Here is a 72,089-nt window from a genome sequence, read left to right as displayed (position 1 = left end):
TCAATAGGGGTATGCCTAAAGTCGTAATAGGTCAACTCTGATAAAAAAAAATTAGATTTTATTTACTCAAATTAATTAATCAATTAATTAATTAGGCAAAGTTTTTTTTTTAAGTCATTAATTTATTAAATCACAACACAAGTCAAACAAACGGTTAAGAAAACATATATATGCACAACAAATAATGCACAATTAGTCAAGTAGGCACAATATGATGCAATGAGTTTGCAACCTAACCATGGCTCTAGTTCTCTAAAGTTCGGGATATGGTTTATTCAATAGAGGGTTCATGGTTAATTGTCCGGATGCACCACGCGGAAGCCTAACCGTGAAGGGTGGGCGCGAGTGGATGGGACACCGCGAGTTTTAGAAAAACTCGCTTCCATGGTTTGGTGAATTCAACATTCTCGGATTTACCCTTTGTTGCTCAGAGCGTTCAATCAGGTAGATGGAGCATGAATTCACAGAGGGTTATGTCCATATGTAGAACACATATGGGTTTCAGAAAAGTGAGAAAAACTCAATCAGGAAGTAGGATCGAGCAAACAATGCGAAAAACTGGTCAAAATTAGAACGCATATTTCTGGCTCGGTATTGGAAGAATTTGGCGCCAGGATTTAGCTGTAGCGCCTGGCGACATGGCTGTCGTCTGGCGCTACGGTTAAATGTCTAGCGCCAGCTTCTGTTCTAAATAAATATTAGGAAGAACATAAAAGGCATCATAATAATCATACTTTATATTAAAATTACCCTAGACATGATACTAGCAATCATAATAACAACCTAAACATGAACTCTACATCATAATATCAATAAAAACCATCAAAATACTTACTTTGATGCCTCGTACCTCTTTCTAATAACAAAATACACGTGTCAGTAACTTCAAGAAAATTAATAAACAAAACAACAATTAAATTAAATAATTGAAAGAGAGATTTGGGGCCAAACCCTCAGAAATTAAAATATTTCACGTCTAAGGCGAAGGCAACTTCGAATATGGCTAGGTGTTTCTAAATCTAATGAATGCGAAATTTTGTATTTGAGAGAAGCTAGTTTAGAAAAAAGAGAGAGAAAGAGAGATGGTAGATTGTAGATTAAAATTGGTAAAAATTAGAAAGAATAAGAATTGATGATTGTTGATGAATGAAAACGGAGTTTTTACGACGTTATTTATAAAGAAAATCAGCCAAAAGATAAAATATCAAAACAGAAATCTGGCGCAGATAAGAATTAATTAGCGCCAACGCTGGATATTGGCGCCAGACGCCAACATCAGCGTCAGGCGCCAATGCTAGCGCCATGCGCCAAGCGTAGCGCCAGGCGCTACAGCTGGCGTTTGGCGCTGATTCAGACATTCACGCGTTTTCTTAAAATCAGATAAAAATTGTCGTACAAGAGGATAAAATCGTATTTGTAATCCCCCATATTTTTAAATATATTATAAATGAAATTATATATTATTTATAATATTTATTTGTATTTTTCCGGAATTTAATTTCAAAAGTTTCAATTTATTTTTGGGGTTGATAAACGATTTTATTACAAAGAACTTTTTATGAACCTTCCTTCTATAATTTATGTCCAACAAACAAACCAAACCCAGTTTACTTTCTTAATTGACCCATTAATTTAATGAGGCCCAATATCCCTACTTACCCTACTACCCTCTCTCTTATAAATACCCCATACATCCCCAAAAATTTCCCCACACAAAGGTTAGTCTTATTTTCTTTCTCCTTTGTTTTATTAATTTGTGTAATTATAATTATTGATTATGGGTTTTGATTTTATTGTTTGAAATTAATTTAATTAGTATCAAATTGTAGTTTGATGATTAAACTTTATAATTTCAGATTTTATAAATGTTATAATTTTCAGATTTTGTAAATTTAATAACCTAGGGTTTTTAATCATTGAAAATCATGATTTTAGGGTTTTTATGAACAATTGATTTAGGGCTTTTATAGTAATGATGTTTTGAAATTTTGGTGATTATACTACTAATTAGTTTAACTTAATTCCAGATTATTTTGAAGACGTAAATTCGTGTTTTAATGTTTAGATTTTGGTTCGTTAATATTAATCTCGTTTTAATCCCAAAGGTTCGGAACTCATCTTATTTTGACAAAAAAGTAGTTTTTTCCATGTGGAAACAATGTTTTAAGAAAGCTTCACTACCTTTGGTAGTGATCACCACCCTCTCGTGGCCAAATTCAGCTTCTAAATATGATTTTCGGGCAGTTTTTGATTTTTGACGAAGTTTTTTTTATGCTTAATGTTTATGATTAGTTTTGGGTTTTGATTTTATAGTATAAAGTTTATATTTTTAGTATCAAAATCATGTTTTTATGTTTTAAACTAATAATTTCAGATTATAATTGTTGTTATAATTTTCAGATTTTATAATTTTAAAAACCTAGGGTTTTAATTTATTTAAATTGGGATTTTAGGGTTCTTATGACTAATTAAATTGGGGCTTTTGTTCCTATTGTATTTCTAATGCATAATTAACCATAAAAACATGTTTTTAATGAAGTTTTAAGGAGTTTTAATCTAAATTATATTGCTGGAAATTTGGTTAAGTATTAATTTATTATTGTTTCTTGTTTTCTAGGAAGTGGTTATTTATTAGGAGACTTTTAAGTGATTAAAAGTGGCACAAAGGATTGTTTATACGAGGTACGTACATGTCTACTTCGTTGTAAGTAGTATCATGTTTAGGTACCAAAGAAAAGAACTTAGTTTCATGATTAGAGAACACTTGGATGAAAATTGTTTGGTTATACATTTAATTAATTCATGTGCTTATGTTTATGAGACAAGTATTGGTGAATTGATTATGTTTGTATGGAATTATGGATGCAAACATGTTGAATTATATTGGATTAATTGTTTGTATGGAATGTTGATACAGGCATATTTTTATTGGATCGGTTTGTTAACCACATTTAGATTATTAAAGGATTGGAATTGAATGGTTTAAGTGGAATGAATTTATTAATTATTCCACAAGGTTGTAATTTATTTTATTTATAAATCAAGAATGACTTTTTAGTATGTTGAGTAAAAGTGGATTAAGCCGAAATGGCTAGGTGGGTTGACTATATTCAACAATTTGGATAATTTGGAAGTTTAATGAAATTAAAGGTCAACTTGTGATGTGATCACCATTGTCCTAAATAAGATTAAAAGCAAATTGATGTATGATTGTTATGTATGGTCTTCTTGATTGAGTCGGCTATTAATTAAAATTGTAATCACGTAAAGTGAAACATGGATGAGTAATAAAACTCTGGAAAGCGTGCACTTCTAGAGTATTGACAATTATGGGTTGGGGTACACGGTGGTAGCCCGTGGCTTTCCGAGGCTTATTTGATCAACATGTCCTCTTCTCTTTTGGTATTTACATTTTTATTTTATAATGAAAGTTAGATGGGATCCTAGACTAACTTTGTGAGAATGGAGTCGCGCCCATTCTTGCATCGCGCTAAACTTTTATTTTAAATGGTCATTTGGGACCAAAATGATTTGGTGGATTGGACAACCTCGTCTATTGCTTACTCCAACTAAATTAATTAAATTAAATATAAAGATTCAAGTGTTTGGAATTGATTAGCAAGTAAGTTGAGTCGATTGAATTGTTTAAGTATGGAGTCTTGATTAATGAATTTATGTTGTATGTTTATTTACTTTAATTAGTTGAGCATGCTAGGCTTGGTACGTTGTAGCTTGTATGTACTCAGCTTTGCTAATTGCGTGCTTTTGTGTGTTTTCTTTTGGTCATGGCCTTCGCCTTTCAATGACCCTGTGATGATCCAATTATTACACTTGTATTATTAGGGAGCAGTATTGCACAGGTTAGCTTGATGATGTGAAGTTCGGGGATTTGACATACGCATTGTCAAGGGATTGGTGTGATTGAGAGTATTCGTTCTTTGTGTTGAACTTATTTATGTTTTACTATTTTAATTATGTTTTGGGATTTTGGAATATTGGTTTGGTTTTAATAAGGACCTTTATGGTTCCAATTTGTAAGCTTTGACTTATTGGTTTTCTAAATTATATTATTTTAATATTTAAGTTGGATTTCCGCTGCAATACTTTGATAAAGCCTTAACGTTTTAACACGTGGCGGTAACATGCCAATGGTTCTCCTCTATTTTTATTTAAAGTAAGTGGTTTGGAAAAGGGAGAATTATTGGGGTGTTACCTCAAAAAATGTTCTTTGAAAACTCTGAAAAGTCAACAAAAGTCAATTTATCAATGCTAATTGAATTAGGAATGAAAAGAACCTTCTAGAAGAATATAGATGACTAAAACCATTCCTAATTGCATTAGGAATGATAAATCTATATTAGGCCCTCCTCTAGATCATTGGGCCGCATATAAGGCTCAAACCGGGCCCAGTTCAGTAATTGGCCATAACTTCCTCAATATTCATCGGAATTGGGCTTATAATATATCGTTGGAAAGCTCTTGTCAAGTCCCGTCCAACTACACTACTATTGGACCCATATCATGGACCAACCAAACTGGATTGGCTGTTTTCTTAAAATAAGTTTTCAAAAACAGAGAGAAGAGAAAAGAAATTAAAACTATCCGCAACACTAAACTTTTCACACTTTCGCTTCATTCGATTGTGATTCGACGTGAAAGGTACTCATCACTGGGTTTGGTTTTGGGGAGACACAAATGGGTGTCTACACCCTTAAACTGAATACTAAGATGAAATCTAGAACTGAATCCAGCTTTGAATTTCAGAACTGAATTAGAGCTGAATTTAAGAACTGAATTCAAAACTGAATTCAGAGCTGAATTTCAGAACTGAATTCAGAGCTGAATTTCAGATCTGAAGTTCAGAACTGAATTTCAGATCTGAAAATCAGATTTGATACATTTATACTTAAGTTGTTGCTTAGCAGACTAATCTGATTTCAATATGTGTTTGGTCTTTCATGCAATCAAGTTCACTCTTGAGTTCTTGTATTCTTAAAGCTTATTTACAATTGGTGAATGAAATGGCTATTTTAAGTTGTTAATAATCTTATAGTATTATTGTGCTTCAAATGCATCTGAATGCACACAAATTATATCTGATGTGTTAGTATCAGTCATTCTTGTATTAATTCAATTCATGTTGTTAATCAAATTGTAGAATTTTGGTTCTATCTAATGGGTTTTTGTATCTAGTTGATTTGCAATTGTTACAACCTGTGAAAAAGTTAGGGATTCTGAAGGGTGTTAATGTTGTTGCTAGAAGGGTTTGTAGTACTAAATCTGGAAATTCTAATTGGATTAATGAATAGGGAGTTAGTAGTAGTGGTAGTAGTGTAGGTGGGAGGCTTATGAAAAAGTTAGGTGGCGGGGTTAGATCGAATGGGGCAAGGGTTAAGGAATTCAGTTCTAAGGGAGTGGATAATGATGGTGCCTACCTTTTTGTGGTGGCAATGGGGAAGAAAGTGGTGTTCATTGAGCTGAATTCAGGCAGTAGTAAGCATGATCGAGAGGTCAATGGGAAACGTGGGTTGTTTGTGGTTTTACAGGAAATGTCGTGTATTGATGGTGTGAAGAGTATGGCTTGGCTTGATGATTCATTCATTTTAGGGACCGATAATGCTTATAGTTTGATGTCCTGTATTACAAGGCATGTTGATTTGATATTTTCACAGGCTATAACAATTACAGATCCATGCAAATCAATTGTTGAGTTGGTGGTACACTGGTATTTGGCAATTCTGGTATTTGATTGCAGATCAACTAGATACAAAAACCCATCTGGTATTCTGGTATTTACAATTCATGTTGTTCTGCCTAACACGGTCGCTATTCCTTGTCTCAAATTGTTGTCAAAAGATAAGAAGGTGCTTCTACTAGTTGATAATGCGGGCATTGTAGTGGATAATCATCATGGACAGCCCGTTGGTGGTACCCTGGTATTTGGTTGTGCTCCTCATTCGATTGCTGATTTATCTTCATATGTGGTGGTTGATAGTAATGGAAAGATGGAATTATAAGCTTGTGTGTGTATGTGTGTGTGAATAAGCTTATATTGTGTAATGTACTAATTTATATTTTGTATTTTTTTTTTTTTTTGAAGATTGGAAAAGGCAATGTAGGTGCAACAAGAGAATAGGACGGAACACTTGAGCATCAAAACAAGCGACTACATCGTCTATAACGCCATCATCTATCTATTTTGGTTTTTAGTCTTAATTATATTAGTGATGTATTTATTTAGGGACAAGCTACTATAATATGCGACCTTTTTTTTTAATAATTAATTGTGATGATGTTTTCGTTTATAAATTTGGTAATTTAATTAACTATGTACTCTTATTATTGTTGATTAATTATTGTTTTTTTTTTTTTGTAATCTGATCTAGTTATATAGAATATTTGTTTGCTCTAATTTTAATGTTATTGATTTAATTTAAAACAAATTTAAAGAACTATAATGTATGTATGATGGTAATAATTTAATAAAACGAAAAAAAATTTAAAAAAAAAAGCTTAAAAAAATTTCTAGACGCTTTTTAATGTCCACATATTTTGCATATTTTCACATTTCAAAAGTTTCCCGTCATACCATAGGCTAACACGAATAAACGCGAGACAACAAAAAGCGTCGTTAAACTTGAGTATGTGGACATGTAAAAGTGTCGCTAAAAAACTACACAAAGTTGGGAAAATGCGCGAAATTAGTATTTTATGACACTTCGTATATTAGTTTAGACACAAAAAAGCGTCGAAATTCTCGACGCTTTTCTGTGTCCCTCAAAATTCTCGACTCACGGATTCTCGACGCTTTTTAGCAGCGTCGAGAAATTTTTTTTCGACGCTTTTTAGCGTTGAAAAAAGACCTAAAAAGCGTCCAAAAACACTCACTTTTTGTAGTAGTGTCTATTTATATATCACATATATAATTAGCGTACATGTGAAGCCCAAACTCCTAGCCCACTTCTAACTACACTAGCCCTACTCCTTACATGGCTTGTCATATCCTCATGAGGTCCATTAATAGGCCTCTTAATTGTTTAACCAATTACCTTTGTTGTGTTCATAGGATCCAATCTTTTCGGCTATAAAGTACAAAACTCGTAACATGTTCATTTATTTATTTTAGTTTGTCACATTTGTTAAATCCCCGTTCTTAAAAGTAAAAATATACTTCATATAACATGATTGACCCATTAATAATATGTTAAAAGTAGGAATCAATGAATATCAACATGACCTCTTTTATTTATTTTCCTTGTACAATCTTACCTTTGTAGATTAGCCGTTGTAGAAGAGCTAGCCAAACAAGGGGCTAAAATTCATACATGTGCTAGAAATGAGGCTAGACTTGAAGAGTGCATACGCAATTTTGAGGCTAAAGGTTTCCAGGTTAGTGGCTCAATATGTGATGTAGCACAACGAGCCCAACGAAATAAGTTAATGGAGACCGTTTCTACAAAGTTCAATGGCGTGCTCAACATCTTGGTTGGTATCCATATACTCCAAATTATCCATTTTTTTCAATCAATCAATTATTACATTATTAATCTTAGAGGACAACAATTTTCCCTTTCCATAATTTCTCTATCCTTACCGCTTTGTACTAGTTCGTTGACACATTTTAACTTTGTTTTATACATACAAGCTATGAGAGACACACACATTGCGTGTGCATTATAAGAAATTTATGTGGCTCGATTTTCTTTTTTTCATGAAATATTATTATTTATCTTGTTCTAATTAAAAAAATCTTTCAAAAAAAAATTATAATAAAAAAATATTAGTATTTAAAAATTGATGAAATCATGGAGGCAATAGAATGATATGCCTTCTCTAAAAAAAAATGAATAATAACATTTTTTTTTTTAGCTTTTAAATTTTTGAATAAGGGATGTTTTTTTATTTTTTATTTTTGTTAAATGAAGGTAGTTTTTTTTATATATCTATACTACTATATAAAGAGAAAGGGCCTTTTGGGTGATAAATTTGTCTTTCCCCAAAATGCCCTTCTCAATTTAAAAAAATTACTTATTCATTAATTAATATTTTTTTTAAAAAAAAAAAAAGAAAAAAATTCATTCATAACTACTGCAAAAAAAATATATATCTATTCTTTCAAATAAAAAAACTAATTACCCACTAACCGGAATTATCACTAAAAACAAACAAAAATTATCTAATTTTCACAAATAAAAAAGAATGTAACTAACCACAAACCACATTTATATTTTTTTTAATTGAAAAAAACCACGTTAAACTTTGTTAAAAAATAACTATATCATGATTTTATTAAAAAAAAAGGAAAAAAATTAATACCAATATAGTTCCCTCAAAAAAATCTACGTTACAAAGGAAAAAAAAAAAACCTTAAAATTTATTAGAAAAAATAAAAGGAAAAATTATACATCAATCTAATCTATATACGTACTATTACCGTAGATGTTTACTCTATAGTTTTCAATCTTTAATATATAAACTCAACGATCAACAATATTTTTTAAGGTTAACTGAGGTACACGAAGTGGAGTAGATGTCCTATTGACAAAAAAAAATGCATTCTTAAATTTAAAGTTTATGTAAGTATTAATCTTCGAAAAAATCCACAATAACAATATTATGAGTAAATTAATAAATTTCCTATAATGTACACGCATAGCGTGTGTCTCGTAGCTTGTATATATAAAGAAAATAAAAAACGACAGCGACATTTTGGAAAATAAAAATTTATCACCCAAAACCCCCTTTCACTTTATATATTACCATAAATATAGATACTTTGTATATTACTTACCTTCCTTCATGATTTATACTTAAGTTAAACTAGTTTTGTGTCCTGTGCGATGCGCGGGTTGTTTTTTTAAATTTTGAAATAAATTTTTAATCTATATGTCAAATTTCAAAATATATCTTTAATACGAAATTAGTTAGGAATTGATGTGCTTTTGTAACGATTTAAACTATATATTAGGCATGTAAATGACTAATAATAATATTTGTATTTTATGAGAGTGAGGGATAGCTCAAGTGGTTAGAGCTTCCCTCCCAATTCTAGGAGGTCTTGGGATCAATTCTCACCCTTGCCCTAATGGGCTCTCTAAACATCAAAAAAAATATTGGTATTTTTTTTAGAGTTATAATCTAATAGTTAGAACGTCAAGTGTCGCTGTCTCGTGATCTGGCTAAAAGTTTAGCTTTATATATTAGGTATATATGATATGATAATTAATTTTGACGTCAACTAATAGGAAACACATGTGGTACTTATTAATGTATGCCAAAGCTCTATTTTAAATCGTCCTTACACTATTATAGAAAAGACTATAATAATAATAATTTTAATAAAGATCATTTTTTTTTTTAGTATAGCAAGAGACAAGAGTTACAATAACTAAATGATGCAGACAATAAAATTGCAACATACAATAAATAAATAAAATAAAAACGTAGACTCCTCTCTCTCTCTCTTATCTTTCCTAAACTCTAACATTTTTCAAAGCGGCCGGCTTTCATTGGATTTCTTCGGTGAAAAGTCTCAATCTTTGTTTCTTTTAAGTTTTTTTTTAGGTTATAATAATCTCCCTCGAAAGAAAGGGTTCTTCGAACTCCTTCAAAAGGCAAGGTGTTGTTTGTATTTAATTTGGTCTCCACCTGTGCGGGGCAACGATTGATTATTGCTTGGATTTGAGTTACAAAATCAGCAAAAGATTTTATTTTTTTTCACAAAATTATGAAGCGACGACGGATTCACTCAAAAAGATTTGAGACAACAAATCAAGAATGTGTCGAATTGTTACATTTATGTATTTGTATTCTTAGCCCTTCACTAGTTAATTCCTATTTGATTTTGTTAGATTTGTTTTCATTAGCAATAATTGTTAATTATAGATGTCGTGTGACTTTGATTAATCTCAGTAGGTTAACTAATGAGATTGGAGTCCTTATTATTCCAAGGTTAACTAATGAGATTGGAGTCCTTATTGTCCCAAGGTTAACTATTGATTATGATATATGTTTGGTTAATCTAAAAATCTCTATATAAATAGGTGAACAATGTTGGGACTTGCACATCAAAACGAACGGAGGAGTTGACAGCCGAAGATTATGCAACAACGATGAGCACCAACCTTGAATCTGGCTACCATTTAAGCCAACTAGCCTACCCTCTTCTTAAAAAATCGGGTTCCGGGAACATCATCTTCATGTCATCTGTTGCTGGTGTTGTGTCCATCGGTGGTGCCTCTCTTTACGGAGCAACAAAAGGTATGAATCAATTTTTATATCCAACTTCTTAAGACAATCAAGATAAAGTGATAAACTATTATTTCTTGATTGTAAGGTAGTTGCAAGTTTATTAATTTGCAATAAGTCATCCTACTTGCATTCTACAAATTAAACGCTTCCATGCTTTAGGAAGTCTTTAGGGCTTGTGGAAAGATACACTCCATTGGTTAGGTCATGTTTAGGTGATGATTTTCTTAAATACTTCTTCTGTTTCTTTTTTTTTTTTTTTAAGTTGACATCATTTGACTTTTGTACTATTTACGTACTACACTATGACTAGCTTTTGTGATTTATAGCTACAATAAAACATAATCATGCAAGATCTTGTTTGAATCGTTTCAATGTATCAATAATCATCAGCAATAATCAATCACTAACTATATACTAAAAGACATACCAGTATTGACACGTGTCATCACTTGAAACAAATTTTATACAAAAATAATTCCCTAATGTTATATAAAATAATTACTAAAAATAAAAAGATTTGACATATCTTTAACACAAATTTTTATATAGCTATAAAAAAAATTTCTAGCATTTTATTAATATCCACTTTTTAAATATCGAAAATTAGAGATATTGATGGTTAAAATAGAGCGTGGCAAACGTGATAATATAAAGGTGTCAACAAAAAACATAAAGGTACTCCTCCATCCCTTAATTAGATTCCTAATTCTAACATTTATTCCTCACATAATAAAGAGAAGTACGAATCTAAAAAGGATGGAGGGAGTAGTATATTATAAATATATTGTATAGTCAAAGAGTATAATTAGTTTCCTAATTATTTGTAGCCTATAGTTATTGTATATATAGTCAATGATTATGATCCTTGATTATAATGATTGATTCCTTAGCCATATATACAAAGGACCGCGCAAATATAGTCTATAAATTAGGAAACTAATTTTACCCTTTGACTATACAATGTATTTAAGTGACTCATTTACTTCCATTTCAGTTCAATTCTGATGGGACAATTAGTGATGAATTATTGATCAATTCGGGTTGTTTCGGGTATAGTAAAAACAATATGGTCTAGACTAAGACCTTTAGTAGTGGGCTGAGGATGAGATTGGTCCAATTGCAATTAGGTCGAGAATACCTACATAAGAGTACATGTTACTGCCTCGAGGGTGTATCCGAGACCTAAGTAGATTTTTATTTTAATAAAGGTGAAGAGAAAGATCCTAGCTAGCATATCTCAATCCTCACGGTTTTTTTAGTTAGTCATTTGCGAGTCAGCGCAGGCACTTTGAGAGTGAGGGAAGAAGGATAAGGTATGCCCACCCTCAAAGTGTCTCTAGTAGTTAAATTAAATCTATAACCTCAAGGTTGGAACGTGCAATCCTTATCACTAAACCAAGCTTAGCTTGGTGAAGTCTAAGTAAATATGTGGCAGTGTAGTGAATACTAGACATAGTATTGAATGCTAGTGCAAGAAGGTTGGAACGTGCAGTCCTTACCACTAAACCAAGCTTAGCTTTGTGAAGCCTAAGTAAATATGTGGCAGTGTAGCGAATACTAGACATAGTATTGAATGCGAGTGCAAGAACAATAAATACTAACCAAGTCAAGCTTAATCTAGTGGAAAGGAGAGTTCCTTCCAACCATGAGGTTAGAGGTTCAATCCCCACTAGTGATAATTTGGCAGAGTGAGATTCACTTACCTTCTCACTGTTCCCAATTATCTAGCCTGTTAACCCGAACCAAGTTGACCTGAAAAAAATTTATGCCCAATAGCCGATAGGGCCCTTCATCTTACCAACAAAAAAAAATTACAATAAATGCTACTCTTATACTCCGTAGTAAATTTTGTAAATACCTTGTTTAGGTGTTAATATATATATATATATATATATATATATATATATATATATATATATATATATATATATATATATATATATATATATATATATATATATATATATATATATATATATATATATATATATATATATATATATATATATATATATATGAGGTGATAAATAATACTTCGTATGGACCTAAAGAGCACATGGGCTGGCGCTTGGTGAGCTTTGGACTTTTTGTATAGAAAAGTTTCATAGAGTGAGGCTTGTTTAAGATTTTGAAGGTAATTGTATGTTAAAATAATACTTTGTATGGACCTAAAGAGCACATGGGCTGGCGATTGGTGAGCTTTGGACTTTTTGTATAGAAAAGTTTCATAGAGTGAGGCTTGTTTAAGATTTTGAAGATAATTGTATGTTAAATATGTCTTCAATTCATTTTCCTTATTTGAACTAAAGTTACATCACTGTATATGCTGTATTTTCTTTCTACTAGGAGCAATGAATCAACTAGCAAAGAACTTGGCGTGCGAGTGGGGAAAGGATAACATTAGGGTTAATTTTGTTGCACCTTGGTTTATTCGAACCCCTCTTACTAACCAGGTAATCTAAATCTTACACACAAACATGTATGTATCGATGTATATATATATATGGAGTATATTAGGTTTTTAGTTGTAACTCTTATGCTCATGAAATAATAAGAGATTCAGCATACAATTTTCAATTTCTAAAAAGGTACAGTAAAGGCATGTTCACTTCAGCTTAATTTCAATTCAGTTCAATTCAGCTTCAATCAGTCCAGTTCAGTTTTATTTAGCTCTTAATTTCCTTCTCTCATAAAATATTCATTTTAGCTCAACTAAGTTTAGTATATGTGAATATGCCTTAAGGCCCTATTTTTTCACCATAAAAAATAATATTAAGTAAAATAATTTACTTCAGCAAAAATAAGTTTAGTTTGGTAAAATTCTAAAGAAATATAATACTGGGTATAAAATCTATATTAAAAATAATTTCAGTTTAGTAAAAATAATTTAAGTTCAACAAATAATTTCAATTCAGTAAAAATAATTTCAATTTAGCAAAAATAAGGCGAAGTGAACGGAGCTTCAGCTTAATTATTGTATATGTGAACGTAATTATTGCGTCTTGTTTTATTCCTAGCTAGTTAACGTTACATATTTTTTATGTTTGTAATTGTTAACAGGCCGTGGATAATATGGAAGGTTTTTTAAAAACTGTGGAAAGTATTACTCCATTAGGAAGGATAGGAGAACCAGAAGAGGTGTCTTCCGTGGTGGCTTTTCTTTGCATGCCCGTCGCATCCTACATCACTGGACAAACTATTTGCATTGACGGGGGTTTTACTGTTAAGGGCCTCTAAACCTCAATCAATTTCTTTTAATTAAATTGTATGTTTATGTCAACGCAAATACTTTCATCATTAATTTATCAAGAGATACATATGATTATGATGATGTAATTTGAATGATAGTGATGGTATACTAATAATCTAATAACATAAATTGAATGAAGTATATGATAATGTCATTCTTAAAACTTATTTTACAGGTTATAAATAAATAAATTATACTACTTTTGTTTCTTATTACTCGCAACAAATAGGGTAAGAGAACAAGCATATATACAATATATATATATATATATATATATATATATATATGTTAAAAATTTTACTGATAGAAAGTTTTATTTCGGAGAAATGAAGGAGTAAGAGGAGATAGAGGAACTGATAAGTATTGCTCGTTAAATTTCTCTTGCATGCCACTCTATATATAGCATGAGTATTCAACTAAGAGTACAATGATTTCATACATATAGACAATATGGGTTCACAAGGGTTGGACTCATATATGCATTGTAACATCAAATCAATTATTGGCATTCACATTGCCTTCTAACACTCCCCCTTGAATGCCCATACTTATACACAAAAGGTATTTGTTGCCTCATTAAAAACCTTTCTAGGTAAAACCCTTATGGGGTAAATACCATAGCTAGGGAAAAAGAGTACAACGATATAGTATTATATGCTTTGGTATACTGCCTCGTTAAAAACCTTGTCAGGAAAAACCTGGTGGGATAAAAACCTGATCGAAGGGAAAAAGAGTGCAGTACATATAATACTCCCCCTGATCTCAGCATAGTTCACGAAGATGTCGCATTCCGATTTTGTGAACTAACTGTTCAAATTTCTTCGAAGGAAGTGATTTGGTGAAAAGGTCGGCAAGATTTTCACAAGACTGAATTTGCTGGATATTTATTTCCTTGTCCTTTTGCAGATCATGTGTGAAGAACAGTTTTGGGGCAATATGTTTCGTTTTATCTCCCTTAATATATCCTTCAGTTACTTGAGCGATACATGCTGTATTGTCTTCAAAGATGATGGTTGGGTCTTCTGTTATTGCGTTCATTCCACACTCCTTTTGGATATTACTGATCATCGACCTTAGCCATACACATTCCCGTCCTGCTTCATAGAGGGCTATCAACTCTGCATGATTTGATGATGTCGCGGTCAATGTCTGCTTTGTTGATTTCCATGATATTGCAGTGCCGCCATAAGTGAACACATATCCATTTTGTGACTTGGCATTTTGAGGATCTGATAAGTATCCAGCGTCTGCATACCCAATGAGAGCAGCATCTTGTTTTAGTTGGTAATATAAACCAAGGTCTTGTGTCCCTCGTAGGTACCGGAGTAAGTGTCGAACTCCCTTCCAATGCCTATATGTTGGTGCATTGTTGTGCCTGGCTAACAAATTCACAGAGAAAGCTATGTCGGGTCTAGTATTGTTAGCTAAGTACATTAAGGCTCCAATTGCACTTAAGTATGGTACTTCTGGACCCAGAATCTCTTCATTTTCTTCTCGGGGTCTGAATGGATCATTTTTCATATTCAAATAACGAACAACCATTGGGAAGTTGGTTGGGGTTGCTTTGTCCATGAAGAAACGTTTCAAAACTCTTTCTGTATAGTTTGATTGATGGACAAAAATGCCATGACTCAAGTGCTCAATTTGTAGTCTAAGGCAAAATTTAGTTTTCCCAAGGTCTTTCATCTCAAATTCTTTCATCAAGTATTTTGCAGTTTTCTCGAGTTCATTTGGGGTTCCGATGATATTTAAATCATCAACATAAATTGCAATGATAGTGAATCCTGATTGTGATCGCTTTATGAAAACACAGGGACTAACTTGGTTGTTTTTAAATCCTTCTCTCATAAGGTATTCACTCAGACGGTTGTACCACATCCTTCCAGATTGTTTCAATCCATAAAGTGACCTTTTTAGTTTTATGGAAAGCAGTTGTCTAAGCTTGTGGTTTTCTGGTAGTTTTAGTCCTTCGGGGACTTTCATGTAAATGTCCGTATCGAGTGACCCATACAAATACGCAGTCACTACATCCATTAATCGCATTTGCAGTCCTTTTGTGACTGTCAAACTTACCAGAAATCTTAATGTAGTTACATCAACCACTGGAGAATATGTTTCTTCATAATCAATCCCTGGAATTTGAGAAAATCCTTGGGCTACAAGTCTTGCTTTGTATCTAACTATTTCATTTTTCTCATTACGTTTTCTCACAAATACCCATTTGTATCCAACGGGTTTTACACCTGCTGGTGTAAGGGTTATTTTCCCAAAAACTTCTCGTTTTTCAAGTGATTTTAACTCAGCCAGCATTGCCTCCTTCCACTTTGGCCAATCACTCCTACGTCGACATTCTTCTACAGTTCTTGGTTCAACATCATTTACATCAGACACGATGTCGATTGCGATGGAATTTGCAAATGTTTCATTAACGATAACATCTTTCCTATTCCACTGAGTCTTTGTAGAGACGTAATTCATTGAAATTTCATTGTTATCGATGTTTTGAACATCTTGTTCATTCCCCGTAGGGTTGTCTTCTTGTTCGTCCCCTTTTGGATTATCATCATTTTCTTTACTTTCATCCACATTTGGTTTTTCTTGACCTTCTGACGGGGGAACATCATTAGTCTCATTTTCTATTCCATCCAATCTTTTCAATTTTCTTGGCTTAGAATCTTTTGAACCAAGTGGTCTTCCACGCTTTCTGCGTGCCTGAGATTCATTTTCTATGGCCTTATTACCAGTTGGGATTTCAATACGTGTAGGGGCATTTTCTGCTGGTATATGTGATTTTGTCACCTTCTTTGTGTCTACAAATGCATCAGGCAATTGATTTGCAACACTTTGTAAATGAACAATTTTCTTAACTTCTTGTTCACACATATTTGTTCGTGGGTCTAACATCAACAGTTGTGTTGCATTCCAAATGAGTTCAATTTCTTTCTTACGTGGGTCCACTTTCTCTCCCCCTAAGGCTGGGAATACTGTTTCATTAAAGTGACAGTCCGCAAATCTAGCCGTAAATAAGTCACCAGTCAATGGTTCAAGATATTTAAATATAGAGGGGGATTCAAACCCGACATAAATTCCCAGCCTTCTTTGTGGACCCATTTTTGTTCGTTGGGGTGGAGCAATAGGAACATATACAGCACAACCAAAGATTTTTAGATGTGAGATACTTGGTTCTCTACCACAAACAAGTTGTAGTGGTGAGAATTTATGATAAGTTGTAGGTCTCAATCTAATTAGTGCTGCTGCATGTATTATAGCATGTCCCCAAGCAGATGATGGCAATTTTGATCTCATTAATAATGGTCTTGCAATCAATTGTAATCTCTTAATTAGTGATTCAGCTAGACCATTTTGTGTATGGACATGAGCTACTGGATGTTCAACATCAATTCCAATTGGCATACAATAATCATTAAATGTTTGGGATGTAAATTCCCCAGCATTGTCAAGTCTTATTTTCTTTATTGTATGATCTGGGAATTGTGCTCTTAATTTGATGATTTGGGCAAGTAATTTTGCAAAGGCAACATTTCTACTTGAAAGTAGACTAACATGTGACCATCGTGTAGAGGCATCAATTAAAACCATGAAATATCGAAATGGTCCACATGCTCAATTAATTGGCCCACATATGTCTCCCTGAATTCTTTCCAAGAATTTTGGAGATTCAGTAGCAATTTTGTTCATAGATGGCCTTATTATTAATTTGCCAAGTGAGCATGCAGAGCATGTTAATTCATCTGATCGGGGAATTTTGACATTTCTTATTGAATTTCCAACTGAATGTGCTATTATTCTTTGCATCATCCCAGTTGCTGGATGTCCCAAACGATCATGCCATAAAATAATCAAATGTTTGTCATCTAACTTCTGGTTAGATACCATATTGAGTTCCACGGGTCGTATGTTTATACGATATAACCCCGAAGAGTATGCTGGCAATTTCTCATATATATGTTTCTTGCCATGTTTTTCTGCCGTGAGGCATATATACTCTTTTTGATCTGTTGTCATTGTTTCTAGATGATAGCCATTTTGGCGTACATCTTTAAAGCTTATGAGATTTCTTCGAGATTTACTCGAATATAAAGCATTATTGATTATTAATTTTGTTCCATTTGGAAGCATTATACAAGCCTTTCCAGATCCTTCAATTAATTTAGCTGACCTGGAAATGGTGTTTACATTTGCTTGAAACAACTTTAGTTGTGAAAAATATTTTCTATCTTTTAAGATAGTGTGCGTTGTTCCACTGTCCAAAAGGCATTGATATTCGGAACTAACTTCAGGTAGATCCATATCTTCATAAAATAAATTTGAGATTAGTTTAGAATAATATCATACAAACTTTTATTGATGATAGAGATTTAGAGTACATGACTAGAAATTTAAAATACAGGGAACTAAGAAAATACATTAAAACATAGCATATGTTACATTAGTATATGAGAAACCTAAGTATTGTTGTTTTCTCCAAGAATGAAATCATTTCCAATTTCAGCATTATCCATGAAATAATCAGACACATCAAGGCTGGGACAAGGAGCATTTTCCGCATTAACATAATTTGCTTCTGCATTTTTCTCTTTGCCTTTTACAGAAGCTTGGTAAAGGTCTACCAAATGTTTGGCCGTTCGACAAGTACGTCCCCAATGTCCTGTCATGCCACATCTGTAACATGTGTCTTTTCCTTTCGAAGGAGTTTGTTTGTGGCTTCCAAATGACTGTCCCTTCTGTTTTTCAAAATTTTTGAAATTACTGTTTCTGAAAATTATTTCTACCACGACCACGGCCGCGTCCGCGATAATTTCCACGGCCTCTTCCACGGCCATTGTAATTTCCACGTCCACCTCTTCTTGTAGCATTTGACTCGGGTGGATAGGAATTTGTTGCATTTGCCTCATGATGAGTGGCCAAAGACCCAGTTGGTCTGAGATTATGATTTTTCAACAAAAGATCGCTATTTTGTTCCGCAACAAGCAATACACTAATTAATTCATTAAACTTTTTAAAACCTCTTTCACGATATTGTTCTTGCAACAGTATGTTGCTTGCATGAAAGGTAGTGAGTGTTTTTTGAATCATTTGTTCATCGGTGACTGGATGATCACAGTATCTCAATATAGATACTATCTCATGTATGGTTGAATTGTAATCTATTACAGATTTGAAATCCTGGAACCGTAAATTTGTCCAGTCAAATAATGCCTTAGGAAGGAGCACCCTTTTGTGGTGTCCAAATCTTTCATTAAGGCAGTCCCATAATTCTTTGGGATCTTCAACCATCATGTACTTAGTTTTAAGGCCTTCATGTAAATGATGCCTTAGTAACACTAAGGCTTTTGCCTTTTCTTGTTCGGTAATGGGTTTTTCAACCGTCATTGCAGAAGTGGTAGTATCAGTTGTTTGACCAGGGGGACTTTTATTTTCTTTAACAGTGTGCTCCAAGCCTTGAGCTTTCAAATTCATCATTGCATCCACTTTCCATTCCAGAAATTTCTTTCCAGATAAATCTAAGATGCTGAACTGTCTTTTCATAAGGTCTCCCATTTTAGCTACAACAAATTTCGTGATAATTAGATTATAATAACAAATTATATGTACAACTCACATGTTTAGTTCTTCCATATTTATAATTAAGTTAATAAGACACGTGATAATTAAATTTAATAATAATAAACCATAAATAATATAGTCTTTTCTCCCCCTTGGTTTATTATTGTGAGTAATTATATGATTAGACAAAAATTAATCATGTTAGTTGCAAAAAAAACAGCAAAACGACATCAATGACAGTAGTAACAATAATTATAATGATAACGGTAATATTATACAATGATGATTAATAACAACAAACATACATAATAAAACAAAAACAAGCTTTTAAAACGACAAAATAAGTGAGTTTTACTTATACATAATGACAAAAATTAATATTGCTACTAATAAAATTACAAGCGCCGTAATTAGAAGGAAATATTGTTTTATCTTCATTAAATCTTCCTCAAAAGTGAAGTTGTGGGTGTTTTGGGTGTTTTGGTTGCCGTCGTCAGGGAACATATCGGAGAAGAAGGGGGTGAAAATTTTTTTTTATTTTTTTAGGTGATTTTTGGATAAAAAGTGGGAAGGGATAAGGGATTTGTGGTGAAATCGGGGAAAAATCCGCCTTTTATAGAGGTAGGTTTATCCGTTAATGTTCTATACAACTGTAAAAATATCATATAACAATCTAATATACTGACAAAAATTATGGTCTAAATATATATATTTATAATTGTACAAGGTTATCACACTGGGAATGCAAGCCATAGTGGTCCGAGAGCCCTAATATCTATAAAAGATCATGGGTTCGAAAACGGAAAGAAACACAAAAAAGTATGTAAAAGTAAGAAAAATAATAAGTATAAAAAGGCTGCATCTTTTTGTTAATCTAGTTAATAATAATATGCATGCAAAGCTACTACTTAGCAATTATAATAACTAAGATAAAAATTTACGTAAAATGAGTATGTAATATCAACATGGATCAAACAAAGAAACATCAACATGAATAAACAAAAGATGATAGTAGTAAATTCACAAGTAAGAGAACTTTCACCGTTGTTTTGAGGTATATATAATACAGTAAATGTTTGAGTTTCTGGTATAGATGATCCCAAATATGGGCAACTATAGAGCATACTCCTCGAAACATTTAGAAGTAGATAGTATTATTTGTTATAAATTTTTAGAAGTAGGTATAAATATACCTGACTGAAAACTGGTGCTGATAACGTGTTAAAAATTTTACTGATAGAAAGTTTTATTTCGGAGAAATGAAGGAGTAAGAGGAGATAGAGGAACTGATAAGTATTGCTCGTTAAATTTCTCTTGCATGCCACTCTATATATAACATGAGTATTCAACTAAGATTACAATGATTTCATACATATAGACAATATGGGTTCACAAGGGTTGGACTCATATATGCATTGTAACATCAAATCAATTATTGGCATTCACATTGCCTTCTAACAATATATATATATATATATATATATATATATATATATATATATATATATATAGGGTCGGGATCCGGTGAGAACCACCTTCTATGTGAGAACTCATCCCATATGTGAGAACAAATCTCAGCCATTAAATTGTATTAAATCGAACGGTTGTTATTAATCACATAAACCTCCTACAAACCACTTAAATGTCTTCTCTCTCTACCCAGTTAGCCGACTTCTCTCCACCACGAAGTTTCATCAATGGCGACTGATTAATCCATTTGAAGGCTTGACAATTTTGATTTCATCTTCTTCTTCACAAGTACGAATAACTTCGATTAAAGAATATGAAGGCTCGATAAGTATCAAGGTTTGTTCAACTTTTCAATTTCGATTTTACTGCTCTGAAAATTTCGAATTGCATCAATTATTAAGGTACAGTAAGTTAATTTGATTTTGATTTTCGTTGTTGTCTATGATTTAATTTGAATTTTAAATCAAGATTGTGCGATTTTGATTACAATAATTTGGGTTTCACATTTTTTAATTTTGATTTTAGTATTCTGGAAATTTTTGAATATGAATGTTCTTAATTTTGGTTATTCGAGTTTGACATTCTAATTTTTGCTCGATTTTTTTAATTTGAGTGTTCTCAGTTTAGGATTTTCGTTAAAATTTTCAATAGGAGTTTCAATTTTGCCTGTAGACAAGATCCTTGACACCATCGAGGAGGTTGCGGACGAGCTGGACTTGCAGGTCCGCATGAGGAAGAAGTATGGTGTCGAAGACTTGGTTGGGCCTAAGGGTGATTTTATTGCCATGGTAGAGATTGATCAACTAACTTAACAATTGGTAATCATCAATGAGTTTGTTTTGAATATCCTGATAGTGCATACAAGGTGTTTGATAAAATGCTTGTTAGAAAATGCTTGGTAATTTGAGGAATGTTATCACATGGAATTGAACAAGGGACTATTAATGCTAATCAAATGATTACTCAGCTTAAGGAGAATGTAGTTGGTAGAATTAGATGTTTGCCATGTAAAATAAGTGCTAAAAACAGAAGTTGGTTTGATAATATGTGATGTATAAGTTTCTTTAGCTGCTTGTTTTGATAGTATGTGATGAGCAACGATAATAAGTTAGTTTCTCATTTGTCAAATGAGCAAATAATTAGTTGCTCATTTGTCAAATCAGCAAATAATTAGTTTCTCATTTGTCAAATGAGCAAATACTTAGTTACTAATTTCACAAATGAGCATTGAGTTATTTGCTCATTTGACAAATGAGCATTGAGTTATTTTCTCATTTGACAAATGAACATTGAATTATTTGCTCATTTGACAAAAGATCAAAGAATTGTTTGCTTATTTCACAAATGAGCATTGAGTTCCTTGGTCTGCTTGCCTATGCACAAGCCCCACCACCTTCTTCTTGGTCTATTTCCTGCACACCAACCACACTCCTTTCATCCACTTCCCTCCACAAACCTATCCCCCCTGCCCCCTCATCTTTTTGCTTGCAGTTCTGATTTCAGAAACTGATTTCAGTTCTAATTTTAGATTATGAAATTATTATTGTGTGTGTGTGTGTGTGTGTGTCTCTGTGTATGAGTGTAAGAGTGTATGTGTAAGTGTGTGTTTGCTCCTGGCAGTGTACATTCTTATTTAAGAATCTCATTTGAGTTCTAATTATTGAGAGTGTGTGTGTAAGTGTGTTTAAGGGGGTGCATATTCACTTGTTACTAATTTACTTGATAATAGTAGTAGTTGTGTTGGGTGAGCATGTGTTGGGTAATTTGTGAGCTATGGTGGCTATTGTAGTAATAATAGATGCATTTTAGTTTCTACATTTTATTGTTTTCCTATGCTTCTATGGGAGGGCGTTGATCTATATCAAAAACCTATTAGCTCAAGTGGTAGAGCACTATGCAAATGCATAGATGATGTAGGTTCGAATCCTACATAGGTTGTATTTATAAATAACTATATAAAAAAACCTTCAAAAAAAACTTGATCATCTCTCCTTTTCTGCTCAACTATATCGTTGTTCAATTCTTATACATGTCTTATAATTGTAATATGATTTATGCAATGTCCGAAATTTTTAGCACGAATTAGCCTAGGCAACTTCCTCTTGATCAAATAATAGGTATTCCTTTTCCAGCTTAACTTCAAACTTTTGTAAGTTATAAGTTAATCATTCTTCCTGTTGTATACATACTTACAATACTTCTGCTTCTGTTGCCAAGCTACACAAGCAGTGTCAATCAAGGAAGATACAACTGCTTAGTACACAAGAATGTCGCAGTTAGCATTGGTGCAATTAATAATTGATCGCAACACTCATGTGGGAAAGGAACAGGAAATAACAGTGAAGATTGCAGTTCAAGATGTTTATAGAGACAGCAGTGGGTGTCTTTTGTATTGTTTTCCCAATAGCCAAAAGAAATAAATTTCATTAACTAATCAAAATTTTCAAACTCTGCATTTTCACACTACTCTACATGCTAATTGAGTGTAGTTTTCTCATTTCTTTGCTCACACTACAAACTTGTGTCTCCACATTACATAAATGAACCTACGTGGGATTCGAACCCACATCTTTTGTGCATTTGCACAGTGCTCTACCCTTGAGCTAGTAGGCTAACGTATTTAAAATATTCAAACACACTCACAAATGAGCATTAATTTGACAAAATGAGCAAGAATCATTTGCTCATTTGCATTTGACAAATGAGCATTAAATAGTTTGCTCATTTGACATAAGAGCGTTGAATTTTTTTTCTCATTTGATAAATGAGCAAAAAATTATTTGCTCATTTGACAAATGAACAAAAAATTATTTAATGCTCATTTAAATGAGCAAAAAATTATTTGCTCATTTGATAAATGAGCAAATAATTATTTGCACATTTTATCAATATAAAATTTGTTTCCTAATATCAAATGCATGAGAACATTATCATGTAATTCAAAGAGGACAGACAAAAGCAGCGAGAGAAGCAGAAAAATAAACTAAAATCCTGCACAGTTACAAGATAACATACTCTGAACATACCAAGATAAAGTTCCAAAATAGCTTGTTCTATCTCAAGAAACAACAGTAGAAACCATTTGCCTACAATATATATAATTTTATGTAGTTATGATGGTGACTACATATATATAATATCTCCTTTACAATTTTATAGGAGACAACAAAACAGAACAGTTTTCATAATTTTTTAAGTTAAAAATATCTAAACAACCTAGCTAGACAACTCCGGTCATATCAGTAAGACGGTAAAGCTACCACCTGATTTTTACTATGAATAGATAAATATACAAATACACAGCAGATGTGAATTGCCAAAGCAATAACCAGTAGCTATTGACCAGTGACTCATCCTTCACAAGAGTTTCCTTGCTATGACTGATTTTTTTTTCTTTTTAGGTTGGGGGAGGAAGAGAAGGGTCATATTGATACAGCCTTGCCCTCATGGATGCAGAAAGGCAATTCTGTTAAGCCAATACTTGCAGGATTTCAAAATTTAATTCAAATAATTACTAATATAATCAAAATTGAAAATAGAAGCAACAAATAAAAAAACAACTTTACCTTAATGCTTTTTTATTCCAAAAAGCTACATTAATAGTCCGATATTGAATTAGGCGTGATAAAACATCAAGGTATTAAAGTCAAACATCTTTATTACCTGAGTCTTTTCTCTGTATCGCAAGTAACAAGAGCATAAGGATCTGATGTGCCATTCACATTTCCAGCGATAAGATTCTTTAGAAAAACATTACAAACTTAGAAAAGGACAAAAACATTGCTACGATCAAAATTGAGGTTAAGGTACCAAGTGAAAAGCAGGGAATACTCAAAATTGAAGAAGCAAGGAGAGAAAGGGAACAAGAAAAGCATCACTTATCACAGTTTAATTGGTTCTACAATTCACAAATTATGGTATCACTAAACATAACTTAAAAGTTTACTTTAGAAAAACAAAGCAAACCCTTTCCCCTTATTCATGGTTCTCTCAATCATAAAGACTTATAACTCACTCCATTCAAATGTGATATCTTCCATGATCTCAGTATATCACTTAGCATCACGCTACACTGTTTTCTTAATTTCTTCATTCTTATATGGAAACATATATGCGCGTAACTTCAATTAATTCTCCGTCATTTGACAAAATATTTGCTCATTTTGACATTATTTGCTCATTTTTGAAAAATTAGTAAAGAATAAATATTAATTTTTGAGAAAATGAGCCAAAATTATCTGCTCATTTAGCAAATGAGCAAATAGTTAGTTGCTCATTTGTCAAATGAGCAAATAGTTAGTTGCTCATTTGTCAAATGAGCAAATACTTATTTGTTAATTTAACAAATGAGCAAAAACTTAGTTGCTCATTTGTCAAATGAGCAAATAGTTGGTTGCTCATTTCTCAAATGAGCAAATAGTTGGTTGCTCATTTGTCAAATGAGCAAACATTTCTTTAATCATTCATTAAATCAACAAGCATTTATTTGCTCATTTGTGAAATGAGCAAACATTAGTTTGCTCATTTGTCAAATGAGAAAATAATTAGTTACACATTTGTAAAATAAGCAAATATTTCTTTGATCATTTGGGAAATGAGCAATAAATTTTTTGCTCATTTAGCAAATAGCTAGTTGCACATTTGTAACAAATATATGTCCTTTTGAATGGTAACATATGTAATCTACAGACATCACAAGGATACAAATTATCCAACAAGGCATACATAAGGGACACTGGGATAGGAGCATCAACAGATTAATTAATAGCAGCCCACATCCAATAACCATGATACCAGAATTTTTAATTCAATAGTTCCAGGTATGAGTGAATAAGGCTCAAATCTAATATATCCTTCGCGGAATAAGTGAAAAGATGATTCACACTGAAGTAGCTGAACGAATAAACTTTAGACAAGAATGAATTCTCAGTTTTTCAAAAGGAAGTAGTAAATATCATTCATATGAAATCAATAAATTATAATTTTCTGTATACTTTGTATGCATCCGTAATTCCGTGACCAATTCTTGTAGCTCAAAAGCTTAAAAGGGGGATACTAGCAAAGGCAAGTGCCTAAATTGGAAATTGTTTTGGTTCAGCAAAGCCGGTTAAAAGCATTGTAATAGTCACCATATATGACAGTAATGTTCTTATAATCTTGGTTCAGCAATTGAAGTCTCTTTTGTAGCTCATCATTGTGATAGGCTGACAAGTTGATTAAGAGACGCAATTTTCTGTTGGTTATAGAGTTCTTGGCTTGACATGCTGTGCTATAGGCAGGGAAATGGCTTAAAGGAAAGGTTCCCGGTACAATTATCTTGGTAGCACCACTTTGGATGACCCTCTTAACAACATACCATGATACTAATTTAATACTTTGAAATAACATAATTGCATAAAAATTCAGAAAAAATGCATAAAAACAAGAGGCCGGGATTAATGTTTCATTGTTAGGAGAACAAACATACTCTGATGCCTTCAATAATCGCTTGGACAACATCAAAAACCATGCCATTGACATCCTTCATCGTTTTTCCCTGTGGCAATGCATAGTAATAGTCATTGCTTCCTATTTCCCCAACTACAAATAGGGAATTCTTGAGTTTTTCTGCACAATCTGTTCAACAATTTCAATTAGATCAGTGTTATCAGATGCTAGTCAAGTGTGTATGCATGACATGATCACCTTATATGTTCCGGGAAATTTGTAGTTCATTGAGTTTAGATAAGGGGTCTATAAGTTCAGACAAGGGAATTTTAGGTGAAAAGAACGAGACCTGGCCTAATTGTATATTAGCCATCATAATAAGTGAATTTGGAACGTAAATGACCGTATACCTTGGTCATTATAGCAAATGGAGTTGAAGTGCGACCACATCCAATCAAGCTGTACGCTGAGAGAGCTATTTGTGACATAATTTACTATATTTTTATCTGCAAGAAACTCTGCAGGGAGTGCTGTGGCACCAGCAACCGCAAAATTTACTCCATGTGTGAAATCTGCATCTCTTTTTAAGTATGGATTCAAGTGCGGAATGTCCAATGCCTTTGCTGACCATAAATCATAATCACCAAAAGAAGTGGGAAAAAAATCTGTAAAATAGTCATAATTCAAAGACATTAATGAAATCAGACATTCAAAGGCCGTTTTCTGAGCTAAACAAATTAAAACTCAGAATTCTTTGAACAGACAAAGTAGACGAAATAATTAAATCAACTTGAAACCTTGCAATTCCATTCCATTTCACACCCACATTCAGATCCAACACCGAAAAACAAAAACACAAAAAACAAAAATGAAAGAAAACTGAAAAAAAAAATTCAGTGAGGCATTTCGTTGAATACCCTGTAAGCAGTCACAATTCTCAGCTTCTTTGCATACAACATCAAGAACATAATCAATCAATCACCCACATCACAAAAAGATTCAAACAACCAAATTCAATAAATTCATAATCAAATTAATAAAATTGAAAAACAAAGATAAAAAGAGAAACCTCCAGAATTCTTCAACAGTAGAGAAAGTATAAATGGGTCGAGTAGAGATACCCTAAGCAGCTTGTTTCGATTTAGCAGTATGATTATCGAACCAAAAAGTCCAAGCATTCTCAAGAGGATGAGTTGTTGCGATTAATTTGCTGGGTTTTTCGGCGTTTGAGTTATCGTCTATAATCTCGCCTTTCTCCAAATCATCATCGTCTTTTCTTTGGTCTTCAATCTCAGTTGCCGCCATTGATTTCTCAAGCTCTTCTACTGCCAATAATTGCTTCTCTCTCTAAAATCTTTCAAATTTGTTGAGGAAGGATGAACTTGAACGAGGAGAGAGAAAATTGTGCGTGAAAGAGGAAGGAGGAGAAAGAAAAAACACATTTGACCGGGATTAATTGTGGTCGTTGGATGTAATTGATCCAACGGTTATAATGAGTCCTCACATATAAAAAGGGTGCTCACATAAGGGATGTGGTCTCATATGATCCCATTTCTATATATATATAGGGGAGGGATCCGGTAAGAACCCCTCCTTATATAAGAACTCTAGTTATATAAGAATCAATCTCAACAGTAGGATTAGATTGAAATAGACGCTGCAGATTAAAGGAAAGCAAGTAATGGCATTATAGTAAATACGAAAACGACTACCTACATACATACCCCAAAATTTTCTCTCTCCTTAACCATAACCCTCTCTTCCTTGAGTTCCTACCACACTCTCTCTCCTAAAACCCCCAAATTTACTTCGAAAATCACCAAAATTGCTGCTATTTGAAGGAAATTCCGAGGATTTCTTATTTTAATTTTCACTCATTTTCAACGAAAATTATTGTTCATAGCATAAACTTGCATCAAACAAGTTTAATTGAGAAATTGATTTGCCAATTTTGTAATTTCGAACCCTAATTTAATGCAAGAATAAATTGAAGAAAAAATTGATTTGAAGGAGAAGATCATCAAAAACATATACAGAAATTAATTGCTCAAAGGTAATTGATAATTTGATCATTTTGAAGAATTTATGTATTTATTTGGATTTTTTGGTTGATTTGTGCTAATTTCATTACAACCTAATCAAATCTGTAGAGAACTTGCAAGGTTAGAATGAAGAAAATCTAGAAGTTTCTGGAACAAATTCGCCTTTATACATGTGTAATGTAAGAAATTTTCTAACAATATTGTTTATGTTTGTGTTCTAATAACCTATATCTATGCTCCAAAAGTTTGGAATTTATGTCTAATTATGTGTTCTTAAATTATAACCTAAAGTATGATTAACATGTTTAACGACTCTAATAATTTATGTTTTTTTAATTAAAAAATAATAATAATTAATAATTATGTTCTAAAGATTGACTATTATGTTATGAAATTAGTAGTATTATGTTCTAAAGTATGTGTTCTAAAATTAGTAATACTATGTTCTAAAGTATATGTTCAAATACATTGATAATGTTTATAATCAATAATTAGTTTTGACCTTGGAACTATAGAGTATCATGAGGCTCTACACCCTAAATCTCTAATGATAGAGTGTTAGTTGATGTTGGGAGTGAATGTGACTCGGTTTATTGAAGGTTGAATGTGTAATATGCATTTGGTAAAAGATATGAAAACTCTTTTAAAAGGTAGGTCTTAGAAGCTGTAGGAATGTGCCCAAAGATTTTCTTGTATCTTCTTAACATTTGTCTCCTGTCTCAACCTTCAAAAGAAAGAATCAAAATCTTGTTAGGTACATTTATATGATCTTTTGTATTGTTGATTAATCAAATTGGTTGCCTTACGAAGCTTAATCATGTGCTTTGTTGACATAGATGCAATTGCCTCTGTAGCCACTATTTTAGTCTTGATAGTTTCATATTTTTGCATGACATAATTAAGCTCTTTTTGTAGCAGACTAGCAGGTCTTCAATTTCACTTTTATAGTCCTTCAATTTCACTCTTATAGTCCTTGAGAAGCACATATAGGAATTCCATTAGTGAACCAATGTGAGGGCTTTTTTTAGAACATTGGTAGATGAAATTAAAAAATTTAGAACATAGGAATAAAAAAATTAGAAGTTTAGAACATAGAAGAAAAAATTTAGAACATTGGAATAAAAAATTAGAACGTAAGTAGAAGAAAAAAAATTGAACATAGGAATAATTTAGAACATAGGGTTTAGAACATATAGAAAAATTTAGAACATTTTAAAGAAAAAATTTAGAACATATAAAAAAATTTAGAACATATGAATTTAGAACATATAGAAAAATTTAGAACATATTAAAGAAAAAATTTAGAACAAAAGAATTTAGAACATATAAAAAAAATTTAGAACATAGAAATTTAGAACATATAAAAAAAATTTAGAACACAGGCAGAAATATTTAGAACATAGGAAAACTAATCTAGAACAGAACATAGGAAAAAAAAATATTAGAACATAGGCAGAATAAATTTAGAACATAAGAAAAAACTATTAGAACATAGGCCAAAAATATTTAAAACATAGAAAAAAAAACTTAGAACATAGAGAGAAAATTTTAGAACATATGTAGCAAAAATTTAGAACATAGCTACAAGAATTTAGAACATAATATAGACAAAAAAATTAATATATATTTAGAACATAGGAAAATAAATTAGAACATAAGATTTTATTATGGTTTAATTTCAGGTTGGATTACACTATTTAATTTCAAGTCTTTTCCCTCATTGGCATTCTAAGCCTCCAATAGAAACAATTATATTCGATTCCATTCCACGTAGTAAAAGTAAAAGATTAAAATCAACATGCAACCCTTGGAACATAGGGAAAAAATTTAGAACATAAGACTAAAACTTTAGTACATAGGAAAAATAATTAGAATATAGGGGGGAAAAAAATTAGAAAATAGATAAAATAATATCACGCAGGCTTAACACCATACAGAGTAGCTAGGAAAAGGAGTTAGAACATTGGTAGAAAAAAGTTGGAATATATCTGGAAAAAAAAACATCTAGAACATAGTTAGACAACTTAGACTAATTTAGAACATAGGGATAAAACATTAGAACATAGAGTTATTGTAATTATTGTACCATTTTTTAATTTTTGGTTTGCTAAAACCTATTAGCTCAAAGGGTAGAGCACTATGCAAATGCATAGGGATGTAGGTTCGATTCCTACATTGGTTATCTCTAAATGGAAACTATGTTACAATTATTAAACTTGATCTTATACAAAGATTTCATTTTCACATTATATAAATGAACCTACGTGGGATTCGAACCCACATCTTTTGTGCATTTGCACAATGCTCTACCCATTGAGCTAGTAGGTTAATTACGCTATACATATTATCATTAGTTTTCCTTTACTGCATATTTGGGAAGGCAAACATTATCCCATGTTAAGACTAGTGCTAATCAGGCAAGCATTGACAAAAACATAACTAATTAACAATAAAGGTAGTCCTAATATCATAAATTATACTCATGATATTCATATCATGTGGGGAATGTAGGCACACAAGTCATAAAACTAGCCATAAATTCCTTCAAGCAATACCATGTCTAGAATAGTTGCAATGATATGTCTAGCCTAATCCCTGAACCTTTCTATTGGTATCGATGCTAAGACCATTATGTTTCTTCATGTAGTATCTCAAGTCCCAAAGGTGAAGAGCTCAAAATGTTGATAAATTTAGAACTTAATACAAATTAGTTTAGAATATATGCACAAATCTTTAGAACATGATCAATTATAGTCCAAAATAAATAAGAAAAGAAGTTTCATACATTAAACCATTGAAATTAATTACAGGAAATTAACATGGGGAAGATGACTATTATGATAAACTTAAGGATCAAAAAGAAAAATTATAAACCTGACATTCATAATAAACACATGCAATCAATCAATGACATAAACAAAATTAGCAAAATACATCAGATAAAAACACAAAATTCAGAAAATTTGATGATGTAATTAAATAAATCGAACACAAATTGATAAAACTTAAGCCGAAAATATCAAACACCAACTGATGAACTTAAGCCGAAAAAATCGAACACTATAGAACAAATTAAGCCGAAATAATCCAGCATAAATTAAGAAAGTTAAGTCGACCAAAAATCGCATAAATCAATCAAAAATCGACCAAAAATCGGTTAAATAATGTGCTAAAAAAATTCGCTCAGTAAATTAAAATAAATTCGCTCAACACTCAGATTTCTCTTTAATTAAACGCTCAAAAAAATTGTGAAAAATCGCAGCCAAAAATCGCTAAAGAAATTTGAGAAAATCGCATAAAAAATGCTCCAAAATCGCATAAAAATGCTGTAAAATCGCATCAAAAATTATGAAAATCGAAAAGAATGAATAGAAAGAATTGAATAATAAGAATTGAACAACAAACCTTAATTTTGTGAAGAAAACCCTAATTTCTTGAAGGAATTTGCACCCAAAATCATGAGAGAGTAGAGAGAGAGAGTTGTACTTGTATGATGTATAAAGGCAAGAGAGAGAAAGGGAAAAGAAACGTGAATGAGAAGGGGAAAGTATGTTGCAACAATTACAAAAGTGTCATTACTAACCCTTTCATTTTGAGCGGTCGGATCAATTATAATCCACGGTCCAGATGGGTTCTTATATAAGATTGGTTCTTATATAGAGGAGGGTTCTTACATGAGCCTTCCCCCCTCTCTCTCTCTCTCTCTCTCTCTCTCTCTCTATATATATATATATATATATATATATATATATATATATAATTTTTCTTCTCCTCCTCTTTTCTTCTTCCATCTTCTACAACATTTTTCTTTTTCCCCCAATTTTATTTCTCTCTCCTCTGTTCTTCTTCCATCTTCTACAACATTTTCCTTTTTCCCCCAATTTTATTTCTCTCTCCTCTGTTCTTCTTCCATCTTCTACAACATTTTCCTTTTTCCCCCAATTTTATTCCTCTCTCCTCTTTTTTCTTTAAACATCATTAATAGTGTCATCTTCTTAGCCCAAATTTCTTCAAACTTCATTAATGGTTTACTTTTGGAAATTTATGTTCTACGAATTTTATGTTGAATTCAAGCTTATTTGTTGAAGATTTTGATTATATAACTTGTAAGTTGTTAAATTTTATTACTTAATTTTTTGTTTAATTGAAGAATGAAAAACAAAATGTTTTCGTGTATAGTGGTGGTTTCGTGGGTGGGTAGTGGTGGTTTCGTGGTTTTGGGTTCTAGATCTGGTTTCTTTGGTGGTTTAGGTTGGTAATGGTTCGTTGGTGGTAGTTTTTTGTTGGTACAATATATAATCTATTCTAATCTTATTTGATATCTTATTCTCTTGAATTAGTTGAATTCACTTACCATTGGTTGCAGGTCTGATCTACACAGACCTATAACAAATTGTAATTATGGACTGTATCATATAACTAATATATAAAGCTAAACTTTTACCCTAGTCACGAGGCAGCGACATTTGGCGTTACAACTTTTCGCCAAGTGTCGCGCCACGTTGGATAGATTTAAATAGATTTCATAAGATAAAAATGTTAGTTTAGAATTCTATGGATAAAATTTGAGGATAAAATTGTTAGTTTAGAGTTTTATTTTCGATAAAATACCAATGTTTCAGATGTACAAATTGAATTATAATTTTATTTTAAAAAATTATTAGATAATTATTTTCAAAATTATCATATAAATTTATTTTTTATATCATAATATTTTTTTGAAACGAAAGAATTAGTTCAACACGTAAAACATACATTTATAATATATATCCTAATCGGTTAAAATAATATATTTCACAATCTAATAGAATTTTATTACTATGTTAACCTGTCAATTAGGGTTGGGTCATGAGTCATCTCGGATTAGATCACTTTAGGTTACGAGTCAAGAAATGTTCAACTCTTGCCCAAAGTTTTGGATTCCGGTCAACCCAACGGGCTTTGAACATTTATTTTATTTTATTTTATTTATTTATTGCTTATTTTTTATTTTTTAATGTATTACATCGAATATTTCCACCAACATTATTATTAGTCATTAGATGCCTACTAGATAGCTAACCGTCACAAAAGAAAATCAATTCCTAACTAATTTTGTATCAATGATATATTTTGAAATTTGATATATAGATTAAAAATTTATCTCAAAATTCAATAAACAACCCAGGGCGTCGCACGGGGAACAAAACTAGGAAGAATAATAACTATATACTAAAAGACACACTAGCAATGACACGTGCCATCTTCTGGTGTGTCCTTAGTATATTTTTTTTTTTAAAAAAAACTATTAAAAAATAGATAGAGAATATTCTTGAAATATTTTCTTCCTAGAAAAAAATCGTAAAATAATATATTTACCAATTTAAATATCTAAATATATCTTTATAAAAATTCCTAAATAAGTAATTAGTATTTAATGTAATGCGAGTAATGATTATTTATAGTAAAAAAAATCTTGAATTATATATCTTTCACCTAACATAATTGGTGATTTGGTGAATGAAAAATTTTCAGATGAGAAATAAATATATATATATATATATATATATATATATATATATATAATAAATATGCCATACAGGTTTAAAATAAAAGAAAGCTTGAATAAAAAAAATATAATATGTAGTCATAAAAGATAAAAAGTAATATTTTAAGTTGCTTTATTTGGGATAAAAATCTAATGTCTAATATCATATCTAATAACTTATGTCTAAAATCTAATGTCTAATATCTAAAATCTAATATCTAAAATCTAATGTCTAATATCTAAAATCTAATGTCTAATATTTGGGATAAAAATCTAATGTCTAAACTCTAATGTCTAATATCATATCATATCTAATGTCTAATATCATATAAAGCTAAACTTTTAGCCAGGCGACAAGGCAGCAACACTTGGCGTTCCAAGTTTTCGCCAAGTGTCGTGGCACGTAGGATAGAATTATATAGTTTTCAATTTGTAGGATAAAAAAGTGTTAGAATTTTATTTTCAATCAAATTTGGATAGAATTTTAGGTTAAAATTGTTAATTTAGAGTTTTATTTTTGATAAAGTACCAATATTTCATAGGTACAAATTGAATTATAGTTTTATTCAAAAAATAATTAGATTATAACTCTCATAAATTATCATATAAATTTATTTTTTGTATCATAATATTTTTTTTTTGGAGCGAAGGAATTAGTTCAATATGTATAACATCCATTGTTGATAATATATTCTAATCAATTAAAATTATATACTTCACAATCTAATACAATTTTATCACTGTGTGTAAACCTGTCAATCATGTCGGGTCACGAGTCATTGTAGACATGGTCATTATTTCAAGTTACCGGTCAAGAAATATTTTTCATCAATATTATTTTTATTAGTCATTACATGTCTACAAGTTTAAATCGTCACAAAAACACATCAATTCCTAACTAATGTTGTACCAATGATATGTTCTAAAATTTAACATGAAGATTAAAAATATATCTTAAAATTCAATTAACAACTCCGGCATTGCACGGGCACAAAACTAGTTATTAGTGAGCTTGTCGAATCCATCTTAATGTGAATTTTCCAGATGTATAAACTTTATTAATACAAAATTAAAGATGCTCGGCTCTTTTTGTTTAGACTAGATGAAGTTGGGTTTAAAGTGTTTTGCATTGAATGGAGTTGAACAATGGGACTAGATTAAGTTGATTTCAATAGGTCTAAGATGCACACTTGTGCACCTATTTTAGATGCAACACTAGCCCACAAGCTCAATTTCAAACGCGCCCTATTAAAAAGCCCCAAACCAAAATGAGCCCACCCAAAAACTGAACATATTTTTAAAATACAGCCCACTTAACCATCACTTTCAACAACTATTATTTTTTAAATATATTTTTTTAAAAAAAAAAAACGTTACTCTTAAGTTTAAATTTCTGAAATTTATTACTCCTCTCTTTGATTTTCTCTCTCTAACAATCAAACACAATTCACTCTTTCTCTTCAAAAACAACCATGAATATTTGAGATGAGATGAAAAATTAAACGGATTCTCCCCCAAAAGGCAATTTTATGTAAATTTCACTTAATTTTGTTTGAATTTATATGATTATCACTTAATTTTGTTTGAATATTGTTCGATACTTTATTGTTCGAAATCTTTTATTGGAATTGTCAAAAAAAATTAGTGAAATCAAACTGATACCTTATGTTCACATTTTGAAATGCATATGTTCATATTTTGAATACTTATGTTCACTTTCTGAAATGCATATGTTCATATTTTTTATGCATATGTTCACTTTCTTAAATGCTTATGTTCATATATTGAATCCTTTTGTAAACTTTCTGAAATGCATATATTCACTTTCTAAATCCTATATGTTCATTTTTTTTTATGTTTACGTTCACCTTCTAAAATGCTTAATTATGTTCATACGTATTAAAAAATGAACCAATACATATGTTCATATTTTGAATGCGTATGTCCATTTTCTAAAATGCATATGTTCATATTTTTAATACTTATAATGCATATATTTTATAATCATATTATTTTTTTTCTTCAATTTTTTATGTTCATAATTAAATGCCTTATATTCATAATAAAATTTTATATGTTTATAATGTAAATATTCATAGTAAATATTTGTTGTTCATGAAATATTCTCATTAAGTCTGTTTGTGCATATGTTCTGTTTCTTAAATGCATATGTTCATATTTTTTACGCATATGTTTAACTTTTAAATGCTTATATTTAAGGAAACCAATGCTTACGTTCATTTATTGAATTGTTATGTAACTTTCTGAAATGCATATGTTCATATTTTTTATGCCTATGGTCTGAGCGCGGGGAAATTAGGTCGTTAACTAACCTCCTCACGGCCAAACAAAATTTATTATAATCCTAAACTAACCCCTAAACAAGTCTAGTGGTAAGTTCGGAGTCGAACCACAAGGAACAGTAATGTTAGATTGTTCTCGATCTAATGTTTAAGCTACACCGAAGTCGGTTTATGGATAGTGGACACTACAACTACACTAACACACATATACAGAACAAATATTATAAAGTCTGCTAGGGGTAAAGATCCACTTTGAACATTTAACAAGTTAATGAGAATCCATTTGAAAATCAATCATGCAAAGAAAGAATTAAAATGGGAATTAATTACACTCAAGAGCAATCTCTCAAATTCCTAGCCTAGATCCCTCATTGACTAGGTTCATAGAAGAAATTTACCCAATATGCAATCAAATATAACAATTCTAATTCACAATCCCTTGTTAAACTAGAACTAATATGCAATTAAGTTTGCTATCATGGGAGATCAATCCAATCTAAAACAAACAACATGCCATCATCGATTCAATCAATTTAATCACACAATTATCATCAAATTTATCTCAAATAACTCAATTAACCATTACAAAGCTTCACTCAACACCTAGTAGAAGGAAACCTACTCATACATGATTAACAAAGCAATTAAAGAAAGCATAAAGAGAAAAGAGAGTAAGAATGCTCATTGATATGAGATGGAGATCTTCAAATCATCAAATTCCTCCTTTGATTATCCAAAATCCATAAAAACCATTGTGTTTCTCACTTTCTCTCTCTTAAATTTGAGAGTTTCTCTCTCTAAAAACCTAAAACTAATCTAAAAACTACTGAAGATATGAATTCCTCCCTCTAAAGTGAGCAAAAAATCTATTTATACCCCTTACTAAATTGCCTAGGAAGCTCCGCAAAAAGTCGAGCAGCGCGCAGAGAAGCGGGCGCTCCAATTTCGTGCACGGGAACTCCTAGCTGCAGCAAAATATGGCAGAATTGTTCCAGAAAGTTTCGAGCGGGCGCTCCTCATAGGGTGCGCGCCCGCTCCTATCGGACTAGGCAAACCGCTCAGCTTCAAATGAGCATATCTCCCACGTTTTATAACGGAATTGGGCATATGACCTGTCGTTGGAAAGCTCTAGAGATAAGCTTTCATCTCCAATTAGAATCGCCCCAAAATGTTTTGTAGATCAAAAGATATAGGCGTTTGAAGTTCGATCATTGCAAATCAAGTGCACATTTCTTCATTACTTGTTCTTTTATGTTTTATATTTCTTCAATCTTGAGCAATGAACTTATCCAAGTGTTCCTAAACATAAGAATAAACCAATAAAGTTTAATCTAATGCCATAAGCAACCAAAATATGCAAGAAAAGCCAAAATTGAGCAATAACGACATTTCACACGTAATCATGACAAATGTAGTAAAACGTTATTAAAACCAAGTAAAAAGATATTAAAACTATGAAAAACTAACTAGAAAAATCTTAAAAATAGCGACATGAATGACATTTATCATGTTCACATTCTGAAAAGCTAATGTTCACATTTAAGGAAACCTATGCGTATGTTCACATTTTGCATGATTATGTTCATTGCTAAAAAAATGCAGAAAATCAGATGAAATTCATACACAGATGAAATTGATCGAAGCTAAAAAAATTCAATTCATATGAATTCAAAAAATCAGATAAACTTAATCAATTGAAATTAAGCACACATTCACCACATAATAAATTCAATTGAAAAATTGAATCAAAAAATTGAAACAAAAGAGAGGAGAGAGAAATTAAAGAAGGAAGTAGAAAAAACAGAAGAAAAGAAAATCATAATGAAATTTTTAATCGAAAATTTTGATGAGAATTAGGAAAGAAAAGAAAAGAGAAGAGAGAGAATTGGTAAGAAGGAAACCAAAAATTGTTGATCGAAAAGAGGAGAAAAAATTGGGAAGAAGGAAATGTGTTGGCGCGAAGAACGTTGATAGAGTTCAGAAGAATAAGGCTGCGTTTTGCTGCGTTTCATTCAGTGAAACATGCGTTTTGGGTTGTTGCATCTACCTCTTCATGCACAAGCATGTAGCTAAGTATATGCGAGTTGATTTGTGGGCTCATTTAAACCAAACCAGACTTTGGGTGGATTATGACAAATTCACAAATTACGTGGATCGAACCATTGGATAGTCAACCCTCTTGAAAGTGGTTCACCTAGCTTCATCCTAGAAGGCTAACCAACCAACTCAATAATGGGCCAGAGTTTGGGCCAATCTCACTTTCTTACCAAGCACTTAGGCCCACCCTACCCTATTTACTTAACAAGAGTAACTTTGTCCCTATTTTCTTTGCCCTGTTGACTGTGCTTTGTTATTAATGTTATTTACGTTTTTTGTAATCAAAGTTGGTGTCAAACTGTCAATATAACTAGTGGTACAAGTTGGTATCAATAATTGTAGCACTTTCTAAAGTTGGTGTCAACAGTTGTAATTTTGCCTTTTAAAAATAACACAAAATGATTAGAGGAGATATATTCACACATTTATCTCAAAGAGAAACTTGAATTTACCCGTTTAAAACTAGAGGTATCAAAAACACACCCGACCCGACTCGATCTGAAACCCCCAAAAAATATTTGATTCAGATTTTGATTCGTGTGAACACAATAATTTAGCATGACTCAACTTTAAAATTTGACTCGACCCAATCCAACCTCATCGAATCTGATCTGAATATCCGAATTGACACCTATATTTAAAACTCGTATAAATTATCATAACAATTGTATTTTTTCCATTTTTTTTAAGGAAAATTGTAATGCTCTATTTAACTACTCATGTCATATACTCTATCTTAAATTGATTTAATGTTGAAATTTTGGAAAAACATTAATTTCTTAATTTGACATTTAACTACTAATTTCAGATTATATTATTGTTTCTTTCTTCTACTCCACATTAATTCTTTTTTTTTTTCCTTGTCATATAATTCTTTTTTTTTAACGAACTCGTATAAATTTTACATAATAAAATTCATACAATTTTTTTTTTTTTTTAAATTTACATGTAATTCACAAAAGAGGGTCAAAGGAATAGTAATGTAGTGCAAAAGTCAAAGCGCGTCAAGTAAAAAATAACAAAAAAAATTATATTAATTGATCCAAATTACTAAATATTTCTCCGTATTGCCTTTTTCAAAATTTCAATTTGGATATGTGCCATTACCAGACTTGTCAAACAAGTCGTTCGAGTTAGTTCATTTTCAGCTCAACAAATAATTGGGTCAAGTTTGGTTCTGGTCAATTCGGGTTCGGGTCAATAAATAATTAGGCTAGACTGGGTATCAAGTCAACACCTCAAATTGAGTTCGGATCGGATCAATTTTTTAGGTCCAATTGTTGGGTTAAGTTCAGGTCGAGTCAATTGTCAGCTCCATTTTAATTTTTTCTTGGACATGTTGTAATTAAGCTCTAAATCAATTAGGTAATTTTGGATATCGATTATATTTGGTTCGGGTTAATTCGGGTTTAAGGTAATTATACTTCGAGTCACATCAGGTATGAGGTTTGTTCAGGTCAATCAATTCGAGTTATATTTGGGTTGAGTCACTTCGGGTATTGGGCCAATTTCAGGTCAGGTCATTGGGGTATCGGGTCAAATTTGGTTTGGTAATACTTAGGTTGGGTCAACTTTAGGTGTTGGGTCAAATTCGAGTAAACTCCATATCAGGTGAGGTGTGATTCAGGTTGATGATTTCAGGTCATGAGTCAGGTCTTTCAGGTTGGGTTAGAATTACCAGGTCTACGTGCTGGTGTAATTGAAACATACAATTAAAAGAATACTCCATACTTTGTAATTTCATTATTATAAGTAAAAATCGGATGAATCGAACGCACATTATAGTCACGGAAAAACAACCCACATCGAAAAAGAAAGAATTTGTTACCGGCGGGCGAACCCTGGACCTCCGCTCCAAGGCCTCCAACACAACCCTAACCTGTCCTTCTCTCTCCTTTCTTCTCTCTCTTCTTCCCTCTCTTTCATCCTCCATAGTCGTGGTCTTCCAATGACCACGTCGCCAGAGGAGTCCGAACCCTTCTTTTTCTTCCCCAAAAATACCCTCTTCTTCATTTACTGATCATTTAAACCTGCACAAAACTTGGCAAATTCTTCTTTCATGGCTGACATTTTGTGGGTTTATCCATCTTCAACCGATGACTAAAATGGTAAAGCTTTTCCAAACCCCATCTCCATTTCATCTTCTTAAGATTTATTCTGTATTGGGTTCTTTTCATTTCCATAGATTTTCATCAAAATCTGGTATTTCTTCTATCAAATCAGCTCTTTCTTCGCTGCAAATTTCTAATGATACTTTAGTTTCTAGAGTTTGTGAAATTTTGTCTGATAATCAATGGTTATGTAGCTCCGAATTGATTCGATTGAGCCCCAAATTAACTCCCCGTCTTGTGGAACGAATTATTCATACCCATTTGGATACTGGATCACTTTTACAGTTCTTTTATTGGGTTTCTAAGAGACCCTCTTATGAACATGATTTTAATTGCTATTTTTCTATGTTAGATAGGCTTATTGTGGATCATCGTCGCCATGACGATGCCCAACATTTGATAGTTTTGAGTATTAGAGCTTGTAAGAATGTGGAGGAGCTGAAATGGGTTATGGATTTTTTGGTTGATATCAGGAAGAGAGGTTTTAAGATTAGTATGTATAGTTATAATACTTTATTGATTGCATTGGGTAAGCTCGACATGGTCAGAGCTGCCTATAATGTGTATACCGAGATGTTATTGGACGGAATTAGCCCTAGTCTTTTCACGTTGAATACTATGATCAATATGTTCTGTAAGAAGGGGAAGGTCGAGGAAGCCGAGCTTTTTTTAAGTAGGATTTTTCAGTATGGCATGTGTCCGAATGTTTTTACATATACCTCGTTGATTCTTGGGCATTGTAGAAACAATAATGTAGGTAAGGCCTTTGGGGTGTTTAATTGGATGTTGAAGAAGGGTTGTCAACCTGACTCGGTGACGTATAACACTCTCATCAATGGGCTCTGTGATGAGGGTAAGTTGGATGAGGGTTTGAAGTTGATTAAGGAAATGGTAGAGAAAGGAATTAAACCTACGGTTCATACTTTCACCGTTCCAATTCTCAAGCTGTGTGAGTGTGGGCAGGTAGAGAAAGCTTCCAGACTTTTGGGTGCCATGTCAAAAAGAGGTTGTCAACCTAACGTTCATACGTATACAGCTCTTATTAGTGGGTTTTCTCATGTAGGAAGTCTGGAGGTTGCTCTTGGGTTATACAACAAAATGATGAAAGTTGGTGTGGCTCCAGATACTGCTGTCTGTAATGCATTGATTCATGAATTGTGTGAGGGAGGAAGGTTTGAACAAGGTTTGAAGATTTTTGATTGGATGAAGGCGCGTGGTTTTCAACCTAATGTTCATTCGTACACAGCTCTTATTTGTGGGCTGTCACGTGCAAGGAATCTAGAGGAGGCTGTTGTATTATGCAACAAAATGATGAAAGATGTTGTGGCTCCTAGTATTACTGCCTGTAACACATTGATCCATGAATTTTGTGATGGTGGAAGGATTGAACAAGCATTGAGAATTTTTGACTGGATGGAAGCCCATGGCTGTCTGCGGAATTCTCGTACCTACAATGAAATAATTAGGGGGTTGTGTTTGAGAGGTGCTTTGCAAGAAGCTATGATGCTTTTTGGTGATATGGCTAGGGCTGGGACTTCTCCTTCTGTGGAAACATACAACATTCTGATACATGGTTACATATTGCAAAAAAAACTGGACCATGCTGTGAGATTATTTGATTTGATGAGGGAAAGTGGATGTAACCCTGATGAATACTCTTACACTGAAATGATGCTTGGGTTCTGCAAAGGCGGGAAGTTGGAGCTAGCATCTTCTCTCTTCCATGAAATGATTGGACAAGGTTTGCGCCCAAATGAATATACCTTTACCATTCTCATTGATGGTCATTGCAAGGCAGGACTCATAGATGGAGCACAAGATTTACTTGGTAAGATGAAGGAATTTGGTTGCTCTCCTACAACTGAGACCTTCAATACCATTATAAATGGATTAGCAAAAGAAAATAGATTTGCAGAGGCAGAGAATTTATGCAGCAGATTGTCTGAGTATGGATTGTTGCCTAATGTTGTCACCTACACATCATTGATTGATGGTCTTTGTCAACATGGTGGGACAAATGTTGCATTCAAGGTGCTTCATGAGATGGAAAAGAATAACTGCTATCCAAACTTGCATACTCATAGTGTACTCATTCATGGGTTGTGCCAAGAAGGAAAAGTTGATTGTGCAGAAGGTTTTTTCAATGAAATGCAAACCAAAGGGATATCCCCTGATGTGGTGGCATTTACTTCTCTTATTGATGGTTTTGTTATGATTGGTAGGCTAGATCGTGCCTTTTTTCTACTCCGGAAGATGTTGGAGTTGTGCATCCAACCTAACTACCGCACTTTCAGAGTGTTGCTGAAAGGTTTGCAGAAAGAATCTCATTTGACGGTGAACAAGGTTGCAGTTCAGAATGATGTTTCCTATAGTTTCCCTTCTGACGCTAATTACATTGGATCTGAATTGATCAGCCAACTGTTGGTTAAACTCTCAGAAATTGACGGTGAACCCACAGTTAGCACATATAGTACCCTAATCGCTGGTTTATATAGAGAAGGCAAATATAGCGAAGCAGAACTTTTGATACAGAGTATGCAAGAGAAAGAATTGCCTCTGAATAAGGACATCTATAATTTGCTAATACTAATTCATTGTAAAAGCTCAAGAGTGGAGCCTGCTCTGGATATCATAAAAACATTGTCCAGTAGTGAGTTCGAGCCTCCATTATCTACTTATGGCATGATTATATGTTTGTTGTGCAAGTTGAATAAGGTGGATGAAGCTGTATCGCTGTTTCAGAACATTCTTGAGAAAAATTGGAATCCCGATGAGGTTGTTTGGAGTGTGCTGGTTGATGGATTACTAAATGAAGGACTAGTGGTTCCATGTGTGAAGCTCCTTCAACTAATTCTGTCCAGTAAACACACAGTCAGCCTATACACTTGCAAGTTTGTGGCTGAAGAAATGTCAAAAGTGGATGGATCTTTTAAAACTAATCTGCTTGTTGACAGAGTGATAGGCAGTAGGGATAGTTTGCCAGGTTAAGCTTTTGCATGTTCATTGAGCATGGACTTGTGATTAATGAAATGACTTGGTCTTTTGCAAGTTACTGAGACGGGGATGGCTGTATTTCGTCTAGTTCTCACCTTTCCAGCTCCCCTTTCCGGACAAGGTGAGGATAGTAACTTCTAGATCGGCTTGGTTTTGTGTTTTTTTTTTTTTTTTTTTTTTTTTTTGACAGTTATTTTATTACCGCCCAGTTGAACTGTCTTCAGTAAACCTTTTGCTGATAAATATTTGAATCTGATGCTGTAACAATTAAATCAAAATTGCAGGACCCAGGACTTGTTTCCTGTCAGAGGTTGGTCACTCGTGGCCCTTGGCATTATGCAGACAAAGGTCCATAATGAACTTTGGTTAACTCTTTCTCCATATATGGTTGGCTCAAGGAGGACATAATTTTGCTTTGCAAATTACTTGTGAAAGCATATTCCACATCCTTGTTGATGGGCGTGGAAACTGAAGTTAATCCAATAGCTGTCTTTGAAGGCATCTCTTATGACTTTGGAATTTAGAGAAGTTGCATATAGCAAGGATAACAGGTGCTTCTGTTCAGTTGGCTAAGTCATCGAGACCGTGGCTCTGTGAAGGTAAGTTCTCTATACAAAATATCAGATACATGAAAACCTTCAAGACTTGCTTAAACATATAAATTATCAGGCAGTGTAGGAGAAATATAGAGATAAAATCTTCAAGTCTTGCACAGTCTTGATGTTAATATTGTTCATTTGATTTTATTGTGAATTTGTGATGGTGTTAATACTTAGTATGTCATTTAGCTGGAAGGGTGAATGGGTGATGCTGAACTTCTGACTTGTGGATTCTCATAGTAGACATTGATGCCAAGGCATCTGTTGTTGCAAAGCTCTTGTAGGATTCCTGAAAGAAAGAAAAAGTAGGAATAACAGAAACTTGCAATCTTATACATTGAAATAACAAAAAACTACCATATATGATTCCTTCTTTATCACAATGCAGTCGTACTTAAATGGGTGTAAGTAAATGATTCACTTGAACTCCTGCACAAATTGTTCATTATCTGCTTATGTTATCTTTCTTGAATTAATTAATCAGCTTAGCCACATTAAGGGTTTAAACATGACACTTCAAACATGGGGTATATTATGGTGCTGGTCTAGTTGGCTCCTGCTGTTTTGTTTGATGATATTTGTTTTTCTAGATTTTTACGTGCTAGTTTGGACTATTCTTCACAAGATTTTAATGTGTTAATAGACCATACTCGCTATTGATGGATGTGCCTGCAATTGCCATGGAAAGGATACTGCAGTTTGCTAGTTTAGGGAGGTCTATATGGGCCTGCTGGTATGCTGATAGCTAGCTAGTTCTGTTATGGTAAGGCTGTAAGGGTAATGAGCGAGCTTGAGGAGAGTAGAGAGAGAAGGGGTTACTGACATTGCAGTTGTGAACTGATTGTTGAAGTTAAGTTTCACCATTTGTTTCGAGGACAGGGTGATGATTTCTGAAGTTTCTTGACAAATTCATTTTAGTGCTCCCTAAAAAAAAGTATAGTAATTGCAGTGGCTTTCTTTAATTATTGGATGTGATTTGATATCCAGAATTCTGATCTTCTACCCTTGGTCTTTTTCTTGCTTTTATATGTAACAGCTTAAGTATTTATGATCCTGTCAACCACGACCTGTGGCTCTGTGGGCTAAGTTATTATTGGACATTTGATTTAGATGCTTACCTCTGTTTTAAATTTTGCTTTTCATCAGAAGTGTCCTGAACTCTTGATGATATTAAATAATTAAGATAGCTAAGAGAATTTGTCCTTGCCTTTTCCTGTATGCATGGTTAAGTAATTTATGCAAGAATAATGATTTTTGGTGCTACCTTGTTGCAGGCTCAAGCAATGTTGCGGGATGTGGCAATTGCATTTTTCCAAAACGTAAAGCAAGTGTACAGACGTATTTTGTGATGTGACACTGAGTTGTCCCTTTATAATGTATACGTAACGTAACCAGAATACACTACATTTTGTTATAGGTGACCCAATATTCATTGATCTAGTTTCATTCATAATTTTTTTACAGAAAGCAATAAAAATAGAGTATCAAATTTTGCTGACAAAACTTTGTGTACTTGTGTGCACTGTCAGAAAAACTACTGAGGCAGTTATCTCAAGTCCATGTTGGGTTGTAAGAAGGTTGCCCAAACGAGTTACGGATTGATTAAATTTTTATAAAGAACATCACTACTTTTTTATTTTTATTTTGGTGCAAACGAGGGGCTAGGCCCCAAAGAAAAGAACACAAAGAACATCACTAGAACTGTGTTTGAAAATATTGTTGGATTGCTTCTGTAGTTCTGTTCTAAATAATCATAGCTAGTTTCATGTAAGGTCATAAACTGAGGATATGTTACTGTGTAGTTTCTCATAGAACATTCTTTTGTAAATGTGTTAATGAATCTCTAGTACTTAATATAGTGTTTCTCTTCATATATTTTCGTTAATAACCACCAAAGGGTGTGTTATGAGTCAATGAGTGGCTGTGAAAAACAATGAAAAAATATGGTATTGGATATTCGTTGTCATAGATGTTTACGTGGGCATGTGTATGAAATTACATACAAACTAATTGTCACTTTGTTAGTGTATGACCTTGTATTATAGTGTTTGATTTAATCTGGATTCGTTATTATGCATCCTCTTAAAAAAAATACATCTACTTCTGAATTGTTTTTCCTGTCTAGACTTTGATTCAGTTCTGTACGAAACTATGAAAGGTGCATGGTGAAAAAAAAAAAAAAAAAAACACACAGCAGACTGCAGTCAAATCTAACATTACAGGTCTGGAGGATCCAGTCGATTTTACTGTATAGTCAGATACATTATGCTATATTGATCTAATCTATACTCTGGTGTTTTATTTTAATAAAAGTTTTCAGTTTTCTCTCCCCTGTACTCCTGAAGTAGTGTTATTCAACCGAAAGCGACATAATAGTGAAGGCAACATTTGCTTAGGTCCCAAGCTCCCAACATAGATGGCTGCAGATTTACCCTGTTTTTGGGATGGATGCAAGAAATTCATCATGATCGAGGCAAATAATGTGAATTGCTGTTGGATATTTGCAAGTTTGCAAGACGAAAATGATGCAAATTAGCAAATACTGCAATGGGCGCTAGAAGATTTAGATTAGTCGGAGTTTTCAACGCTGTACCATGTCCATTATTAAGGTTCACCAGAAGTTATTGCATAATGTTGCAAATACCTGTTGTACTAGTCTGATACTTTTACCACTTTGTTGTAACAGAGGAATAAAATAGTTTATACTTATTAAAAACATACCAAACTCAAAGAAAATTGTTAGTCAATGTTTTAACTATCATCTATATTATTGATAAATAATTGTCAATTCCTAATCATTACATATAACTATATTAGTACAATCAATTATCAAATAAACTACCCACAAATTTAGTATTAGAGCCTAGTAATAGATGTATTCAATACCATAAAATTATAGCACCCCAAAATTTTCCCTCAGGTCAATCTACTAATTGCCATTTGAAGTGCATTATTGACAGCTATAGTGAATGCATCTTCAAATTTCTCTAACTTTGCATTTGAATTTGCATTTGCATAAACTAATCTAGGCATCAATTCATTGATAATATACTTCCTCATCTCTTGCCTTTGTTTAAGAGGTATGTTCACAAGCTTCTCCACCACATTCACCTCCGACGATTTCACCTCTTCTTGGTCTATAAACACCGAGTACTTGCTATGATCTTCGGGTAAATGCCATGGATATTGGTAATGCGCGGTAAATGGATCAAAGACAACCGGAATGCAGCCAGCAATAAGTGAATCAAACACCGATTTTCTTGTAGGACTATCTCCATCAGGCTGAAGGCAAAACTCTGACTCCATGAAGAGTTTTACAACAGGTGCAGATTCAACACATAACTTTTCTCCACAATTGAGAAATTTGCACACTCCAAAGGCAGATGTGCATTGTTTGATGAGGCTTGACCTTATGCTGGTTGGATCCTTGCGAGGAGCCCCTGCAAAGCTAACTAAGTATTTTCGCGGTACCTCCCTAATCTTCTCTTGCCATGCTATTATCTCTTTGTCCGAGCTAGGGTAGAAGTAACTCGGGTAAGGGACACCCACATCATTCATATGCCATGGATGCCGTTCAATTATTAGCTTGATTGGGTTTTGGAGCTCGTCGAGCTCCAACAAAGGTGTCCCCCAATGTAGGTACTCGGATCTTCGAAGATCCCAAGAGTTTTTCCCTAAGACAAACAGATGATCCAACCCAAAATGTCTCTTCCACATCTTCTGCTCCTTAAGCCATTCAACAATATCATTAGAGTGCATAAAATCGCGCTTGTACACCTTGACTCTCGTTACTTGGGACTTTCACCGGACTAAAATGAGACCATAACATATCTTATGCACCATAAAATGGCACATAAAAAAGTTTTGCCTCCTCTGCTTTCTCAACTCTACAAGGATGTCTAAGTATACGTCTATGAAATATTGGCTCTAACGAAAATTGGTGAGTGTTATACCATCCGTTCCCTAACTCGAGTATAGGTTCTCCCATTGCATCATTCTCAAAGTATTTACAAAAATCCAACCACGGCATAATCTCATTACACTTTGCTACCAAATCCTTGTTAAACTTCGGAGGCAGAGCATACACATATATCCCTCGTCCCTCACAATTATCCGAGGGCGGCCTTGGCTTCGCAATGTAGGATCGTAGGATTGCTAACTGAGCTTCCACAACCTTCCTAGAATTTACTCTATCCATGGCCTTTTCCTTGTCCACATCCTTTCGTAGATCAAGATTCGTAAATTGAGAGAATTCGGCCTTGCTAACATTGGTACTACCTCCTTCGATATATGAAATCGTTGATGTGGTGTTATAAACAGGGATATCATAGTTGGTAGACTGATCCCAGCAGAAAGGCAATAACGACTGCTAAGTTTCCTAGACGTTACGCAAACATGTGTAATTGAGCTAGAGATAATGACAGTGGAAGAAGACCATATAAACATGAGAAAAAGACTTTAAAGAAAAACAGCAAAAAATTTCTTGATAAATTTGAACATACATGAGTCAAGTCGGAGGCCTCGATCATCAACCTCGTATAATTGTTTTTTCTTAACATTTGAGACTGTCATCAGAGCCGTTTCTGATATTTTAGAGGATAATATAATCTACAAATTTTACCTTTTAATTTTATATGAAAATGGAAGGAAAAAGAAAAGAAATGAATAATTTCTATTTCCTTCTAGTTAGTTAAATTATTGACATCTTACTATTTTATCGGAAAGTTGTGTTTTAATTTTTATTATGAGTCACATATATTAGGATCTAGTTTTTCCTTTCAATTTATACAATTGATCATCTTCATTTTTAAGTAATATAGTGAATCTGTATGGAACTACTCAACACCATTACACCAACGCACAAGCCTAATTTGGTTAACTGAACATATGGCAAATTGATCGCGGATTACGTATTACTCCGCAGTAATTTTAGTGTCCTTATTTTTCAAAAAAAGAAAAAAAAAATATTGTACAAAAGAAATAGGACTATTATTGGAGGATATATTTTGGGAAATTATTAGGATATATTTAGTTTCTATAATGCCTAGCATATTATCTTTTTGGGATCTTTTGATTATTTCCTAATTCTATCGGGTTAGGGAAACAATGTATTATTTATTGGCTATGGCCATCAACATTGTAATTCAAGCAATTGAGATTATTCAATTTAACATATTCTCTCTAATTTAGCATGGTATCAAGAGCAGGTTGAAATTTTTTATTTTTTTTTTCCAACAATGGTCGGAGACACGTCTCCATTATTGTCACTTCTTTCTCTCGAAATTACAACCAATAAACCGTTTTCTTTTAGGTTGCAAGGTCAACCTACAAATTTTTTAACTTCTACCCAACTCAAAGCTACCAATTTCAATGATAAATCTGATAAAAGTTGCAACAAAAGCTGCCATGTGGTGGCCAATTGTGGTTTTCATGCAATCCCTCCACTACAAACTCATTATAATACCATATACATGGCTGAGCACCATCCAGACCCACGTAATTGGGTTCGTGCTAATGCCGTTTCAAGTGCTACAGTTGAGACAATAACAGGATTGTTCGGCAATATTCATGTGCCCGACAATTATTTGAAAGGAAAATTGATGTTACCTCTTGGATCATTGACACAGGGGCAACTCATCATGTAACCGGAGACAAATCTTGGTTGTTCGATACGCAGAGTTTTGAGTGTCCTGTTGGTCTTCCCAATGGTGACACCGTATTGGCTTCTTTAATTGGTTCTGTTCGTTTGTCGGACAAGCTCACCCTAACCGGGGTTCTTTATGTTCCTAATTTGAGTTGTAATTTGGTTTCTGTGTCCCAAATTACAGATGAGCTTAATTGTACTGTTCAATTTAACTCTTATATGTGTGTTGTACAGGATCAAACAAAGGAGTTGATTGGAACGGGAACTAGGAGAGACGGACTATATTATTTTAGCAATTCAGATTCGGTGAATCATGTTGATGTGGGTGAAGCAAGGTCGACCTTGGAGTTGTGGCACCGTCGAATGGGTCATCCCTCTGAAAAAGTGGTTAAGTTACTTCCTCATGTCAATGGAAATAAACATAATCTTGATAAAGGGTGTGAGGTATGTATGCGTGCTAAACATCCTAGAGATAAATTTCCTTTAAGTGATGGTAGAGCTTCTAGGATTTTTGAGAAAATACATTGTGATTTGTGGGGTCCGTATCGACATGTCTCGTCGTGCGGAGCTCGTTATTTCTTGACTATTGTTGATGATTATTCCCGAGCTATTTGGATTTATTTGTTGGTTGATAAAACTGAGGTTTTTAGAATTTTTTAGCGTTTGTTGCAATAGTTGATAGACAGTTTTCTCAAACCATTAAAGTTGTGCAAAGTGATAATGGTACGGAATTTAATTGCTTGCGTGATTATTTTAGTGCTACCGGTATTATTTTTCAAACCTCTTGTGTGGGGACTCCACAGCAAAATGGGAGGGTTGAGAGAAAACATAAACACATTCTTGAAGTTGGGAGAGCTCTGAGGTTTCAAGCCAAATTGCCTATTTATTTTTGGGGGGAGTGTGTCCTTACCGCTGCTCATCTAATTAATCGTACACCCACTCCCTTGTTGCAAAATAAAACACCTTTTAAAATTTTGTTCAATAAATCACCCTCGTTTGATGCAATACGTACATTTGGATGTCTTTGTTTTGCTCATAATCAGAAAACAAATGGGGACAAATTTGCAAGTCGGAGTAGGAAATGTGTTTTTGTGGGATATCCCTTTGGGAAGAAAGGATGGAGATTGTATGATCTTGAGTCGAAAGTCTTTTTTGTGTCTCGTGATGTGAAGTTTGTTGAGGAAGTGTTTCCTTTTGGTAACTCGGATGATGTTAACATCGATGCAAATCTCTGTGATACGGGTGAAGATATACATGTTGATTTTGATGAATTTGAATTGGGGTATGTTGAGAATGAAAGCCTTGAAAGTGAGGCCATGAATGCTACGTTGGAAAGAGAGGAACCAGCCCACTCCGCAACCACCCCGCGGCATATTGCTACAGACCGCAGGGGGGCTGCGAAGTCCTCTGCTCCACCAACTGCCACAAACCAGCAGCAGCAGGCAGAGGCGACCCTTCCTAGCCATCACAACAGGCAGATTCTGCCCCTGCCCAGCCATCACAGCAAGCAGAATCTGCCTCTGCCCAGCTAACATAGCAGCAGGCAGATTCTGTCCCTGTACATATTTTATAAAATATATATATTTTATAAAATATATGCTTAGTATATATTTTATGCCTAACATATTATCTTTTTGGGATCTTTTGATTATTTCCTAATTCTATCGGGTTAGGGAAACAATGTATTATTTATTGGCTATGGCCATCATCATTGTAATTCAAGCAATTGAGATTATTCAATTTAACATATTCTCTCTAATTTAGCAACTATTTTGCAAGGGCAATTTAAAAAAAGTACCGATCAAAGTTAGGCCAGGTTTGCATCTCATAACCAGCCTTGAGTTTCTTAAAGGACTTAGCTTGCATATCCGGGTCAAGTACACTTACGAGAGAATGAATCTGGCGGTAAGACCCTTCTCCTTACCTTAAAAAAAAAATATAAACCCTAGTGTATTTTTCTATCCCTATAACTCTAAATAAATCAACCCTATTTTCTATCCCTTAAGGCTAAAAGTATAAAACCCTATTGTATTTTTCTATCTCTTAAGACTAAAACCTCTATATGTCTGTCAATCTCTCATAAACCAAAAGCCAAAGCTTGGTTCTTCGATCCAAATAATCAACGTCAGTCGTGACTGTTCATTTGCATATACATCGATAAATCGGTAAATTTTTTTTTAATCCAATTGATTTTGTTAATAGTTTTTCATCTTCTTCTCTAATAAATTCAATAACTTGCTTGTAAGTTGTAACATTAAAGAGAGGTAATGAAGGACAACAATTCATTAGAAAAAAGGAATGTAAATTTGGTACATTGATTAATTGATGTAATTTCAATTTACAATGTAGATTTTCTAATTTTTATTTTTATTATTATACAGTTTTTGAAACTTCACTTTTGAAATTGTATTCGTGTGTGAGATGTTTTTTTTAATTTTTTTAATTTTTATTCTAAGGTTTTTGTTTAATCAAGTCCAATCTCGAAATTTGACTTCCGTTTAATTGAACTAATCAAATTGTGCTTATTCTTTATTGAATGCAGTACTCTGTATAAAGATGTCTCATACACTAGGTGGACAAGGCCAAGCAGCACTCATTCTGAAGAAAAGGTAACTCTTTAATTTATATACTGGTACCCGTTTTTGATTTTAGACTCGTACGATGTCTCGGGTTATTAATCGACTAAAATTTATGTAGAATGGAAAGACAGAGCAAGAAATCACCTGGACTTTCAATCGAAATTACATATGATTTTCCGGAATCTCTTATAATCGAGATTTTATCCTGGTTGCCAGTAAAAACATTACTACAGTTTAAGAGTGTTTGCAAATCCTGGTATGATATTATCAAAAGTGGCCATTTCATATCCAAGCATCTACAAAACTACTACAATCACAGCGATGATTTTCGCAACTTTTACATTGCTCAATGTAATGTTGGAAGTCAATTTGGTGAACTTGGGAATTTTGAGATGTTCGTTGATTGTGATATAAAGAGAGTTTTAACATGCGATAATTTAGAAACACCCATCTATAATACGTTTTTTTTTTTTTTTTTTTTGAAAACTCTATAATACGTTTATTGTTGGTCCGTGTAATGGTATATTTTACCTATGGTGTTGGTATGACTGTATGAGGGTGATAAGGGACGCTATTTATGGAATCCGGCACTGAACGACTTAAAATTGTTGCCTCCTCTAGTTATGAATCCTAATCATCCATCCCATGTAGCATTTAGCAGTGAGTCGTTTGGATTTGGATACGACCCCTTTACTAAGGATTACAAGGTTATTGTTATCATGAGTTTTAGGGATACAACGAAAGATTATTTTGATATTGACGAGCTATATGATACCCCTTTGTCCGTCTTCATATACTCATTGCGAAATGATTCGTGGAGATACTGGGGAGATTTGTCTAAGTATTACAATTTGAAGAATTATTGGTGTTACATTTTCGTGAATAGAAACTTGTACTGGCTAGGGTCTGATCAATATTATGCTTGGAACTCTGTCATCTCTTTCGATTTGGGTTATGACTTATGAGACTTGTCGAGAGATGTCATTACCCGAGATTGACAAGTCGAATGATGAAAGACTTGGACTTGCAGTGTTGCACGATTCCATTGCTCTTGTTGTTCAATGTCGTCAAGAGGGTTTTACAATTTGGACACTAAATGAAGGAGGTTGTTGGAACAAGAAGTACACTGCAAAATTTGAGTTTGATATATATGGGCCTTTTGGTCATTGGAACAACAAGGTTTTGTTTTCTGTTTCGGGTGGTAAAGCGTTATATGACCCTGAAACACAAGAATGGCAGCCGATTCCTTATCCCAGAAATCAAAATCAGTGTTGGGCTGTTTCTTCTTATAAAGAAAGTCTTGTTTCAGTTAATTCAGGTAGTATTTAATTTCATAATGGTAGTTTCTATACATAGCAATATTTTTATTTTGTAGGTTATGATTTTGATGGTTACAATATAATTTTGAGTGAGTACAAGATTTATTTATTTTTTTATTTTTTTTATTTTTTTTTTTTTTTTTTGTTTTGATAAAGATGTCATGTATGTAATTTTTGTTGGTTATTTTGTTATGGTATCAAAAAAGATTATTCATCAAGCAAATGTTGCTCATCACCACTATTTATGAATTATAATAGTACCAAGATTAACAATCACCACAAATGAATTATAATCACACTAGTTAGACCCTAAATTCCAAATCCTAAATTTCCATTGCTGATACAACACTATCTAAACCAAAGATCAAACTTCCATTTGAAGGAGTATTGCAAGATAAACTTCAAACCCAATCACCCAAATCAAAATACAAGTGAAATGAAAGAAAAGTATACCAGAGAATAGCCTCCTATTCCTAGTTTGAGATTTAATGACACAGCTTGATGGATGGTGCCATAAATATTTCATATATAATATTGGACATAGATGTTGTATAGAATGAAAAGTAAAAAGAAGCTCTCTTCAGATAGAAGACTTTACACATACACTTCATAATCATCATACCAGTAATACCAATTTCCAGATTGAATGTGGTAACTAAAGCTGCATTTTCAAAACCAACCCACAAAAAAACAGAGAGATATGTAATTGGGAAACAACAACATAGTTATAGCTTCATTATCCTAGAAGAGACCTAGATAGGCTTAAAATTATCTTTGCCTTGATACAAATGAGTCATAAACTCAAAATGGAATACATAGATTAAACAAGCAACAAATAGTTCTATACCTGCAACTTCTTGACCAGTCACTGCATCTACAACCAACAAAACTTCTGTAGGATTTACTGCTCGTTTCACTTCTTTTAACTCATCCATCATTCCTTTGTCAATCTGCCAAAATTGAAGCTACAACTAAGTCTAATTTATGAACCCATCTATGTAATAGCAACTAGACCATTGGATTGGATTGATGCAACATCACCTGAAGTCTACCAGCGGTATCCACTATAACCACATCAATATTTTTCTTTTTGGCCTCAGCTAAACATTGCTTAGCTATATCTGAAGGATTTACATCAGTAACTGCTGTATAGACAAGCACATCCACGGATCCACCTGTCACAAGCTTGATGATAAACATGAGAGTGGATATACTCATATACTTCATTCATAGAGAGAAAGCACATCAAAGTTATCACCATCCTATGAATGTAGATGATTACATAAAATCAATTATTCATAAAATTCAAAGAAATAAATGATAAATTCTACAATTTTATAGAACCATTCAATAAAAGTAGATCAAAATGGCCTTAAGTTTTTTATCATCACCTGGGAAAGATTCCAAATATGTGACAAATTCAAGAACCAACCAACTTCTCCAGATTCAATCAATTTCTTATGAGAATGAGAAGCATGTTATTGCAAATTTCGTTCCTATCAATAATTAGCAGAAAGTATAAAGGTTTGTAAGGTAAGAGGTTGCTATTCAAAAGATGTATGGGTCCAAAAATGCATCTAATGAACCAATGTGAGTTTATGGTAACTAATAAAATAAATATTATTTACTCTTCTGGTTTGGTCCGACCATATCAGAGACGAAATTGCTTAATTCACCATATTGATTTCAATGCAAGTTTTCTCTTTGGACATTCAGTTGTTTTGCATTATGAGTTCACAATAAGACACTAAGAATAATGAACATTCAGAGTTGAATCTTTGATATCTCAAGCACAGGTTATTTGGAAACCAAAATGGGAAAAAAAATCTAAAATTCTGATACTCCTGAGTAACAGAGACAAGAGAACAACACATAATATAGGGAACTTTAGGTCATTACATGCTTTCCTAGAATTACAAGTTGGTCAAGTTGGCCATTACATGCTTTCCTAGAATTACAACTTTAGGTCATTACATGCTTTCATAGAATTACTTTAGGTCAATTGTTGTAAACATCTCCTGCAACCAGCATGCAACTCTTCCCCTAAATGTAAATCCTCATAATTTTTACACAATAGAGCAACAGGAGAATGTGTAACAACAAAATAGTTTGTAAGCTCAAGGAAAGAATTCATTTATGTACCAGCTTCTTAAGATAAAAGGCTAACTTGGCAGAAACAGTTGTCTTCCCAACTCCTTGTAATCCTGCCAATAGTATCACAGTAGGACCGGATTTTGAAAAAACAAGCTAGGATTGTGTAACTTAAACATCAAGCTAGGATTGTGTAACTTAAACATCAAGCTAGGATTGTGCACATTCTACAGCTACAATCTACCAATAATATGAAGGAACCAGAAAATTAAGCCTTTGATTTATTTTTTTTCTAGCCATTGAAAGTCTAATGCATGATGAAACTTCAGTACATAGTCAAATCAGGTCGATGCAGTGAGAAAGAAATAGGGGCTAGAGAAAAGGAAAAGATAAGTAAAAATAGGCTAATAAGTGGCTTCAGCAGATCATACTTTGACCAATTGTTGATCAGGTTTAACTCCTCGGATCAACCCAACTCCAACAGCTTGATCACTAAGACACTAACAGACTGAACAAACCTTCTTACTACTGGAAGGCTCACCTGTCATGACAAAAATCAAAATAAAATCATGTTATCCAGGATCCAGCATGATTTTAGTCAACAGCAACACAACTGACTACAAACTCACATCCGCTTCCAAAAGAGCTCTTCTGATATCTCGCATAGGTTCAGCAATGTTTTCTTTAGTCAGGACCTCTGTTGAAAAAGATGAAAAGAACATGGGTTATCATCTCTTTTCACACGAATGGTTCATATATATAAAAAGCACAAAAGGTATCCAAACAACACATATTATTAATACATCATCTATACTTGCATATAATAATTTGTCAGCAACGAACTGAAGAAAAGATTCTATATATTATCTGAAGATTCTGAACAATAGCACAGATTCTAAGAAGCTTTCCTGATCTAGTCTAGCAATAAAAAAGCTACCAATACTTATGCAAAATCATAAAACCAACATGGACCTTCTGCCTATATTTCAAGCCACCACGAGTCCCATGACGTGTCCCATGGCTACACAACACCACTTCACTTCCTCGATTTCTCCAACCAAAGCCAACATCCTTATGTCTTCATTTTTATGCTCGAACCATCTCCACATAAACCCAACAGACCTCTATACAAGATCTTAAAAATGCAACCTTTTGTAGGGCATTTTAAGGGAATTAATGTAATTACTACGTATGTTGAATACAATAAATCAACTTCAAAAACATCCCAAAATAATTTTCATATTGTCTTAAATTCTTAACATTCTCTGATTATAATTTATAAATACCAATATAATGAAAACAAAATGAAAAACAAAGCCAACAACCTTGCTAATAAAATCAAGCACGGAATACAATAAAACCACAAAATTCACCAAAAACAACACTACCCATATGATTTATACGAAACAATTTAAAATATATTTCCTCGGTTTATTTTTAGTTGCAACATTTTAACGAATAAATAAAATACCTTGGCCTCGGAGTTTGGACCAAGCAGCTTCTGTTGGGGGAAGAAGCATTGCCAGCTGAAAGCACTCCTCTTCTGTCTGCGATTCCATGACTTGCTCCGGGGAAAGACAGTCTAAAACCAGTTGGAAGTTCTCTGAACCAAGCCTATTAAAAAGCACAAACAATCTGATTATTCACCATCTTGAATAGATAATTAGCTGGACATGATCCTGAGATCGATTCTCATCCCCGCCCTTGTGTCTCTCTAAACACCAAAAAAAAATATACACATTTATCGGACCGGCTAAGAGAAATCTTATAAATAGTAGCGAAGGAAAACACTTGATAAATTTCTATTGCAACCTTTCTGTTGCTACTGCCCCCTGGTCTCAGTGCTGTACTAGACATGAGGATCATGTCCAAAAGTCCAACCACCATTTCTTTCGACAGGGAAATACAGCCGTTGTACTACGTATACAATTTTAGCAGGGCGATACAGCTAATTAATTTATTTTCTTACTAGAAGTGGATACTATGATGATATTTCCATTGGATTGTAAGTTGGAGGGTCTCCTTCCACCTCTTGATGGAATTTGATACAATTTCAGTATTACTCCGTACCAATGAAAAACTATACACAGCTTTTTAAATTAATTTCGGACTGTAGAGAACTTAGGCCCTAACAAGATCCATGAGCACCCAACAATGTTTTCAGAAATAACTTATGAGATGGACCGAGAAGGGATATTGAGCTCAGACATGCGAAAGAGTACAAGCATGTTTTTGTTTATCACATTTGAACCTTTTATACACAGCAGTAAGGCCTGCAAAATTGAAAAGCTAATGGAACTTTCTGCTTGAAAAAACCATATAGACACTGGATGATATGTAGCAAACTGCATTTTGCAAGTACTCAATAGTGTTATGTCAATCATTTCTCTAATCATTAGTTTTCCAAGGATAAATTAACTTCAGCCAGCTACTGTTTACACAAAAGTGACATATGATATACAAACACAAATTTGCTCTGAATTTTTACGAAAATTTCAACTCAGAAAGCTTAGGATGAGTATGATTAAAATACAATTTCTAATTACTTTTGATACCGCTCATAAAACCAACGTCACTACTGCATCATTTTGCTCACGGGTTCAAGAGCCTCGACGGTGACCACACTATTGCCTCGGATAACTCAGTAGAATAGAGAATGAACCAGTCAATCAACATCTAAAATCAAAATACATCAACAAAAAATAAGAATTCAAGGAAATTCTTAACTCACCAGCCTATTTCATTTTTCTCATTGTCGTTAATTTTCCAGTGTTATCAACCACAAGATTCATAAACTGATCAAATCCACAAATTGTGCCCACCACCATCCTGTTTGCATTCAGCTTGACTGCACAAGAGCCAATTTGTGTTATATAATTTCTATCACAGAATTCAGTCGCTCAAACATATAATAGAGTTAAGTAACAATTGTCAATTGTATGTGTTAGGGCCTATAATTAGTGTTTATATTGTATAGTTAACGGACCTATTTCTTGAGCCCTAATCTCTTGTATAAATACTCTACTCTACACTCTAATGAAACTACGGAAAATTATTTCGTGACATGGTATCGGAGCCAATCAAATTCTAATCCCTAAATTTCTACATTCTAATCACTAAATTTCTGAAATTTTAATCTAAATTTCTACTCTTAATTGCTACTCTACATTGCCGATTTGCTTAATTGCTACTCCAAATTGCTGAATTTCTGTATTCTCCTGCCGAAATTTCGACCCTAAAGTGCTGATTTTTTTCATTTTAATTCTACTCTACAATTCGATTTCTCAACAATGGTGAATGGTGGATTATCTTCTTCCTTCTTGTCTGCTGAATTGAAGCGTCATGCTAAGTCACAACTACATTGTACCCACTGCAATCGATCGGGACATGATTTTGACGGTTGTTTTCTCGTTCACGGCCTCCCCGATTGGTGGCTGGATAAGTATGGACACAAGGGGCGTTCATCTCCGGCTGCTGCAAATGTTCCGGCAGGTGTTACTGTTCCGGCGGGTGCTGCACCACACGTCACTGCTGCTGCCGTTCCTTCTCCCGCTGCACCTCTACCGCTTCTAATGTCGCACCCTTCACCAGGACGCGGGGATAGCCTGCGGCCGCTGCCACAACCCAGCAGTTTCTGCCAGGCCGCGGGGATATCCCGCGCTTCTTCCCTGCGGCCGCTGCTGCCACTTCGCCTACTGCTGCTACTTTTTCTACTCTACACTCTGCCAACATTACTCCTATTTTGACTTCTTCCTCTAATCAATCTGCCACCACTAATCCAATTGTGGGTGGGGTATTTGATGTTCCTTCCGATCGTATCACCAGTGATTCTTTTTCTCTATCTTGGATAATTGACACGGGTGCCTCTCATCATGTAATGGGTGACGAGTCTTCATTATTTGATACTCAATTTTACCATGCCCCGTTGGTCTTCCCGATGGTGCTCAAGCCTTTGCAACAAAGGAGGGTCGCGTTTTCTTGGCGGATGGAATTACTCTTGAGCACGTTCTCTTTGTTCCTAAATTAAATTGCAATTTGATTTCGGTATCTAAGTTGATTAATGATTCTAAGTACTTTGTCCGATTCACTAACTCTCTTTGTGCTATACAGGATCAATCCTCGGGGAGCTTAATTGGAGGCGGTGAACGGATAGATGGACTATATTATTTCCGGCGTCTCCCAAAAGTATGTGCACTCCCGGGTCCGGACATTTCTACATTTGAGTTGTGGCATCGTCGTTTGAGGCACCCATCGGAAAAAATCGTCAAATTGATTCCTGCTATTCGAGGTACTACTGGTACTAAGTGTTTACATAAAGCTTGTAAAATTTGTCCTCTTGCTAAACAAACCCGAGCCAGTTTTCCTGATAGTGATAGTCGTGCTAGTCGTATTCTTGAAATGATACATTGTGATTTGTGGGGACCATATAACACGGCTTCTACTTGCGGTGCTCATTATTTCTTGACGATTGTTGATGATTTTTCACGTGGTGTTTGGGTTTATTTATTGAATGACAAAACCGAAGTTTATTCTTCTTTTTGCTCTTTCTTTGCTATGGTTAAGTGTCAATTTGATGTCAATGTTAAGTGTGTGCGGAGTGACAATGGCACAGAATTTAAACCCATGCTCCCTTATTTTACTGAAAATGGCATTCTTTTCCAAACCTCTTGTGTTGGCACACCTCAACAAAATGGTCGTGTAGAGCATAAACACCAACATATATTGAATGTGAGTCGTGCTTTGATGTTTCAAGGCAATTTGCCGATTACTTTTTGGGGTGAGTGTGTCCTTGGGGCGGTTTATTTGATTAATCGTACTCCTTCTGCTTTGCTAGCTAATAAAACCCCATATGAAATTCTCTTTGACAAAGAACCCTATTTTGATGCTTTGAGGGTGTTTGGTTGTCTTTGTTTTGCTCATAACCAAAAGGCTAAGGGTGACAAATTTGCACCTAGGAGTAGGAAGTGTGTGTTTGTGGGTTATCCTCATGGCAAGAAGGGGTGGAAGTTGTATGATTTGGAAACCGGTGATATTTTTGTTTCCCGTGATGTTAAATTCCATGAGAATGAATTCCCGTTTGTGAAAGATGGTGATTCGGTTTCTTCTACTGTGGGTGCCGAGAGTGTGCCTAATGACTATGTTGGTGTTGATCACGATTTTCTTGATGATTTGGAATATGTATTAGAGGTTGGTGAGGGTTCTCTTGTGCCTGAAAACTCTTCACAACCTCGTGCTACTACTTCTACCCCCCACAGGTCACCTGAGGCTGCTGTTCATGACAACGACAGTCCCGTGGTGTCCCCTGCCCCCACTGCCGCCTCCTCGACCACTGGTACGGACAACCTTGATGTAGTTGTTCCGGACCCCTCTTCTACTTCTCCTATTGCGTTGGATCGTGCTCAACGTCCAAGGCAACCCCCAGGGTGGCACCGGGATTATGTCGCACACACTATATCTTTACCTAGTCCATCTATCTCGCAATGTTCATCGTCTACTCCATGCTCCTCAGGTACTCCTTACCCCTTAGCACATTTTGTGAATGGTGATAAATTTTCTGTGCAACACCGTATTTTTATTGCAGCAGTTGATACGATAGTTGAGCCTCGTAATTTCAAGGAGGCAATGCAAGATGAGGGGTGGAAAGCGGCTATGCAAACAGAAATTGATGCATTGCAAAAAAATGGCACATGGGTAATGGAAAATTTACCTCCGGGTAAGAAAGCTCTTGGGTGTCGATGGGTTTACAAAGTCAAACTTAATTCTGATGGCACACTCGAGAGATTGAAGGCTCGTCTTGTTATCTTTGGTAATCATCAGGTTGAGGGTATTGATTACAATGAGACTTTTGCTCCCGTTGCTAAAATGGTCAATGTTCGTGCTTTTCTTGCTGTCGCTGCTGCAAAGAATTGGGAATTGCATCAGATGGATGTCCATTATGCATTTCTTCATGGTGATCTTGATGAGGAAGTTTATATGAAGCTTCCCTCTAGGTTTCATGGCTCTCAACCTGGTATGGTGTGTCGTCTTCTGAAGTCGTTGTATGGTCTTCGACAAGCACCTCGTTGTTGGTATTCTAAATTGGCCGCCTCTCTGAAAAGGTACGGATTTGTGCAATCGTACTCTGACTATTCTCTTTTTACACTGCAATCTGGGTCTATACAACTTAGTGTTCTGGTGTATGTTGATGATTTGATAATTTCTGGTAATGATTCTTCTGCAATTTCAACATTCAAGTCATACTTGAGTGACTGTTTTCATATGAAAGATTTAGGTGTTTTGAAGTATTTTCTTGGTGTTGAGGTTGCTCGTAGTCCGGAAGGCATATTTTTATGTCAACGGAAATATACACTTGACATTATTGCAGAGTCTGGTTTGCTAGGTGCTCGTCTGGCAGGTACTCTTATTGAGCAGAATCATACTCTGGCAAAATCAGAGTCCTCTTTCTTTACTGATCCAGAGCAGTATCGACGGCTTGTGGGCCGCCTGATTTATTTGTCTTTTACTAGACCGGATTTGGCATACGCGGTGCATATTTTGTCTCAATTTATGCAACAACCGCGACAGGACCATTGGGAAGCGGCTCTTCGTACAGTGCGGTACTTGAAGGGATGTCCGGGTCAGGGAATCCTTTTGAGTTCGGATTGTGATTTACATATTACCGGTTGGTGTGATTCAGATTGGGCAGGTTGTCCCTTATCGCGCCGTTCTATCTCTGGCTGGTTGGTGTTCCTTGGTGCTTCTCCTATATCTTGGAAGAGATTCAGATTGGGCAGGTTGTCCCTTATCGCGCCGTTCTATCTCTGGCTGGTTGGTGTTCCTTGGTGCTTCTCCTATATCTTGGAAGACTAAGAAACAGGACACTGTGGCCAAGTCTTCTTCCGAGGCCGAATTTCGCTCAATGTCTAAAACCACTGATGAGTTGAAATGGTTAAAGGCCCTTCTTTTGAGTTTGGGTGTCTCTCATCCTCGTGCTATGAGTTTGTTTTGTGATAATCAATCTGCTTTGTATATTGCGAAGAATCCGGTTTTCCATGAGCGTACCAAGCACATTGAGGTTGATTGTTATTATCTTCGTGATGCGATTCAGGATGGTATCATTAGTCCGTCTTATGTGAAGACAACGGACCAATTAGCGGATATTTTCACCAAGGCTTTGAGTAAAAGTCAATTCATGTATTTACTTGGCAAGTTGGGCATTTGTGATTTGCATGCTCCAACTTGAGGGGGGGTGTTAGGGCCTATAATTAGTGTTTATATTGTATAGTTAACGGGCCTATTTCTTGAGCCCTAATCTCTTGTATAAATACTCTACTCTACACTCTAATGAAACTACGGAAAATTATTTCGTGACAGTATGAGCATGATTACCATTAGCAAACTTAATACCAGATATAAATAATTTCTAATAAAAATCAGTCCTTGGAAGATATATTGTAATGCCCCGTATTTTTATACGTATTTTATTTAAAATATGTATTTTATAAAGTATTTAAATAATTTTAATATTTTAATTATGGCATTTTAACTAATATTTTTATAAAAGGAAAGTTTATTTAATTTCTTTATTTATAAAAGTTGGGTTTTTATTTTAAGAAAGTTTAATTTTAACAAGTTTTATTAGGGAAGAGATTAGGAAAAACTAAAAGAGGAAAGTTTAGGGAAAAAGGGATTGGTTGAGAAGGGGTATAAATATCCCACTTATGAGGCAAATCAACTTTTCCCAAAGTGGAGAAAAACCCAAGGTAAACTTTTCTCTCTCTCCTCCTTATTTTTCTTTCTTTTTCTTTTCCCCTTTCCCTTTTTTTTCGACTGCCTGATTTTCCTTCCCCCCTCCACCGCTGCCATCCACCGGCAACAAGTGGCCGCCGCTGCCGGCAACCGGTGGCTGCCTTCTCTTTCCCCCTTTTTCGAGTGTATAAAAAAAACTTAGCTTTATTATTTTAATTTAATCTGTGCTTAAATCTAAGCGTAAATTATGAGTTTTGGGATTTGATTTTTGATGTTTGATTATAATTATTATGTCAATTAATTTTCAGATTTGATTTTAATTTTAAAAAGCCTCAATTTTTGAAACCCTAGGTTCTTGATTTATGAATTATTCAAGGGTTATGATGTATATTGGTTTAGATCTTTGTTTTAAGTGTTTTAAGGCTTAATTACAGCAAGTTTTAATTAAAATAAAGTGCTGGAATTTTATGTAGAACACTTAATATTATGTTTCTTGAAGGAATTTTAATTACCCATTAATTGAGACTTAATTATGGTGTTTTAAATATAATTTCAGCTTACTTTAATTAAATTATGAGGGGTTTTAAAATAGTATATATTGCTGGAAATTTGTTTAGAGTGGATTTTAATACTCTATTATGACTTTAATGTGTAGGAGACTTTGAAGTAAGCAATTTCTACTAGTCGTGGCGATTTTAAGATCGTACTCAAGGTACGTTCGCGTACTTAACATATTTTGATGATGTAGAATCATGCTAGGTTTGATTTCAATCAATTTCAAGTAGTGTCATGCTAAGGTTTATGTATGGAATTGTGAATTAATGGTGTTGTTGATTGAATTGTGAAGCATGAATTAATTGTGATGGTTTATGGATTGGAAAATTATATTTTGGGCATGTTGTGTTTGAACCACACTTTTATTTATGGCATGTTAGAATGCATGATTAATTAAACTACATGTTTAATTATGTTTGGAATATTGAAAAGGAATTTTATTATGGTTCAAATAATTTTTATTGATGCTTTAAGCATGAGGAATGAGCTATATAAGTGTCTATGTACACAAGGGATAAATTGTATGTTGGTGCCTTTGTGTACTTAAGGTGTTTTTAACACCGAGGGATATGATTTTTGGCGCTTTATGCGTTTAAGGTATCTTTGACACTGAGGTAGAATTAAAAAGGGTTCAACATTAAATAATATGTGATCACTAATTATTCAAGAATTAAATTGGTATGTTTGGTTGATTGAATAATTATTGTTGATTGATTTATTATGCTTTGAGAGTCATCACCAAGTCCATAACATGTAAATAACGTAAAGTGAAAGAGATTACGCACCAAAACTCTTGGAACATATATACCTTGAGTATGAACAATGGGGGGAGTTATGGGGTTTTATATTTAACCATAACTTCTAATGGAGTACAGGACGCTGTACATTCCTTTTTATTTATTATTATGCGCATAAATTCCGCCACCTTTGAGTGGTTTTGTCACTGGCACGGTTAGCTCCCGTGTCAGTTAACCTCAATTTATTTGGGGGAGGTATAGTTGGAAAACCCGTTCGATGCGTAATCAACGCTAAATGAATTATTTAGTATCTAGTTAAAGTGTCTTGTTGATTTTTGTGTGTGCTTGTAAACAGGTGCATTGAGGTAAGTGTGTGTTGATAGGTGAAAGCATATTAGTGTGTTTAATTACGCTTATGTACTCAGCTTTACTAATTGTGTGTGTGTTTGTGTGTTTGGCCATGTCTTTATCTTGGCCCTATGATGACCCATTTTTAATGGAGAGTAGTGGGGACAAGTAGAGATAAACTTTTCAGGTATTGAAGCATATTCATGACGAGGCATGAGTGAAGAGTGAATCATGCTAGTTTCCATTAGTTTACGATGTGTTTTATGCTTTATTTATTTATGACATATTCGGTGTGGACTAACGCAAATGTTTGGTTTTGGAACAGTTTTGAATAAGGGCCTTTAATGGTTCCAAGTTGTAGTTTGATTTTATTTGACTTTGTTTGTTTCGGTTTTAAACTTTACTTTCGTTTGGTGGACTTTTGAGTTGACTTGTTTAAACGGTTTTTAATTTTAAGTCTTCCGCTGTGTATCTTTGATAGTTGCCTTAGCTGTTTTCACGGTGGCGGTAATGTCTTAGATATTCCTAAATCGTATTTTAAAGCGTAAAGTGGGTATTTAAAGGAAAGGAATTTCTAGGGTGTTACATATATCTATACAGAGAATAGTAACTATTGACAATGGTGATTCTACCAGAAATAACCTTATGATCAATTTACACGCCTAGCAATAAGAAAATTGACCATTACATTAAAAATAAAAAATAAAAATAATAATGTGCTTAAATACTCATAAATCATAAATGATGTCCTGACCATAGAAGGCCTGACAACTCTAATTATCATGTTGAAGTGTGCCCTATGGCTGATGTAACATATAATAGTACAACTTGAGTCCACCTACCTTTCATATCGCAAAACACAATTAATTATTATTAGTGAATCAATGAGGTCGTCCATTTGCATGTCATGGTTGATTTTGGGAGGTGGCAATTCGGATATGGAAAAGCCAGCGACTAAACTCTAGTTTCAAAACAAGTATTGTTGACAATTTCTCCCTTTTATGTAAGGTCCATCTCCCCAAACACCCCCCCCCCCCGGCTGGAAAGCTACCCGTTAATCAGCAAGAGTTTGGCAGTGGCACAACTTAGAATTTAAAATTTTATGGTAGATCATGCAATTTCTTGGTTTAGCAAATAACACAGTTAAGAGACAAGAAGCATTGAAAGTTAAGCAGGGAAAAAGAAGGGTAATTTCTTCATCTGCTGTGCATAAAGCTGTGATAGTATTAAGGATCAAGAGTCAGAACTCAGACTTTTGTAATTAGGAAGAACTATAGCAGAATTTCTAAATACTAAAGTCAACTATTCTATGTAATTATTAGTCATGATACTTAGATGATCACAAATTTATCCTTTCCAACACCACTTTTAACACCTACAAAGTATCTATCAAGGTGAAATTCATCAAACCTCAGTTCCACGAGATGTATGAATTTGATCAATCGGCTTGCATTACTTACACTAACAAATAATTTGGGGCCCAAGGGGTAATTTAACACTCCAGGAGTCAATTGAACCAACATTCAAATTCTATAAGCCCAAATAACAGACAAATTCCACATTCCAATTGTATGAGTTACCGAGCCAGCATCAACTTTCAAAATATCACTACAGATAATTTGCTTCTCTTAACCAATCAAATCTCTTAAAATTTCTCCTTTAAAGTCCAATATTCAATTCATATTCTAAATCCCCAAATAAAATCAAAACACAAATTTTCCATTTCCACTTACATGTAACTCAATCATAATTCACCCAACTCTAAAAACCTAAAGTTTTGCTCAAATAATTTACTTCTCCAAAGCCATCAAATCATCTAAAACCCTAAAACACTCCTCCTTAATCGATTTACTATGGCGCTACCTAAAAATCAATACACACTACAAGCAACAACCACAAATTTTTTTTACACAGTTAAAAAAAAAGGAAAATTTTTAATTTACCACCAAAAAATATACCTAATTTCTAACTTACCACCCAAAAAAAATTATTTTAAATTACCAGCCAATAATTTAATTATTCACTCAGATTACCACCCAATTTGAATTTCCGGTGGAATTCAGTCACGTGGGCCCCACTATAGTTAGTTCCCTCCAATTTTTTTTCTTTTTCTTCGACTTCTTTCTCTTTCCTATTCAATTCTCCCAACTAACTCTATTTCTTATTCATTTTCAGCCCTTAATTCACAGAAAAATCCCCTTTTCTTCTTATTTCTGAACATTTCATCACATTTTGGAACCCTAATTTTGGTTTTAAAAATCTAATTGCTCTGCAAAATATTAATTGGAGGGTAGCTGGGTTTACTGGAGAAGCTACGCTGAAGAAAAGTCAGCATCTTTGGGGTTTTTGTTGGGGACCAGCTGCTTAGGTCAGTCAGAAGGCAATAGAGTACTGCAATAGGGTCGAAAGAGGTAAGCAATTTTGTTCCTTGTGTTTGATTTTGCTAGCTGTTTGTTGTTGATGGTATAACTGCAATTTTTTTGAAAATTAGGGTTCTTTGTGTTAGTTGATTGAATTGTTTATTGTTTAATTGAGGGCAATTATTGTTTAATTATTTATTGTTGGTTTCTTGTATTGTTTATTTACTGATGTGGGTAATACACAGTGCTTTGGTTAATTTGTTTAATGCTGCTATGTGTAATTTGTTTAGTGTCTAGGTTTGTATGCTTTTTTTGTTATTAAATATTGCTTTATTAAATGGACTGGTTGCTGTTGGTGATGATGTTATTGTAGATCTTAAGGTTAGAATAGGAGGTGTGTTTGTGAACAGGAAAGTAATTGGAGGTACAAGTGCAAAGTGAGTGAGTTGTCTGTCAACTTGCTTAGGGAATCTTGTATTTGGGGCTTTGTGAAATTTGATTTGCATGTGCCAACCTTGTGGAACATATGGTATAAGCTAAAGGGAAAGAGTTGGACCATTAGCAAAAAAGAAATTTTGAATGATGGTGATGTCAAAGGGTTATTAGAGACAAAGACTAAGGATAACTTTGTTGTTGTCTATTGTACTAGCATTGAACCCATAACTGTTGAACCTACCCAAAACAGTCAAGTAAAAAATGGTAAGCCCACAGATTTGAGGAGAAGCCCTAGGTTAAAGCAGCAGTTGCCTAGTGAAGACACTGGTGAGCTTGAAAACAACAAGAAAGAGGGTGATAGGGTTGTAGAGCACACTAAGAAGACTTTAAAAAAAACTGTTCTCAGACAGTGTGAAAGGGAAGAAGAAGCAGGGTGAAGAGGAAGGTACATCTGGGAGTACTAGGGTGAAGGGAAAAGGGAAAGCAAAGGGGAAGAGGAAGAAAAAGTCAAGGACTGAGGATGAGTATGAATCAGAATCTGGTTCTGGTTCCTCTAGTTCTGAATTCAGTGACATTGACATAAGTTGGGAAGCAGGAGAAGAGGAGGGGGATGAGGAGGATGTTGATACATATGTTAACAACGTACTTGATGAAGTGAATGCAAGTTTAAAGGGTGTAAGGGAGGAGAGTGAACATGAGCAGCAGTGTATGCTTGAGAGTGAGCTGGTGACCAAGGAGGTAACTCTACAGAGAGAGTTTACATCTTATTCTAAGGATTTGGAAAGCCTTAGAGGTTCTGATGATGAGACAGAAAATTACCCATGGTTTCATGTCTCAACAGATTTCAAAAAACCAATTGAGTTGGTGAAAGGACAGAAGTTCCTTAACAATAAGGTGCTCAGTAAGGTTATAAGGGTTCATGCCATTGAAAATAGGTATGAGTTCTAGTATTTGCACAATGACAACAGCAAACTAATTGTTCAGTGTAGAAGAAGATGCCAGTGCATATGTGATAACTTGCTATTTGATATGATTTTAGGGTGTTTTGAACCTAGTTTACTTGATAAAATTTGCGTTTTGGTTTATTTTTACTCTATTATTATGCAATTTTTGTGTATCCTATGCTTCACGAGTTGTTGGTGTTTTTGTTGAGATTCTAGGTTCAAAAGAACGACCAAATGGAGCCCATGGATACAAAGCCGAGGTTTGAAGAAAGAAGATGGTTGAAAGAAGCTAAGGAAAGGAGCAATATAGAAGAAAAGATGGAAAAAAGGGCTTAAAAGACCCTGCACGGCCGTGCCAGACCTTGCATGTCCGTGCAGGAGGTTCCAGAAAGTTTCAACAAGCTGCTAAGGCCTGCACGGCCGTGCTTAATTTGGCACGTCCGTGCAGAAGAGGCTGCATGGCCGTGCTAGACCTTGCACGTCCGTGCAGGAGTGCTCCAGAAACTTAGAACATTCTGCCAAGGCCTGCACGGACGTGCCAAATTAAGCACGTCTGTGCAGATGTAGCTGCACGTCCGTGCCAATATCTGCACGTCCATGCGGGGATGCTCGATTCTTAGCAGTACGTTATGCCTCAGTTCTGCCCCCTCTGCACGTCCGTGCCGAATCTGGCACGACCGTGCTTATGCTTGCACGTCCGTGCCGAATCTGGCACGTCCGTGCGGACCTGCAGTCAAGCCCGATTCTTGTTTTCTCCGTCCTTTTTATTTGGGGGTCTTATAAATACCCCCTTTGAGCTCATTTGTACGGATTATGCAGTTTTTTAGAGCTTTCCTCTTAGTTTGTAGTCTTAGAACATTAAATTCTCAAATCATTAGTTAGTTCTCAATTATTAGCTTGGAAACATTCAAATTCAATCATTGTAGAAGACAAATCCACCATTGTTGCTCACTTTGAAGCTTCATAGTAACCATTTCTTACTCATCTTTTCTACTTCTCTTTACTTTGTTGTTAATTATTTGCTAGTTCTTGCATGTTTAGATTGTTAATTAGCTTAATCCTTAGTTTGAACTTGTTCATGAATTGCTTGAAATCTTTAATTGCTTTAACCTCCATGGATTGTGAGTAGTCTAAATTCTAGGGTTTGGGTAAACCCTCAATGTAGTCACTAATTACTTGTTGCATGTGTTAATTTGGTTGTTGTGGGATGTTAATTAGTTGAGCTTAAGTGGTTTAATTGCTTAGTTCTTGTATATGGCCATTGCTAGAACTATTTATCCAAGCTTTCTCAACGAAGGATCGAGAGATGAACTTGAGTTAGCTCCCTTATGCTTGATTGACCCGAAATGCCATGAGAATAGGGATTACCGGTCAAGGGAATGTTTATGTCATCGTGATTATGCTTTAACACTTGTTTTATGCTATGTAACCACGAGAGTAGGTTGTATTCATGATTCAAGTAATCCCTCTAGCTTGAGAGAGTAGTTGGGTTCTTTAGATGACTTCCTCTAATTTATCCCATTAATTTACCTTGATTGTTGCATGCTAATTGTGATTTGTGATGAAGTTGAGTGGTATAACCCAAGCCCTAGATTCCTCTTAATATTTTTAATCTCCTCTTAGCTTTAGTCGAATTGAATTAGAAGAAGTTACTTAAAACCAACCCAATTTAGAATTCATTTAGCTTATTTAAACGGTAGTACTCGGTGGTTGATTCAACGCCTCTCTTGGGTTCGACCCTTTCTTACCCTTACTATTGTTAGTGAAACCAAGATAGGAATTATTATCTTTGGGAGGCTCGACGACGGCCTATCAAATTTTGGCGCCGTTGCCGGGGAGGCAAAGTCACATTGAATATATTATTGTTGAATGAGACTAGATGTGTGTATATGTATAGTAGTTTTCTTACCTTAATTTTTGTTTATGTGTGTTTAACTTGTGATAGTCATTGCTAACGTTTTTCTTAGCTTTGTTTGACTTTGCATGACACGAAAGAGTAAGCAATCACTGCTTATTCCCGTTGATCCAGAGCTAAATAGGACTTTGAGAAACGTGAGGAGACTCTTGCAAGGCACACCCGAGTTTTCCATTGTATATTCGGATTTCGATCCGGAAGAGGTTTTTGGAGCTAACGAAGAAGATAACATGGGAGAGAATCCTCCTCAACCATTGTTAAGAGACTATGACCACCCCAACGCATTCCAACTTCGGAGTGGCATACGTCTTCCCACCACAAATGCAAACAACTTTGAGCTTTCACCACAACTCATCCGTATGATTCAAAGCGATCAATTCGGAGGTAGTCCTCATGAGTGTCCTTTTGCTCACTTGGACAACTTTCTTGAGTTGTGTACAACCATCAAGCAAAACAACATTTCGGAAGAGTTCATCCGTATGCACATGTTTCAATTCTCCCTCCGTGATAAAGCAAAACATTGGTTGAGAACGGTTGAAGAGGGATCATTGAGTACATGGGACGAAGTCACTAGAGCCTTTCTTGGAAAGTATTGTCCTCCGGAAAAGACCGCCGAATTAAGAAGAAAGATCACCAATTTCAATCAAGACATTGATGAAACATTGAGTGAAGCTTGGGAGCGTTTCAAAGATTACACAAGGAAATGCCCCCACCATGGTTTTACATCATGGATCATTGTACAAAGCTTCTATGACGGTCTTACTCTTATTTCAAGGGCCAACCTTGATTTCGGGGCCGGTGGTAGCCTCAAAAAGCTATCGGTGGATGATGCATATAAGATGATTGAAGAAGTGGCCAAGCATTATGCATATGGAGGTGATCGAAGGCAACCTCAAACAAAGAAGGGCAGAATTCATGATCTTAGTGCAATAGATCTTATTGCATCAAAGTTTGATATGCTAGCTCACAAGTTAGATCAAGCCACCCTCACACCCTCAAGCTCTTCCTCACAAGTCATGTCTTGTGAGACTTGTGGAGGAAATGATCACTTGTCCTCTTATTGCAACTCTACGAATCAAGAGCAAGTGGCGGCAATTGGGCAAAGGAATGAACAATACTCCCAATCCCACAATCAAAGTTGGAAGCCCCAACAAAACACGGGATGGAAGCAATACAACCAAGGCCCCCCACAAAATAACTACAACCAAAACCAAACCCAACCTCAAAACTACTACAACCAACCTCATTTTCAAAACCAACAAGCTCCATACCGCCATCCCAACCAAAGGGATCAAAACCACCAAAGATCACAATATAACCAACCCGCTCCCCCTCCTCCACCTCCTCAAAAGACTAGCCTTGAGTCCGTTCTTGAAACTTTCATGACTCAACAAATAAGGAACAATGCAGATATGAATGAAAACATCCAACAACTCCAAACACATAATAAGATAATGGAGAGCCAATTGGCTCAAATTGCACAACAAGTTGGAAGTTCATCCTCCAATTCTAGTGGTCACTTTCCAAGCTCAACGGTAGTGAACCCAAAGGAGCAAGCTAAGGCTATCACTTTGAGATCGGGAAGGGGTTATAAGGGCCCGGTTATGAGTGAAGAGGAGCCAAAAAAGAGAGATGAGGGAGTTGTGGTGAGAAGCGAGGATGATTTTGAAAATGAAGTAGTTGAAGTTGAGAGAAAAGAGCAAAAGAGTGATGAGGGAGCCACAAAGAAAGATGAGGGAGATGAAGAAAGAATAGAAAAGCCCCCTATGAGAGTATATAAGCCCCCAATTCCGTT

At 34.2% G+C, this 72,089-nt stretch overlaps 5 protein-coding genes and 1 pseudogene across 5 annotated transcripts; 2 read left to right on the top strand and 4 right to left on the bottom strand.

Moving 5' to 3' along the window:
* Positions 1-6,989: 6,989 nt before the first annotated feature.
* LOC110701780 (tropinone reductase homolog At2g29360-like) lies at positions 6,990-13,488 on the top strand. Its single transcript, XM_021879408.1, has 5 exons — positions 6,990-7,012; positions 7,278-7,485; positions 10,044-10,260; positions 12,598-12,704; positions 13,312-13,488. The coding sequence occupies exons 1-5, from the start codon at positions 6,990-6,992 to the stop codon at positions 13,486-13,488; spliced, it is 732 nt and encodes a 243-aa protein (XP_021735100.1).
* A 4,479-nt stretch (positions 13,489-17,967) lies between these two features.
* LOC110701779 lies at positions 17,968-19,063 on the bottom strand. The gene is made up of 2 exons (XM_021879407.1): positions 18,273-19,063; positions 17,968-18,184 (listed from the first exon to the last, which is right to left on the bottom strand). The coding sequence occupies exons 1-2, from the start codon at positions 19,061-19,063 to the stop codon at positions 17,968-17,970; spliced, it is 1,008 nt and encodes a 335-aa protein (XP_021735099.1).
* A 4,415-nt stretch (positions 19,064-23,478) lies between these two features.
* On the bottom strand, positions 23,479-27,271 carry LOC110701777 (acetylajmalan esterase-like). Its single transcript, XM_021879406.1, has 5 exons — positions 27,217-27,271; positions 26,377-26,631; positions 26,007-26,155; positions 24,203-24,279; positions 23,479-23,530 (listed from the first exon to the last, which is right to left on the bottom strand). Exons 1-5 carry the CDS (start codon positions 27,269-27,271, stop codon positions 23,479-23,481), a joined length of 588 nt encoding a protein of 195 aa, XP_021735098.1.
* Positions 27,272-39,756: 12,485 nt separating this feature from the next.
* Positions 39,757-45,502, top strand: LOC110701877 (pentatricopeptide repeat-containing protein At5g65560-like). Its single transcript, XM_021879484.1, has 3 exons — positions 39,757-43,161; positions 43,325-43,639; positions 44,914-45,502. The coding sequence occupies exon 1, from the start codon at positions 40,032-40,034 to the stop codon at positions 43,032-43,034; it is 3,003 nt and encodes a 1,000-aa protein (XP_021735176.1). The 5' UTR covers positions 39,757-40,031; the 3' UTR covers positions 43,035-43,161; positions 43,325-43,639; positions 44,914-45,502.
* Positions 45,503-46,404: 902 nt separating this feature from the next.
* LOC110701834 lies at positions 46,405-48,211 on the bottom strand (annotated as a pseudogene).
* Positions 48,212-53,504: 5,293 nt separating this feature from the next.
* On the bottom strand, positions 53,505-58,529 carry LOC110701776 (signal recognition particle 54 kDa protein, chloroplastic-like). The gene is made up of 11 exons (XM_021879405.1): positions 58,445-58,529; positions 58,053-58,120; positions 57,869-57,948; positions 56,744-56,886; positions 55,902-55,969; positions 55,744-55,813; positions 55,324-55,385; positions 54,223-54,402; positions 54,029-54,131; positions 53,786-53,842; positions 53,505-53,533 (listed from the first exon to the last, which is right to left on the bottom strand). Exons 1-11 carry the CDS (start codon positions 58,527-58,529, stop codon positions 53,505-53,507), a joined length of 945 nt encoding a protein of 314 aa, XP_021735097.1.
* Positions 58,530-72,089: the final 13,560 nt, after the last annotated feature.

This window comes from Chenopodium quinoa, unplaced genomic scaffold (assembly GCF_001683475.1).
Source record: "Chenopodium quinoa cultivar QQ74 unplaced genomic scaffold, ASM168347v1, whole genome shotgun sequence".
Lineage (NCBI taxonomy): Eukaryota > Viridiplantae > Streptophyta > Magnoliopsida > Caryophyllales > Amaranthaceae > Chenopodium > Chenopodium quinoa.
Note: the sequence above shows the minus strand (reverse complement) of the source record. Positions and strands in the feature narration are given on the sequence as shown.

Excerpts from the sequence above, each read along its gene's own strand:
- LOC110701780 (XM_021879408.1), top strand. The coding sequence starts at position 6,990 with ATGGCTTGTCATATCCTCATGAG. Across the intron at positions 7,013-7,277 it reads GCTTGTCATATCCTCATGAG|ATTAGCCGTTGTAGAAGAGC; the intron begins GTCCATTAATAG and ends TTACCTTTGTAG. Across the intron at positions 12,705-13,311 it reads GAACCCCTCTTACTAACCAG|GCCGTGGATAATATGGAAGG; the intron begins GTAATCTAAATC and ends AATTGTTAACAG.
- LOC110701779 (XM_021879407.1), bottom strand. The coding sequence starts at position 19,063 with ATGGGAGACCTTATGAAAAGACAGTTCAGCATCTTAGATTTATCTGGA. Across the intron at positions 18,185-18,272 it reads AGAAATAATTTTCAGAAACA|ATGTGGCATGACAGGACATT; the intron begins GTAATTTCAAAA and ends CACATGTTACAG.
- LOC110701777 (XM_021879406.1), bottom strand. The coding sequence starts at position 27,271 with ATGGCGGCAACTGAGATTGAAGACCAAAGAAAAGACGATGATGATTTG. Across the intron at positions 26,632-27,216 it reads CGATGATGATTTGGAGAAAG|ATTTTTTTCCCACTTCTTTT; the intron begins GCGAGATTATAG and ends ACTATTTTACAG. Across the intron at positions 23,531-24,202 it reads GATACAGAGAAAAGACTCAG|GATTTTAGTTTATTTTTCTG; the intron begins GTAATAAAGATG and ends GTAACTGTGCAG.
- LOC110701877 (XM_021879484.1), top strand. The coding sequence starts at position 40,032 with ATGACTAAAATGGTAAAGCTTTTCCAAACCCCATCTCCATTTCATCTT.
- LOC110701776 (XM_021879405.1), bottom strand. The coding sequence starts at position 58,529 with ATGAAAAAAATCAGCACTTTAGGGTCGAAATTTCGGCAGGAGAATACA. Across the intron at positions 54,403-55,323 it reads CCTTTTATCTTAAGAAGCTG|TATATGAGTATATCCACTCT; the intron begins GTACATAAATGA and ends CTATGAATGAAG. Across the intron at positions 54,132-54,222 it reads ATACCGCTGGTAGACTTCAG|ATTGACAAAGGAATGATGGA; the intron begins GTGATGTTGCAT and ends CAATTTTGGCAG.